Source organism: Mustela putorius, unplaced genomic scaffold, assembly GCF_011764305.1.
Source record: "Mustela putorius furo isolate JIRA1106 unplaced genomic scaffold, ASM1176430v1.1 tig00004014_pilon_pilon_pilon, whole genome shotgun sequence".
NCBI classification, from domain to species: Eukaryota; Metazoa; Chordata; class Mammalia; order Carnivora; family Mustelidae; genus Mustela; species Mustela putorius.
Window position 1 is genome coordinate 6,195 of NW_025422152.1, and position 70,999 is coordinate 77,193.

The 70,999-nt window shown below is 54.0% G+C and overlaps 2 pseudogenes; one reads left to right on the forward strand and one right to left on the reverse strand.

Moving 5' to 3' along the window:
- The first annotated feature begins 25,362 nt into the window (after nucleotides 1-25,362).
- Nucleotides 25,363-51,853, forward strand: LOC123389777 (annotated as a pseudogene).
- On the reverse strand, nucleotides 36,093-38,236 carry LOC123389776 (annotated as a pseudogene).
- Nucleotides 51,854-70,999: the final 19,146 nt, after the last annotated feature.

Consider the following 70,999-nt stretch of genomic DNA (forward strand, 5'->3'; position numbering starts at 1 on the left):
GATGTGCGCTTTGGGTTCAGATCTCCCTGGTTTCGATTTGCCCAGCTCTGCCCCCTGGGAGTCAGGCTCCTCTTTTCTGTTCCCGTGTGGCGCTGCGCACACCATCCCTCTGGCCACCCGTTCCCTCTGCTCTTCCTTGTGTCATCCATGCCTGCACCTGCCTAGAGAGTGGGCAGAGCCCAGGGTCTCCTGGGCGACCCTGCCACTCCCCAAGAGTGAGCAGGGACACCCCCTAAATCACGTTCCATCCATGAAAGGGTCTGTTCCCTGAGGCCACGTTCCAACATCCACCCTGATGGCGAGCCACAGCTGGCCGAGAGGACTATCCGCAAACCCACCAACCTGCCCGCTGACCAGACCTCGTGCCCCCAACCTGCATACCCAGCCCCGGCCATGCGCTCAGTCACTCCTGCCATGCTTTCTGCTCCCAGCACCCCAGGTACCACTTTCCTCCTACCCGCTCCTCCTCCTCCCCTTTCTGAGCCCTTCCATGACCCCACCCTGCCTCCTCCCAGGCGGTCCCTCCCCCCTGAACCTATGGCTCCCATATGCCTCCATGTCCCTCAGCCTGTAGGCCCCTTCTTACGGGGCATTATGCCTTCAGGACCCTGCCTCGGGCAGCCAGGTCCTCCTCCTCCTCTCTCTCTCTCTGCCATGTCGGCTGTGGTGACCAGCACTGTATGTGAACGTGCTCTTGCCAGACTCACCCCGGGCCCTAAATGAACATCAGGTGCACTCTACCCCCCGCCGCTGAGCCAGTCCCAAGGCTGCGTCCTGCAGAAGGGTGGGAAGGTCAGCACCCCTCGTGCCGGGCCTGTAACCTTGCACACTTAGCCCCCAGCCACGGACAGCCTATAGCCCCCTGTGCCTGGAGTGCAGGGCACTCCCACGGGCCGCGGCCAGCCAAGCCCGCAGTGTCTCCCGTGGGTCATCCAGCCCCTCTCACGGGCACAAGTGCCTCCTCTAAGATCTCTCGTCCCCCGTGAGTGGTGGCGCTTTTACTCTTAGGACCATGCTCACTGCGTCAGACATCGCGGTCCGCAGGGGGCAGAACAGTGGCCGCTAGAGAGGCATGTCTGCGTTCGCGACTCTGCAACCTCTGGTGGATACCTTTAACGGGTCTTGCCTGATGTAAATAAACGAAGGATCTCAACATGAGACGGTCCTGGATCATCCCCCAACCCAGAAACAAGCGTCCTTACCAGACACACACACAGAGGACAGGACACACGGACACAGAGACAGATGGAGGGACGCAGCCATAACCACAGACACTGGGGCCACAGCGGCTGTGCAGGGCCAGACAGACCCTGCCTCAGAACCTGGCCTAAGTGGCTACTGTGGCCTCGCCTCGCACATGGATGTCCGGCCCCCACAGGACACTGATTCAAGATCCCCCAGGGACACTTAAGGGGCAGCGGGCAGCTTGTTAGAGTCTCGTGGGTGCTGAGGGGCTTGGGGGGATAGTTGGTAAAAACAACCCTTTGCCCCCTGGGTTGCTGTGGACTTAAGGGTGTAGAAGAATGGACCCATGGACAGCAGGGGAGGGCACACGTGGGACACAGCGTGTGCTTGGAAGGCACCTGCTGTAACAGCCCGTCTGCGGGGTCCCCAGCTCATGCGCTCTGGTCTCTGGGGTCTCCGGGCTCACACGCTCTGGTCTGAGGGATTCCCCTTCTCATGCACTGTGGGACTGCAGGGTCTGCCGCTCTCGTGCCTCTCGTCTGTGAGGTCTCCCCCGCTCATGCACTCTGGTGTAGGCGGGGTATTCTGGGCTCCCGGTCTCTGGTCTGTAGGGTCCCTGGCTCACCCGTACTGATCTGCAGAGTCCTCTGCTCATGTGCCCTGGTCCTGCGGGGGGGTCCACCGCTCACGTGCTCTAGTCTGTGGGGTTTCCTGCTCTTAAGCTCTGGTCCGCGCGGTCTCCCCGACTTTACACTCTGGTCTGCGGAGTTTCCCTGGCTCATGCGCTCTGGTCTGTGGGGTCTCCCCCTCACGCACCCTGGTCTGCGGCACCTCCCTGGCTTGGGCGCTCTGGACTGTGGGGTCCCCTGCTCACGAACCCTGGTCTGGGGGGGTCTCCTGCTAACGTGCTCTCGTCTGTGGGGTCTCTCCAGCTCTCGTGCTCTAGTCTGGGGGGTCTCCCCAGCTCTGCACTCTGGTCTATGGGGTCTCCCCAGCTCATAAGCTCTAGTCGGCAGGGTCTCCCCAGCTCACTCACTCTGGTCTGCGGGGTCTGCACCTCATGCACTCTGTGTCCACCCCGCCACACAGCACGTGTGTTTCCCAGCCACCACACTGCTGACACTACCTGCTGAGAGGCTGTCCTGGGCTCTGTAGGATTTGAGTGGTGTCCTTCCGCTGCATTCGCCCCGGCTTAGCTCCCTGTCTTGCAGAACGACCCTGGCTCACTCTGGCCCAGGTTGGGAGACACCACTGCCCTGGTGGAGAACAGCCTACTAGGTGGAGGGGCCAGGACTTCAGAACCTGGGGCTCCCGCTTGCAGCGGGCTTGGGATGCAGGCAGGGGTGCTGGGTGGAGCACTGGAGCCGGCAGATGGTTAGCAAAGGCCCAGGGTGGGCAGGCCATGCAGTGGGCGGTACACAGACAGGGTCCCCCGGATCGCGCTGGGACACTGGCAACAGCTGCACGGTAACTGCAGGTGCTTCGTGAAGCCGTGATGTGATGTGAGCCATCTGCCCATCACGGGGTTGGCTGCCCCGTGGCTGTTCCTGCTGTTCCAGCCAGCTGAGTGAACCGTTAATGGGATGCTGGACAAAACATCTCTTCATGGGGCTGCAAAGCCTCCCAATCAACTCTTCAAATAAGAGGCACACGCCCAAGATGGGGGTGGGAGTGTGCAGTGTGATTTGGAGGGAGTGTCTCTGCCAGGGCTGAGATTTCTGTCGTGGTGATAGAGCGGTTCCTAAAGACCCGGGCCCCCCGGCCTGTGATGACGATACTGGCTGTTGACAGACAAAGCTGAATCGGAAAAAGAGAGACCACGCTTGGGGACTGTCTCTTCATTTTCCTTTCCTGTGACTACGGTCCAATCCACAGCAGTGCCAGCCCCTCCCCGTGGAGCTCCAGGGTGGCCCTTTCCCCCTCACCTGTCCTCTGCCTAGTAACTGAGGGGAAGAAGCACGAAGTCCCTCAGACTCTGGAGGTCTGAGCCCACGCGACTCTGCCCTTTGCTGCTGTGTGACTTCAAGACAGGCGAGCCTGGACCACCTTTCTGAACAGGACAAGGACGGCCACGATGATACCACGCGCCTGCTTACTAGTGGCTTCTTCCAGAGCCCACAGGAGTCACGATAACACTCTGAGGGCGTGTTCTCACTACTTCCATCTTACAAAAGAGAGAGAGCCTTCGAGAGGTTCAGACAGTTTGCCAAGGCCAAGTACCTCATCAGGGCCACCCTGTGTGGTTGTTCTGGTTGTGTACTGCACAAAAGGAGTTCCACCAAGGGCGACAGTTAAACTGCCGATTGAATGCTGACGTCCAAGACAGCATGAAGTGGGCACAGGGCTCCCAGAGCCCCGCTGGGCATGTCCGAGAACGATTTCCTTCATGACCCACCCAGACGCCCATACACGGATCCCCATGCAGGAGCCACAGGAGCTCACGCTCCCTCTTGGCCTGACACCTGCTGTGGAGCAGACCCTGAGTCAGCTCTGGCTGCCTGGCTGGGGGATGGAGCAGGTGCACGCTGGTGTCCATGAGACTGGGAGGCCAAGGGAACAGCAGGTGGACGTGGGCACCAAGCAGGACCCTGCCCAAGGACCAGGACCACAAACGCTGCTCTCTAGCAGTCTGGAGGGTAGACAACTCAAGGCAACCTTGCTGGCTGGACCCAGGCGTCACAGGGCTACCCCTCCCTGGCCTGACCTGTTTCCTGCCATTTCCAACCTGCCCTTCTGCGCCCCAGGATCTCAGGACGGCCCGAAGACAGAAGGGAGCCTCACATGAGGCCTGTCCTTCAGGGTCCGGGTGGGTCCCACCTGCTTGCTCAGTGAGGAGCATGGGAAGGGTGTCAGCTCTTACCAGGCCCCAAGATTCCTGTAGGTGGATGTTTCCCTAAATGTTCCCTGACTCCTGCCCAACATGCTCCTCTGGTGCTTCAGCAACCCCTCCGTTCCGCCCTCCAGCAAGCATATCGGGCTCCAGCTGCAGCACAATGTGCGAGTTCTCCACACACCACGCTGCACCACATGGGACGGGGACTTCATGCCAGCGGCCTCTGTCAGTACTGTGCACGCCCACTCTTCCCTTTTGCACGACTGCCACTGATGATGAAGTCCTTGAGGACTGTGCTAGGGTCACCTCCACCAGGAAGCCCTCCCTGATTATTCAGGAGTCGCCCTGAAGATTCTCACCCTCTCTAGGTCAAATGACAGTCCTCAGCTCCGTTGCCTGTTGTGTGCCCACAGGGGCCTGCACTCCCCTCTGTCATAACGTGTACCACTCTTGGTGCTCACCTTCTCCACCAGACTTTGATCCTCTCCACGCTGTCGACTCTGTCAGCAGGGACTTGAGCAACTGAGAAAAGCTTTCCTCTTGGGTAGGGTGGTCTCAAGGTCTGGTGTGGACCAGAGCCAGGGACTCACAAGTCCCTGTGACTCTGATAAATCGGGAGCTCCTCACCAGGCCACCGCCAGCAATGTCCGAGGCTCCCCATCCCCCGCACCTCTGTCCCCCTTCTGGTCCTGAGCTTATCTGGGACAGGGCAGGATCACCCCACCCCCAGTGAGAAACCTTGATTCAGTCACATCGGCGAAGCCCCTCCTGCAAGGGGACGTCTCACATTCCCAGCTTGGGGGCAGCAGGACGTGGCATCTTCTGGAGGCCGGGACCCCATCTGGCCCAAGCCCCAGCCAGCTAGCAGGTGCAGCTTCTAAAGCCCCTCAGGCCTTGGGCTGATCCCCCCCACACACCCCAGACAGAAGCCTATCTGTGTGGCTCCGAGCAGTGTGCCACTCCCGCCGCCTGGCCCTCAGTTTCCCGTGTGTGCAGGGCCATGGGCTTCCAGTTCTGCCATCCTGCCGCAAGACCGCTCGGCACACAGGCTGAGCAGGGAGGGCCCGGCCGTTCGCTCGCAGCCCGGCAGTGAGGACAGCTGTGTCCAGAGAGAAGCCGCACACCAACGACCCAGTCAGGGAACGTGAAGAAGTCCCTCAGCTTGCGTGTTCTAATTGAATCAGCACAGATTTAACTCGGGTGTGACGTTCAGAACATGACCCATAAAAACATCCACCAGTGCTGCTCTACGGGGCCTCCCGGAGGAAAGATGCCCTCGGGGGGTTCAGGAAAGGGCCACCTGGCTGGGGCTGTTAGCCAGAGGCTGGGAAGGGCTGGCGGGAAGCGTGTGAGGAAGGATCTACGACAGGCCAGAAGATGTCACCCTCCCACCTGGACGTCCCGAAGCAGAGGACGGGGTGTAGGGAGGGTGACCAAGCCGGCCGCGGGTCCGAGGCTCAGTGTTCTTGGCTCCAAGATGCCTGTGCCCCCTCAGCATGGCTCTGAGACGGGTTGAAGGCAAACCCTCGTGCTGTTCGGCCAGCAACAACCTCCAACGACAAGTGTCCACTAGACCTCCTGACCTCCGTCTGACCAGCCTTCGCCCAACCCAGAGAAACACTCTTACTGGTTCCCACTCTGCTAGTGAGGAAAAAGCCCTCCTAATAACAGCTCCTCACTAATCACAAGAATCCCCTGTTGTGGAAATTTGGCACACATTCTTCAACAACAAAAAAGGAAAACAGGATGTCTGCTTTGCAGCACTTACCAGCCCTGAGAAGGAGGACGTGATGGACTCTGACTCATTTTTCCAACCACCCTGGGGAACGGAGATGCTGTCAATGTGAGCATGAAGGAGCTGTGGGGACAGAAGTTAGAGACGGAGTCCGTGAGAGTCTAACAGATGTTATTTTTGGAACTGGGCTTTGGGGCAGCAGATAGAACCGTCGCTGCTGGGGCTCTGAAGGTCACACCTGCGCTAGGACACCAGGGGCCCCAGTGTCAGAAGCAGCAGCTTCCAAGGGCCAGGACCTCCCTGTCCCTCACATGGAGGATTTCCTCTGAGAACACCTCCATCCTCACATGAGGGTCCATGTCCACACAGGACGGATGAGAAAGGCTGACACAGAGAGGAGCACGTGGGGGTGGGGACAGAGGTTCAAGCCACCGGCCAAACGTGGCACGCAGCCACCAGGTAAGCCGGCGAGTGGTACCAGGAAGGTGCCGGCAGACGTCCTGGCAGAGAGGATTGGAGAGACCACCTCCCCTGCACACGCAGGGTGTGGGCAGGAGGCCAGGGTCACCTGTTTACTTGACTTCCAACTCCTGAGGGCTGGCTACCATCTGTCTTGTCCATGCCTCTGTGCCCCATGCAGAGGAACGTGCCCAGCAGAGAGCAGGTCCTCACAACATGTAGCTGGCTGAAGAAACGATGAATAAGTGAGTTCCTAAGCACACGGCGCTGAACCAGCTCAGAGCTGAGCCCTCGGGACTCCAGCGCACTCTGCTGGGGGAATCACCCAAGCCTCGAGGAACCCCAACCAGCTGCCCTCTACGCAGACTCCTCTGGCTTCTCTGGGACTCCTTTACTCAGCCCTGCCTGATGGCCGGCTGGCCACGAGGTGGGACCAAAACCCAATGCAGGGGCTCCCGGGGTTCCCCGGACGGCTCCCTCCCAGCCCCGCAGCCTTTTGGCCACCCAAGCCCTCCTCATTCCACCTTCCATCATCCTTCAACCTTACAGCAAGCTCCCTCCGTCTCGGCCGACCCTGCATCCTGCCCTGCGTCCTGGCCCTCGGGCCACGGGGGCCCCACCTGCCTCTGCTGCACTAACAAGCAAGCCCCATTCCAGAGCCTGTGGTACCATCACTGTCACCCGAGGCAACCACAGCACGGCCACTCTCCCCACCACAGGACCCAGCATTCAGGGAGGGGAAGTCCCGTCTGGGACACAGCGTTTTCACGGCACAAACAGAAGCCAAGCCAGGGGTGGAAAAAACTCAGTGCCTCCAGAATGGTTCCATAGCTGGTCCCCAAGTGTCTGATGCCCCTCCCTCCACAAGAGGGGGTTAACGGCCCCGCTGAAGGTGAGTGGGACTGCTGGAGCCAGCAAATGTCCGCCCGGGTTTCCTGGGATTCCTAGGCTGTGGCTGCAGGGTCCCCAGGCAGCGTGCTGGCCTCCACCTGTGCCCACAGGGCTCTGTCTCCACCATCTGGGTGACCTCGACTTCCACCACGAGGGGAGAATGGGGTGCAGGGCATTGCCTGAAACCTACACCAGCAACGGGGCACAGAAATGTGTGCAGAGAGGCGGGACAGCAGGCTTGCGGCGAGGCTGGGAAATACCACTCACCCCCCAGTAGACTGCAGCCTGGGAGTGGAAGACCGGGATCTAGGTGATGCCCGTGTCCCCAGCAGAAGGGCGGCTCTCCAACGACCTAATCAGTCTCCCCTCACAGCACCCCTTCCCCTGCCTCTCACCTCAGGACACACAGTCAACCTGCCAGGTCACGTACAGAGACTTATCACAAAACCCATGTCAATGGCAGCAGCACACCTTCCTGTAAAACCTGCTGTGGCTCCCAGTTCCAGTCGCCAATGCGGCTCCAGCATCTGGGGGCTAGGAACCACAGGCTCAGGTCATCTCCCTGTGAGTGTGGGTTGACGGGGCGGGAACACATGCACAGCGGCCCTCTGCTGGCCGGCGGAGGTCGGGAGCTCTCCTACACGCTGGGCAGACACCCAGCAGTCACGGTGGCCTGCTGTCTGTCCTCCACGAGGGGCCTCTCTTTGCAGGTGGCCCCTCCCCCCAGCAGCATGGTGGCAGGATTGCAGGGAAGTGGGAGCATGGCATGGACTCTCAGGGGTCAGCCCTGAACAACACACAGTGTCACTTCTGGCACCATTCTTCACATCCAAAAAGACCGCAGGGCAGTCAAGTGCTACAGGAGGGGATGAGATTCTGTCCTCGGTCGGCCAGGAGGAACAGTGTGTGCCTTTGTGGAGGGGGACTCCCTGGGATCCATGCTGGGATGCTGCATCCCATCACAGGCTGAGAAACAGGGTGCTCGGTATCCACACACTACAGAGATGCCTTGGGGTCATCTCAGGAGGCTCTACACAGGGTTGACCCCAAAGTCACACACTCCGGAGGTCTGCCCAGGGAGACTTGGGATGTGTGAGAAGAGGTCCCATGGGGCTGTCCGGAGCTCTGGGTGCCTTCCCTCTCCTCCCCCCAGGGAAAGAGGTTTCCTCCTTGGTCATAAGCCCAAGGCAGCCTTCCAGACCGGACATGGACTGAGCGGGTCTTGGACCACGTTCCGCTACAGCACGTGCACCCCACTGACAGCACACAAGCCTCCCGGGACCACCAAAGGGTAAGCAGGAACGTCTGCTCCACAGAGGCCAGCTCTGGGATGGGTGGCGGTGGATCCCATCAGAGTCTGCAGAGTGCACAGCACGAAACCCAGGGCTGAGGGCCACCTGGGAAGGAAGGACCACCCACCCATGCCAGGGTGCTGCCACCAGAGTCCCCCGAGAATCCCCGAAGCGTCCCAGAGAGAGAGCCCCAGCCCCCGGGGGCTGCTCTCCCTCAGCTCCCCCAGTGGTGGAGAAGGGGCGTCCTTGGCCCCTGTTGCCCACGCAGCTGTCGCACCCCACGGGATACCTGGCTGAATGGGGGCGGGAGATGCAGCTGGACACCAGTGAGAGGCAGTGGAAGGTCCGCCGCACACCCACCTTGGACGACAGTTCCTCCGAATCAGGGAGCACCGCGCAGAGCCGTCAGCATACCGCGCGCACGCATTTCCCGTCTCTCGCGGCCTCGGGGGCGTGGGCTCTGGAGACACTGGAGCAAGTCCGACCCGCAGGCCGCAGGACCTAAGCCCAGCTCTGCCGCCTAACTCACGCCAATGGAGGCGAAGTGCGCAGCCGCCCGTGGCACCCACCAACGCGGGGCTCGACAAAGAGTCACGGGGTGATTCAACGGGCTGAGCTGAAAGGCGTGGGGTGTTCTTAGCCGAGCTCTCTCAGCGCCTTGGCAGCCTGGCCTGGGGGAGCAGGCGGCTGGGCGCAGGCCGGCCGGGCGCCTCAGGGACATCTGCTCCGCAGCTTGCCACGCTCCCTGTGAACGCCTGTGGACGTTGCCGGCGTACTTCCGGCACTTCCGGCGTACGGCCCGCACTTCCGGCTGCGCCCATCCCACGCTGCCGGCTGACCTGGGATACTTAGGGCACTTAGGGCCCCGGCCCTCTGATGCCCCCAGCCGATGCGGACAATCCCACACTTCCAGCAGCGTGGGGAGTACGGGCTGCTGCTGTGGTCCCGCCTCTTTGTGTCCATAGACGTTTTGTGTTCCATAGAAACACAAAATGTCTGGGACGCCTGAGCGGCTCAGTGGGTTAAGTCGCTGCCTTCAGATCAGGTCATGATCTCAGGGTCCTGGGATCAAGTCCCGCATCAGGCTCTCTGCTCAGAAGCAGGGAGCCTGCTTTCCCCTCTGTCTCTCTGCCTGCCTCTCTGCCTACTTGACATCCCTCTCTCTCTCTGTCAAATAAATTAAAAAAAAAAAAATCTATAAAAAAAAAAAGAAAAGAAAAAGAAACACAAAATGTCTTTGTGTTCCATAGAAGTTTTAGGACTGTTTCTAGCAGCTCTGTGAAAACTGCTGATGGAATTTTGTTATGGGATTGCATTAAATTTTTTAAGAAGATTTTATTTATTTATTTGACAGAGAAAAATCACAAGTAGGCATAGAGACAGGCAAAGGGCGGGGGGAATCAGGCTCCCCACTGAGCAGAGGGCCTGATGCAGGCCTCAAGAACCCTAAGATCCCGACCTGAGTCAAAGGCAGAGGCTTAACCCACTGAGCCACTCAGGCGCCCTAGACATTTTAATAATATTTGTTCTTCCAACCCTTGAGCATGGAATGGTTTTCCATCTTTTTGTGTATTCCTCAATATCTTTCATAAATCTTCTATGGTTCTCAGTGTACATCCCTTGAACAACTTGGGTAGATTTATGCCTCAGTAACTTGTGCTTTTTGGAGCAATTATAAATGGGATCGATTACTTGATATCTCCTCTTGCTGTTTCATTGTTAGTGTATAGAACTGTAACTGACTACTGTACATTGATTTTATATCCTGTGACTTTGTTGGATTTCTGTATCAGGTCTAGCCATTTTTGGTGGAGTCTTTTGGGTTTTCTACATGCAGTATCATGTCATCTATGAAGAGGGAAAGTTTAATTTCTTCTTTGGCATTTTGGATGTCTTTTATTACTTTTTGTTGTCTACTGAGGCAAGGACTTCCAGTACAATGTCAAATAACAGTGGTGAGAGTTGACATCCTTGTCATGTTCCTTACCTTATGGGAAGGAAGGAATTTTTTTTACCTTTGAGGATGATATTCACTCCTGGCCTTTCATATGTGACTTTTAGGATATTGAGATATGCTCCTTCTATCCTTACATGGTGGAGGGATCTTTTCAAGAAAAAGATGCTGTATTTTGTCATTTGTATTTTCCGCACCTATTGAGAGGACTATATGGTGCTTGTCCTTTCCTATATTAATATGGTGTATTACGTTGATGGATTTGGAGATGTTGAGCCATTCCTGAAGTGAAGTAATTAATCCCACTTGGTTAATTAAGAGATGAATAATCCTCTTAATGTACTCTTGGATCCTATTGGCTAGTATCTTTGAGAAAATTTTTGCAACCACATTCATCAAGATATTGGCTTCAACCACAGAACGGGCTTTGGCCAATGGAATGTTCTGGACATGTAAAGAATAAAGATTTTAAAATATGCCTCTGGGCTGCTGTTTTGCCTTTTGTGCTCTTTCCTTTTGTCATGAGAACAATATGTCCAACATAGCCTTTTTGGCCCTTGAAAAGTGAGTAACACACAGAGAAGATCTGAACTCAAGCTAAGCCTGAGGTCAAGCTCAGGTAAGCCCTTGTAAACCCAGCCCAGATCAGCTGCGCCCACAGACAGAAGTGAGAAATCAATGCTTATTTTTGTACCAACTGAGATTTTGTGGTTTTTATTTGTTTACATAAATGTGGCAGTGCGCTCTCTTAAGCTTAGGCTAAATTATGCTGCAATAACAAAAGACTCTACATTTCTTCCTTATGTTAGACACGGTCATGGGTCAACTGAAGCTCTGTTCCATATTTTCGCTCAGGGAGCCTGTCTGAAAGAGGAGCCCTTGTCTGGATTTACTGGTCTTCTACTGGAGGATAAAGAGATGGGGACTGATGTACCAGCCCTTGAAATTTGTGCTCAGAGATAACACACATGACTTCATTCACGTTTTATTGGTCAGAATAAATAACACAGCTGTACCTGTGTAAGGGGCAGGAATGCCCAACTCTCTTTCGTGGAGCAACATAAGAGAGAGGGGGGCCATATAGGAAGGCCTCTACCACAGAGCGAATCAGTGAGTACTTAGAAAAATGACAAAAATCTCCCACCACAATATACCTTGAGCATTTTGAGTTCATATGATGAAGGGAACAGGATGACTTCAACATCTGCCACATCTTTTTCTGGCTAACTGGAATTACATTATATCTCTCTCCTCTTTTTTTTTTTAAGATTTTATTTATTTATTTGACAGAGAGGCAGACAGAAAGTGCACAGAGCAGCGGGCAGAGAGAAAGGGAGAAAGCAGGCCCCCATGGAGCAGGGAGTCGGATGCGGGGCTTGATCCCAGGACCCTGAGATCATGACCTGAGCCGAAGGCAGCTGCTTACCTGACTGAGCCCCCCAGGTGTCCCGCAATTTATGCTATATCTTGAATCTTTAAAGCAAGGGTGAGTTTGTGTGTTCATGTGAGTCTGCAAGTAATCACACGCCGCCTCTAGTGGGATGCACCCGTCATTCTTACAGGACGGACAAGCAATGATATAAAGCTTGGAATTTATTTTCTCCCTGATACTATCAGCACTGCTCTGTGTTTCCAAGCATCGGTGTTTTCCATGGAAAAGAAATTTGATGCATTCTTTAATTTCCAAATAAAGTAAAATGATTGTGTAGCGGAGCCATGATGTTTATGGGGAGCCCATTTTCCTTTGTTGCTCTGGAACAAAGTGAGTTCCAAATCCTTGGACATCAAATTGATACCGCTGAGCTCAGAATTCATCCTACGCCCCGGCCCCTCCTCCTCCCCAACCGCCCTCTTTGTGTCTAGAAGCCAAGTTTTATATTTCATCCTAGCATGGAAGGGAATTCTATAATTTGTTTCACCTGTGAATTACTGTCTAAAGAACCAGTTAATCAAAAAATGGTGCATACATTTCTCTCTCCCTCTCTCTCTCTCTTTTTTTTTTTTTAAGGCATCGTTATTATGTGTGTCTTCTGGGCATTTCTTTCTGGCATTAGGTATTTCACACATAAATCAAGATGGTCACCTTCTGTGAAGGGGGATACTAAAAGTATAATTTAACCATCCACCTAGCCACTTGAGCAAGACAGCTAGGCATCTCTAAAATCTATCCCACTTTTTCTCTTTTTTCCTCTGCCTGCCATGGTCTTAGTCTAAGCTCTTAGAAACCGTTGCTTTGTATTATTTGTGTATTTATCCTTCTAATGACCTCCCAACCTTGAATTTCTTCCCTCCCTATGCCCCTAAAAATGCCAGTGAGACCCTAGAACCTTCTCCTGTGTTTTCTTTTGGTAACTGACATACGGAAGTTTTCAATGGCTTGTAATCAATCAGAGGTAAGAGAGTAAACACCCTCAGATACTTTGGACACCAAACTATGAAAACTTTAGCTAATAATTTTATGTTTTCCTTTGACATGTGGTATCCCTTTGGGACCAAACACAAAACAAAAAAAAATAAACAAAAAACCCAAAAGTTACATAGAATCTATTTTTGGAAACCTGTTAATCAATAGAACTTAAGAATACAAAAGGTCATCCACATTTTGGATGAAGGTAAAATGACAAGGCAACTCAAGGTACTTGAGATCTTAATTAAAGCATTTTGTGAAAAGTAATAGAGTTTCATGAGTCCCTGGTTCATAGCAGTCCCTAAATCCTTGTTATCATAGTTTATTCAGACAGTTCTCTTCGAATGAGCCTAGTTTTTCTCCGATCATTTTGTTATTTCAGACAATGCTGTGATTAGTAACCTTGTGCAAAATGCTTTGTAAATGTTCATACTTTGTTGATTCATGTCGTAAATGCGTACCTTCACAATACTTTCTGGAAGGTCATAAGGTCAATGCATATACCAGTGGCTACTAGATATAGCTAAATCCCCTTATGTCCCAGTTGTGGTAGTTAATTTTTATATTCCAATTTAATTGGTATATTTCCAATTACTTTAATTGGTGCCAATTACACGCGTGGTCAAACATCATTCTGGGTTTTGTTGTAAGGGTGTTCTTGGATGAGATTAACATTTAAATTGATGGGCTTTTTTGTAGAGCAGATTGCCTTCCAGAATGTGTGGGTGGGCCACATCCAGTAAGTTGAAACACTTAGATAAAGCAAAAGACTGACTTCTTCTGAGCAAGGAGGGCATTTCTGCCAGCAAAGGACACTTTGGACTTGAACTATAGCATCAGATTTTCCTGGGTCTCCAGCCTGCTGGCCCCCCTGTAGACGTTGGAGTGCCAGTCTCCATAATTGCATGAGCCAGTCCCTTTAAAATACATACAGACACATCTACATACATACACATATACACCACAAACATCCTGTTGGTTCTGTTTCCCAGGGGAACCCAGGCTAAGATGGTGGTTACACACTTTGCATTGCTACTAGTAATGTGTGAGGAGCACTTGTTTTCCAATAGCCCCATGATCAAGGTATTGCTAAGCACTTGAATTTTTGTCAAACTGACTGGTAAGAAATGGTATCTTAGTGTAGTCTTAGTGTTTCTCCTATTAAGAGTAAAATAGAGTATTTTTTTTTATATAAAGGACCTTTTATTTATTTTCTTCAGTGAAATGCCCTGAGAAGATTTTTATGATGTAAACATCTCTTTCTGTGGACCAAGCTAAACTGCTCTTAGAAAGAGACTAGGCCTCCAAGATGAATATAATAATTTTTCAAATAAGAATATCCATTCCTTTGTGAAATTCAGAGTACACCTATATTTTATTTCATCGTACTCACATTTCTTTTTTATTAACCCATATTTGATTACCAAGATAATATATACTGAGAAATCCTTTTTGGTAAAAATGGGTCCAAATGAGATTCTGGATTTTACAACAGAATTGAGAAAACTCTCAGGTAGAAGATATGCTTTGTTGGGCACCTGGATTCCTGACCTGGCATCCTTCTCTTAGCTAAAGTAGGGTTCTCTTTCTTCTTTATCCCTCTTTTTACTTACTTGCCTATCGTCCAGAAGGTTTTCTGAGGTTTTCTTTGTGCTGATTGAATAAACACAAATCTGTGCCTTTTCCCTCCCAGAGCCAAAAATGCTTTCAAATTTTTTATTAACACTAGCAAGTATAAATAGCATGTTCAAAAGGTGCCAAGTCCTTGCCTCCCTCCCGCAAGGAACTCTTCTAGCCCCTGGGTCCTTACGGCACCCCCGAGGACCTGTCCTTACCCCCTCCCGGGTGCTGTCCTTAGCCCACTAGGACCTGTTCTAGCTCCCAGGAACTGCCCTTAGCCACCCTCCAAGACCTGTCCTTACCCCCCATCCCCAAGGAACTCTTCTAGTCCCCCAGGTCCTGTTCTTACCCCTGAGGACCTGTCCTTGGTCTCCAGGACCTGTCTTTACCCCCAGGACCTGTTCTGGTCTTTTAGGGCCTGTTTTTTACCCCCAGATCCTGTCCTTAGCCCCCAGGATATGTCCTAGCTCCCAGGACCTGTTCTAGTCTCCAGGAACTGCCCTTAGCACTCCCACTTAGGACCTGTCCTTCCCACCCCCTAGGAACTCTTCTAGCCCTCTGGTCCTGTCCTTGGGTTCCCAGGTGCTGTCCTTACCCCCCAAGAGCCGTCCACAACCCTCCAGATCCTGTCCTTATCCCCTAAGACCTGTCCTTCCCCCACGCCCTGGTCCTATCCCTGGCCCCCAAGGACCTGTCTGTAGCCCCCCAGGTTCCACTGGGGAGAAGCCTGCATGAAAAATCATGTCACCTGGAAGTTGAAAATCCCTGCATAGCTCTCCTGGAAGCTCTGGTTTAGGGGCACAACACGAGCCAGGGACCTCTTCATTCAAGTTGAGGGAGGCAATGGCTGCCAGGAGCCAGCAGTCACCTGTGAACACAGCACACACAGCTCCAAGCAGGGGCCTCACCCTGTCCAGCCCTGAGGGAGCTTGAAGCTGAGGAGGGGATGAACGCAGTGAACACAGAGCCCCTGTGTGATGGGCAGGTTGTAGGGCTTGGGTGACATCCTTAGTGCGGAGGTGACCTGGATGGAGGCAGAGGACTCACTCGTGGGAAGACACGAGCCAGCCACCTGCCTGGCCCACGGAAGACACGAGCAGGAGCCCTGGAGTGATGGGGTACCCACACTTCTGGGGGGCACAGGGCATAAAGGTGAAGCTCAGGTGAATCTGGGGGCAGGACATGCAGTGGCGCGGATGGGACATGGTTGGTGGGGAGGAGGGCACAGATGGCCACCACCAGCAGGTCCCACACAGGCTGTCCTGCACATCCCGCATAGGTCAGAAAAGGCTCATGGCCCGACTGCCCTCTAGGGGCTAGATTAGCACATGGATAGTCACTTCTAGGGGGTGGGTGGGCACCGTGCCAGGGTACAAGGACCAGGACAGTCGGATAGGCCCCTCCCCGAGCCGCCGTGCCCCCTGCGGCTGAGGGACGGTCCAGCTGTCGCGGGAGCATGTGTGTGAAGTGGGTAAAGCACTCACATGCCCACGGGAGGTGCTCTGCACGCCAGCACCGTGACTGTCTTCAGTGCTCGGCAGTGAACCGTGGGCAGCAGCAACGGCGCATCGCAGGGGTTCAATGTTCACCTCCAAAGGCCGAGGACCGCCACAGGCCCCCTGGGCAGGCTGAGGACCTTGAGTTCGGTCTGAACAAGTGTGTGTGCGTTCCTGCCACTTCCCACCACAGTAACAGGATTTGTGGCCTTGGAGGAGCTAATGTACATCAATGGCTTCGTGCTTCCTAAGGACAGGGCTCGGGAAGGTGCTACTGAAGGTCACTGAGTCTCTTCTGTTCATTCCGGTTGACTACTCTGTGTCCTGACGGGTGTTGTGTGTGTGGCTTCGGAGGCCTGGGCCGGGCAGCCCTGCTCTCCCAATCTGGAAACCCAAACACAGGCAAACCAATTCCCTGGCTCCCTCACTCACCGGGTGGGCGCAGCTGGACGCGCACCTTGTGTGCTGGGCATGCAGGTGTCCCCTTTTAATTTCCGGCTGGCAGACTCACCTCCGGGAACTCCCCGTGTGCCTCCAAGACTCTTTCCGCTCTGCACTCTCCGTCCATGAGGCCCTTCAGTGGCGCAGACCCTGCCCCAGTTTCAGACCCGTGTCGACCCCTCTATTTACTCCCCTGTGATTTCCCAAGTATCACATTTCCCAGCCTGTTGTGGTTCAGCCTGGGAGAAGGTTCTGTGTGCCCAGCCACAGCACGTGAGGGTGCCACGAGAGCTATATGGGGGGCTTTGGAAGGAGTGAATAGGTGCTCTACTGCTGGGGAGGGGCAGCCTGCCTGGGAAAGGGCACACCTTGGAGGAAGAGGGGCTGGGAGATGGAAGGGGTTTAGAACCAGGTCTTGCAGGCATCGCTGGAGACCTGGAATCAAGCCGTACCTGCAGCCTGATGTGCCTTGGACTCTTCTGCCATGTGATGCAATGACCTCAGTCTTCCTGAGGTCCAGGGCACGTGGGCAGTAGCCCTCACTGGCGGAGACCCTCAGATGTGCGGGCTACTCTCCTGGGAGCTTCCAGTCATTACCTCATCTCTTCCTCCCAGTGCTCCGTGAGGAAACATATACGTGTCTGCGTCAGAGTGGAGCAGGACATGGCTGGGGAGGTTAAATGTGCTGCCAACGATTAAAGAATTATAAACTGAAACTTTAAAAGGTGTGGTGTTTCAGTCCGTAGTCCGATCTCGGAGACAACCTTCTGGGTCAAGTAAGCCTTGACATGAACCAAACTGGAGACCCCTGGCGTGTTCAGAGTATGGAGCTTGCAGAGAAATCTGGTGGTGGGAGTCTTTGGTTCTCATGGGGCAGGAGGTGAGCAGCCCCACACTGGGGGCATGGAAGTCTTCCCAGAGGGGCTTCCCCGTGCTGAGCCCACACTGCTGCCTGGTCAGTAAAGCAAGCTTTGGCCATTTCTGAGCATTGTGCTCTCCCACGTGGACCGTGTCACACTGTCCCCCACCTGAAGCACAAACCCACCATGTGTCCACTGTTCTGGGCTCATGAGATCCCTTTTCCAGTCCTCTCCTTGTCCCCCTGACCTCAGCTCCTCCCATGGCTTCCGTCCTTCTCCGGAAGCCTGGAGGTGTTTGTGATTCTTACTCTTCTTGAGTAGACTTGAGATTTTTCTGGGCCCTTTGGGCCTGTCAACATGTGGAGGATGACAGGCTTGCAGACAGAGTGGGTCAAGCATAGGACCCCAGAGGCAGAGTCCTGAAGCCAGAACCCCACCACTGCCATGCAGCCCCTGGGAAGAGCGGCTGCCGCAGCAGTCCACCCCTCCAAGCCCTCCTGGTTTGGTCTCCCTGGGTCCCAGGAGGCAATGCTTTGACATGACACACATGTGTCTGGCTCTGTGGCCTCAGACGTAACAGCAGTTCCCGGATGGGCCCGAGTGCAGGAGGAGGGGACGGCTTCTTGTTTATCCTGGGCCATCCATCTAGGTCAGTGCTGGCTCCACACCAAACCTCAGATGACCGCTCCCCACCAGGCCCGGAGGGTCTCACCACAGCCTGGCAATCAGAGGCCGTGTTCCATGCCTCCTGGTTTTCTTTTCTTCCAGTACCCCCTGGCCAGCTGGGGGGAACAAGGCCCCTGCACCTCCTGCCTCATGCAGAGCTATCCCAAACCTAACAGGTGTCCTCCAAAAGGGCACGTCATGCTTAGAGTGCCTTCTAGGTGACAGCACGGTGGCTTTAAGAGGTTAAGTCACCTGCTTGAGGTTCACATGTCCTGCGAGGAGCTGCACAGGGGCAGAACCCGGGTCTGCCCTCGGTGGCAGCAGGCAGCCAGCGTGCAGGACCCCGCTCAGCAGTGTGCAAAGAGCACGCTGCCTGGTCTCAGCAAACCTTATGACATGATCACCCCTGCTGTCATCACCTTTCTGTGGGGAAGAAAATGGAAGCTCAGAGAGCACGCAGACCAGTGGTGACCCGGGTCTCACAAGCAAATCCTCTAAATCAAATCCTGGGCTTTGTTTAAAAACCGAACCTTGCTAGAGATTTCTTTAGGTCAAGGAGCGTCTGATTCCTTCGACAAAGAAGAGACCCCACTAGGACTATCCTCCCTGGACCAAACTGTGGGCTCCCAGCGCCTCTGGCTGCTGGGGGGTTCGGCCAGCGGGGGCCCTGGGGAGCACAGAAAGGGAGGAGGGTGCGGTGAGAGTATTTCTTCCTGGACTTGGCTTGAGCTGTGCCCCTTGACCCCCCGGGGCACTGCTCCCTCGAGGTGGCATCTGGGCATGGACCCATTTACACTCAGCTCTTGAGTCCTGACACCAGCACCACCTCCTAAATCAGGGGCCTTTCCTACCAGGGATCGGGTGATACTTCCTCACCGGGTCACAGAGGGCTTCGAACACACAGTGTGTATGGCCCACAGTGTTCGAGGCTTGGCTGACTGCGGTCTATCCCTCAACATCTGCGCCCCCTTAGCTAACTCCAAGGGCAACACTCTGCATGGAGAAGCTCGGATAATCATTTACCCCATTTAAAACAGGGCTCAGATTCTTGGCTAGAAAAAAGTCATCCTCGTAAAAACTGCCACTTCCGCTTAAGTCAGTCTGTAAACTTTAGGTACTCCCAACAAAAATGGTTTTTTTAAAATGATCTTTTAAATTTGGAATTTAGCTTATGCAAAGTTTATAAGGAAAAATTAAGCATCAAGCATAGAAGAAAGTCTAGAATGGAAGGAAGTCTACCTCTATTAGGTACTAAAACAGGCATAAAGCCACAATAATTAAAACAGTACAGAGCTTGTGCGCAAAGAATACAGATACGTGACACAGAACAGAAAGTTCAGGAATCATTCTAAATGTAGGAATTTAGTGCAGATACAATATTCATATGTAAGATTGGAACAGTGGAAGGGCCATCTAGAAAAAAAATCAAGTTCTAGCTCCTCTTGTCACAGGGATAAATTCTAAATGGAATAGTGTTCATAATTAAGCATTTAACATTATATTCCTTAGGTATATACTCTAATATATTATTTATATAATCTTACATAAATATGGTCAATCTAGCCATTTGTTTTATTTTTATTTTGGTTGCCTATTTTATGCCATATATCTTAATGGTATCTTAATATTTTAACATTATGATAACATTATAAATACAATATTTTTATACACCCACAGACATTCTGCAAAAGACAATGAAGAATTCCAATATAATGTGACTGGAGACAGGCTATTGAAATTGTAATCCAGAGCCATAAGTCTTTTGAATAATAAACGTAGTTACATTAAAGAAAAAAAAAAGTTTATATGCTAAAAAAAATCACGATTAACAAAATCAAACAAAAAAATAATAAGGAAAAATACTCAGATCCTAAACATCATGTATAAACTTCTCTAGTAAATAAATGACAGCTCCATAGAAAAATGCCTCAAAACCCAAACATGGCCCCATTTTTCCCAAACCCAGGAAAGAAGTGCCATGTACGTATCACGCTTTTCTTTTCAAGATGTTTCTTACTTAAAAAAGTAGTAAAAGTAGAGGGGACGAATACCATAAACCGACAGACTGCAAAAAATATGCCATTTTTGGCATCATAATTTTATATGATATGAGGAATGAGAGTACTTTATTTGAATATTTTGATTGGTCATAAGATTTGTCCTGGCTCACTTTGCTCAGAATTTACTTACTGAGCCATGGAAATGTATACCTTCAGTCCCCTGGGAGGTCCCGGACCCTCCACGGCCCCTAAGAGCTGCAGGGTGGGGGCTGGGCGCCTTTCTAGCCTTTTCTCTGTCAGGCCCTGGGTGCAGGCTGCTCCCGGGGCAGGGGAGTTCTCATCTCACCTCACCCAGGACACACCCTTCCCAGGTTGACCCCACATCCCTCTTTGTCTTCTGAAGGGAATACTAGCAAACAGGATCCAGCTGCATTGACGTGGTAAGACTCACAGCCAAGCATAGAAGGGTTGGGGGGTTGTGCATCTGGAGGGCTCACCTGGTGGGGAATCTGACTCTTGATCTCGGGATTGTGAGTTTGAGGGCCCCCCATTGCGTGTAGAGATTATTAATTTAAAATTAAAAAAAAGAGTAGAAGGTTGGTTTAACATCGGAGAGTCAGGGACTCAATCAGTGGTCAGCTGAGCTGCGTGAACAGAATGGTGCATACGGACACAGCACAGGAAGATTGAAAATCAGACCGTGGGAAAAGATCATGCAAACGTTCATGAGAAGGAAGCTGGCAAAACCATATTAATAATGGACAAAATAAACTTTAGGGCAAAAAGCATCATTACAGAGAAAAGGGGGTCATCTTGTAATGAGGAAGGTTCAAATCATGAGAACATTCAAAGGAGAGGAGGTATCCATGCATTTTTTTTGGCTTGAATATTTTCAATCAAAGGGCAGAAAAATATCATTTTCATTGGAAATTAATTAGTGCATTTAGTGCATAAAGACGTGACAAATATAGTTATATGAAAACTACAATATCTTATACTCAACAAAATTAATAATGTCTTAATATCATATAATACCCATTTTTAAGAAAAGATTGTATTTATTGAGAGAGAGAGAGCGAGCGCACAAGTAGGGGGGGGAGGGGCAGGGGCAGGGGGGGAGAGAGGAAGCAGACTCTCCAATGAGCTGGGAGCCCGATGTGAGGCTCAATCCCAGGACCCTGGGATATGACCTGAGCTGAAGGCAGATGCTTCACTGACTGAGCCACCCAGGCGACCCACCCATTTTTTAAAATTTAAATTCCAGTATGGGTAATATACAGTATAATATTAGTTTTCAGGTGTTACAATGTAGTAATTCATCACTTCCATACATCACCCCGTGCTCCTCAGGGACAGGTGCAATCCTTCACCCCCATCGCCTCTTCCACCCATCCCCCGCCCACACTTCCCTCTGGTGACTGTCAGTTCTCTGAAATTAAGAGTGTGTTTCTTGGGGCACCTGGGGGGCTCAGTGGGCTAAAGCCTCTGCCATCAGCTCAGGTCATGATCCCAGCGTCCGGTACATGCAGACCTTCTGTGGGTCTCTGATCAGCCGTGGACTTGACATTCTATCCAGCCCAAGGCGTTCACAGCTTCACTCTGTCATAAACGGGTCAGTGGGATCTGGGTTTGGTTGCTGAGCTTGGCTGGGACCCTCCTGGGGGTGTTGTGAACCCCCAGACCAGGAGAGGGGTGTGGCCCACACTCCGGACCCCCTCCCGCTTGCTCGCGCTGGTGCACAGGGTTGTGGTCTTCCAGCTCAGGCACTCTTGGGCATGAGGGGATACTCGCTGTCCTGGGCAGGTGGAGTCTGGGAATTCCTTAGAGACTGCCAACGAGCACGTGGATCACAGCGGGGGTCTTCTCCATCCTACTATTTTCTTTTGAGAAGAAACTTCACACACTCTAAAACTCACCAGTTGAAAGTACGCAGTTCTGTGATTCTTGGCACCCCTCGCTGTGCTGTGGGGCCGTCACTGACATCCAGCTCGGAAACACTTCCAGCACCCCAAAGAGAAACCTCATACCTGTTTGTAGTTTAATCCCAGTTCCCCTGCCTGGCTAGCCCTTGACAACCAATACCTCCTCTCTATCTCTACAGATTTGCCTATTCTGGGTATTTTCTCAAAAACGTGAACCTCAGCAGCGCCTGACCTCGGATTCACCCCTTGCCTGCCTTAGAATTCCAAGGTGGGGAGGTCCAGGAGAGAGAGTGCTGCCCTGCTCTCGCCCTCTCCCTCCTGAAGTTCTAGTTGTGCATGACAGGAAGCTTGGCAAACTGTAACTGTCTGAAAAGCACACACTCAGGTCTTTAGGTGACTCACAGCCTTTGCTGAGGGGACAACACAGCCCGGGTCCTTCTGTAGATCAAGCCCAGGGCTCTGGCTTGGCTGTGTGGGCTCAGGTGCCATGAGGGGCGATCCTGCCCGGCCCTCCTCAGCCTCTGGGACCCGGGGCTTCCAGGCAGGGAGCTGGAGGCTGCTCTTGTGGGTATCTGGGGTGTGAGGCTGTGCAGACATCTGTCCTGGTTGATGGAGCCCCCCAGGCACAGGCTGCTGCGGGATCATGGGGAGGCGTCTGCTGTCTCTGCAGGAGGGGTCCGTGATCAGAAGGCTCCTGACTCAGCGTGCCTTGCTTTCCCACCCGGGTCTGGTAATGAGGGCTTGGATCTGTCTGCCAGGAGAAGGGCCTGATTTCACAGCATCTGGATGTGACGAGGGGGGGATTCGGGCGGGCAGGTGGAAGGAGGGCGCTCACCCTGCAAAAATCCCTCGTGGAGACAGAAAATCACCAGCTGTGCTCACTGCTATGGAGGAAGGACTTGCTTCGCTACATCAGTCTGCCGGGGGGTATGCCTGGAGGTGCATGTAGGGGGGAAGGGGACCTGGGGATAGAAATTCTGTAAGGTCCCCCCCTTCGTCCACAGACATCCCTACCTAAAGGGCGTGTGCTGTCTCCAACCCCTGCATTCGCCAAATATGTGTTCAGTCCCCACTACACTCCGGGGGGGACTCTCGGGGGCTCAAGAGAGACAGTGGCGAGGAGCAGCAGAACACAGAAACACAGACAGGTGTCTTTGGGGGTCAGAGTCACAGTGGGTGCAGGCGTGGCCAGGGCATTGAAGCTCACTAGAGAGTGTGGTCAGAGCGGGTGGGTTGGGGGGGGGCAGGGTCTGGAGAGCCTTTTCAGGGTCCCTTGGGGTGGGTGAGCAGAGGGTGCCCCACATGGAAGCCCACATTCCTGGACCTGGAGCAAAGACAGGAGCAGGGACTAGAGGGAGGAAAAGGGCCCAATGCTTAGGGTGTTACAGGCCACATCACCCCCTCCCTCCCCGTTCTCCTTGGAGCACTGGGCAGCCCCTAGCAGGGGAACTGCATGGCCAGATTTGTGTTTGAAATGAGCGCTCTGGGTGGAGTCAGACTGCTCCAGTGGGCTTCAGATCTTGGGCCATGGATTCAACACTGGGGAGTAAGTATTTCCTTCCCATTCCCAAACAGAGCAGCTGGATTTTCTCCTGGAGACCACGGTGCTCAGGAGAATGCTGTGTAGAAGGAATGGAGCTGTGGTTCTGTGGTTCTGGCTTTAAAGGAGGATGGGGGCCACCAGGTGAGACCAGGGGCACGTGTAGGGGCTGGTGAAGTGGGACAGTGGACGCTGGGCTGATGGTGAATCCAGGGAAAAGGGCCCCGAGTGAGTGAAGTTGGGGCCCCGGCGGGGCTAGGCCTGCAGTGCATCTCTCTGATGCCAGCTTGGGCCTGGAGCTTCTCGTGAACCCAGAGAAACCGTATTGTTCTGTGGACAGCTGGCTGCTTGTCTGGACCTGCCCAACCCCCACTAAGTGTTTTGTGCAGACTGTCCCTAACTCCAGGACCCACGTCAGACCCACTAACTGGTGAGGCCAGTTCTCCCTGCAGAGGACCCCGGGGCGTCCTACAGGTTCCCATGGCTGCTGGCATCTGTGGCCCGTGGCTGTGTGGCTTCAGTCTCTGTCCCTGTGGACACATTAGCTCTTCCTTGTTGTGCACACCCCCCCCCGCCCAGCATCGTGCGGAGGGCACTCAACGGCTGCAGTTAGGGCCACGATGATCTCCCCGTTTCAGGAGCACTGACGTGGTCATCTCTGCAAAGATCCTTTTTCAACCTGTTATTTATAGGTCCCAGAGATTAGGTACCAGGTCTTTGGGGGACCATTTTCCAGGCTGTCACATGCACTAAAGTTCAGAAATCCCTCAAGTGCTCACTAGTGGTCGCCGGAGGACCCAGGTATGGTGGGGAGGGGGGGATGGGCAGGACAGGTCCAGGGAATGGGAGACACAGATGTCCAGGGATTGAGTGAGTCATGGGGCCGGGAAGCAACAGCGAGGGGAAAACACAGGTGTCAATATTGTGCTGATCTCGTTGTGCCATGGCAGGGGGCCACCACGCTCTCAGTGGGGAGCACAATGTCTAGAGATGTTGAATCACTTGGTCTACACCTGAGACTGATGGACCGTTACACCCCCCCCCCCCCCCCCCCCCCCCCCCCCCCCCCCCCCCCCCCCCCCCCCCCCCCCCCCCCCCCCCCCCCCCCCCCCCCCCCCCCCCCCCCAAAAAACTCCACACTCCAATAGTCAACAACTTAGCAGAAAAAATCACAGATGGGGGTCCACATCCTTCCAGTAGACCAGGCCCCGGGAAACTGGAGCCCACGAGAAAGTCCCAGGTTACATTTCCTCTCTGGGAGGAGAGCCCCATGACTCTGAGCCCTGGGCCTTCCCTTCCAGCCCCATTCCCCAGGAACAGGCTCAACTGCCGAGGACCACCGAGCCTTGCTGAGCCATACTCACGCTCCAGCTGGTCACTCGCCCTGCCCTGAGAGGCGGGTCCTACTATTATCTTCCATTTTAGGGAGGAGAACATTAAGGGGAAGGGAGGCTGCTCAAAATGACAGAGCTAATTACTGGTGGAGCTGGGCCAGAGACCCAAAAGCTTCGTTCACACTCGGAGTCGCCTTCTTGGGGGCTCACCCAGATCCTTCCTGCAGATCTCCGGTATCTCTGACTCCCTAGCAGATTAGGAATCAAACTTTCCTGGAAGGGAAGCAGAGCCCCAGGGCCTCACCCTCGTCCTGCTCAGAGCCACTGCCCCGGCTGGGGTAGACACCTGCCTAAGCTGCTGGACCTGTCTTCCCATCTCGGCCACCGGGGCCAAGGGCAGGGAAGCTGGCCTTGCCTGGGGCAGGGATGGCTGCCATCCCAACAGATTTCTAGGGGAGGGGCTCTTTGAGGCTCCCAGCCTCCTAATTGTTTGCTGAAGGGGGAAGGGTGAGTGAGATTCATTATCATGTGGGTACACATTTGCTTGCACTGTGACTCACGTCCCTCGGGAGCGGGCCCCTTGCATAAAGGGTGACGGGCCGCCTGGCCTCCCAGCGGCAGGTGTCGGACAACCCTGTGCGGCTCTGCCCCGTCCGTCTCCTGTGTTGCCCGCGGAGAGCCCCCATGGCCATGTCAGCCCCGGTGGGTGGCAGCCCTGCAGAGTTAGCCCCGGCGGCGGGCGGCCGCCGAAGGTCTTGGCTCCCACCAGAAAGCCATGAAGTACTTGGGCCAGGACTTTTGAGAGCCTGAGGCGACAGTGCTTTTGGACTCAGGAGTCCTCTTTAAGGATCCAGAGTTCCCTGCGTGCCCATCTGCCTTGGGCTACCAAGGATCTGGGGCCACACTTCCCCGCAAACCCAAGGTGTTGTCTGGAAAAACGGCCCACGGTGAGTAGCCAGGCCTGCTCCTGGGACAGAGGGCTGTCGCTTCTTCAGGCAAATAGCTGAGGGAGAAGTCAGTTCTTCTTTGGGGAGGGAGAAATCATTCTTCCCAAGGTCCGTATTTTTAGAATAGCTCTCCCCCCGCCCCCTACCCTCGCCCTCCTTTAAAGTCTTTTTGGCGGAGCAAGGGACGGAGGGGAAGAGCATTCCTGGACTTTGGAAGCAGACCAACTTAGATTTGAACCCCAGCTGGGCCTTCCTTGAACAGGTGACCTCTATGAGGGCTCTCGTTTCTCCTCTGTGAAATGGTGCCCAAGGGCAGGGGATGGGAGAACTGTCCTTCCCAAACCTCAGCCCATGGCCCTCCTGCTCCATGACCCTTTTCACGTCCGGTCTGAGCTGCGGGATCAGAGCCCCTCTGCAGGGTGGGTGTGAGCCCAAGTGAATCAAGGGCTCTGTCCTGTGTCTGGTCCACAGAACGAGCCACACCAGGGACTAGGCTTTTGGAGCTCCTGGCCAGGCCCCTTTTGTCTCCTCAACCATGATGTGGAAAACTGAGCTGTGGGACCTGTCTTCTTGGCAGTGTGGTGGAAGAGGGAGCATGAGGACAGTACAGAAGGGCTCTTAGATGTGGTCAGGACCACGGGCAGCTCCAGCTACCTCTGCCCCTTTGCTATGCTTCCCCACCCGGTCTGCACACAGTTCCCATGGCTAGAAGGACCCCTCCAACCTCCGCCCTGCAGCCACCATGGCCCACCTTTCCCATCCCCCTGAAACCTGTGTGGTTAATCTGGGGTTTTGTGGGCAAAATCCAGGAATGAGAATCAGTTTCAGATTCTTGCTTCAAGAGGTAGTTTTCAACGGGCAGGTATGTGTTTGTGTGTGGGGGCTGCCTGCACTGGTCGGCGGGGGGCGGTGGTCAGGGAGATGTCAGGAGTGAGCTCTGGTCTTGACTCTGATGGAGATGGTGGGGGAGACAGGCACATGGGTGAGGCGTGGACACCTGGGAAGAAAGATGGAAGATTGCTCCACGGGGGACAACCACGAGCCATGGGATCCTGGGGTGTCAGGAGGCTGCAAACCTAGTGGACCTGAAGCACCCCAAGGAGCCCTGGGGGCGGGAGAGACAGGGATAAGGACACTCCGCCTTGCCCTAAGGAGATCACTTGCTCCATTGCGCTTTCCCTCCCCACTCTGTCTCTCCTCTCCTTCCTTCCTTTCCTTATTCTAAATTGCGGGTAGAACGCACTTAACTAAAGACCATCTAACCATGTTAAGTGTGTGCCAAGAGCATTTCCGCTGCTGCAGCTGTCCATCACCACCTCCAGAGCGTTTACATCCATTCATGAATCCAGGGGCCTGTGGGTTGCTTCCACCCGTTGGCTCTTACGGATCACGGTTTTACGAAGACGCTATTCAATTATCTCTTTGAGACCATGCTTTCGATTCTTCCGGGTGTCTGCAGAAGTGGAGTCACTGGATCATTTGGTGATTCTATCTATTTGATGTGTTTTTTTTAAAGAAACAAAATGCAGGGACACCTGGGTGGCCTCAGTCGATTAAGCGTCTGCCTTTGGCTTAGGTCATGGTCTCAGGGTCCCGGGATTGAGGCCCTGCATCAGGCTCTCTGCTCAGCAGGGGAGCCTGCTTCTCCCTCTCTCTCTTTGCCTCTGTGCCTACTTGTGATCTCTGTCTGTCAAATAAATAAAATCTTTAAAAAAAAGAAACAAAATGCATTTTATTGGTTTCTTTTTAAAGAAAAGTTTAAAAAAATCTTAAAAAAAAAAGATTTCTATTTATTAATTTGACACAGTGAGAGAAGGAACACAAAGCAAGGAGAGAAGGAGAAGCAGACACTCCCTGTTGGGCAGAGAGCCTGATGTGGGACTCAATCCCAGGACCTGAGCCGAAGTCAGACGTTTAATGACTGAACCACCCAAGAGCCCCATTGAGCCCCTGCTGATTAGCAATGTTGAGCATCTTTTCGTGGGTCTGTTGGTGATTTGGATTGTCTTCTTTGGAGTATTGTCTGTTCGAATCATTTGCTCATGTTTAAATGGGGGGTCATTGGCTTTTTTTTGTCCCTGGCTGCATTTGAGAGTGACACCTGACTTTGTTGGTCTCAGGGGACTTCACACCAGTGCTCCTATGGCCCTGCTTCTCACAAAGGTGTTAACTTTGACCTGTCCCGAGGGGAAAGCAGATGGGATCTGCTGAATATGTATGTGTGGATGCTTTTGCTCTCTTGATGATAGAATGAAGTTTGCTACTTAGATGTTTTCTGAAATCATAAATTTTGGCATCCTGCCCCTTCCAGGTGTTTTTTTTTTTTGCCTATTTTTGCTCTACTTTTCTAAAAGATTTAAAAAAATTATTTGAGAAAGGAAGAGGGAGAGAGGGAAGCACAAGTGGGGGAGCAGCAGACAGACAGAAGAAGAAGCAGGTTCCCCATTGAGCAGGGAGCCTGAGTGGGACTTGATCCCAGGACTCTGGGGATCAGGACCTGAGCCCAAGGCAGACACTTCACCAACTGAGCCACTCAGGGTGCACCCATTTTTTTTTTGTCCTATTTTTTAAGCAGCTAAATGGAAGGTCTGCTTGGGCTCTTCTTCTAATGGTAGAAGACAGGTTGGCCCAGATTGAAGACCTCAGGGTCAGGCTTGGGATCTCATGACTCTACGGTGATGTTCTCAGTGGCACTGGGCAAGAACAGCGGCACTGTCACAGACTCCACGGCGGTGTGTGAGACCAGCGGAGCTCTCCGCAGAGCCGTCTCCATTCTTGGCTTCTCCATTTCGCCATGTACACGGCCAGCCCGGGCCTGTGGTTTGAGGGCTGCCCGGTGTGCATGGGCCCAAGCACGGCCCAGTGGACGAGACTTTTCTCTGTGCATTTCTGTCATTTGATGAGTGCGTTGACCTTAGGGAGAAATGCAGAGAGGGGAGCAAGGTGGGTCAAGCACACCAAACGGACCCAGGAAGCCGGCAGCCTAGGTTAAGGCAGACGTGGCGGGTATGACCGTCGGGAGATAAGGGTTCGGATGAGGGGACCAGCCTTTGTCGGGGGCGGCCGCCCTCCTTCCAGCCGCTGCTCTGGTCTGATGAGCTGGGGACTTTCGGTTCAGCCTTATTTATGCGCAGGTCGTGTGTGCACGTGGGCGCAGAGCCTCGGAGGTGCTCTCTGTGGTCGGAGGGAGACAGTAGGACAGTTGGCTGAGAGCGCAGACTCGGGCGTCAGCTGGATCGGGTTCTGGTCCCTTCCGTGCTGTTCACTGGGCCTGTGACGCCACGTGATTTCCCGAGCTCCCTAGGACTCCGTTCCCTCACCTGTAAAGCGAGAAATAGCATTATCTACCTTGCGGGGTTTCGCATGGCGCCTGGCATGTAACAGAGCTCAGTACTAGGAGTGTCTCTGTTATTCATTCAGTACAACGACGTGCACCGGGAAGCTGTGCATACAACGACGTGGCAGGAGCTCCCGGAGGAAAGCATTTCAACTTCTTCACCTGACCGTGGAACGGGGGCCGGGCAGTGATGTGGAGGTCCAGACATTGGAGCAGGGCTGGGAAGGAGCGGAAGGCCCAAGTAGGCTCTGCGCCTTTGTTCAGGGTGAACACGGCCTGGGAAAGGTGGTAATGAGAGAGGGAGTACGGGGGGGAAATGGAGGTGAGGCGGGGGGGGAAAAAAAAAAAGCTCCGAAGGGTCCAGGACCCTGAAGGGGCAGAGTGCCGGGCCGTGATGTGTACCGTAAACTTGGCGCTGGTGTCCAGCGTAGCGCAGCATGGGGGTTTGTACCCGCAGTCCTGAACCAAGCTCCCGGAATGGCCCCGGGGGAGCGTGGTCACTGACAATGTGCTGGGTCACTCCCTGCCTCGGACTCAACACGGTGCCTGGGGCTCCCCCTCCCCCGTGCCCTGCGTCAGGGGCTGGCACAAGCCTGAGTAATTTGTGTCTGTGGTCTGTGTCTGTGTCTGAGTTCCTTACCCACATGTCAGTAAACATGATTACAGAGAAGACACGAGCTGCTTATGAAGAAGGAAGGATGGGGCATGGGAGACTGCCCCCCTCTCCCAAAATGCCCTGCTTGCCACTTTCCCCTGTTTCCCCCACCCCAAGTGTGGGTCCCGCAGGCAGGACGTGGTGACTGGGAGGGCTTTCTGTGGGCTCTAGAGGATGTACAGGACTTGTGAGTCCCTGCACTTGTTGGTTGGTATTTCTGGGCAGAGGTGTTTTGAATTATGCTAACAAATGATGTGAGGACAGGAACATCCCCTCTGTCTATAAATCACTCTGTGCCATTCTGCCTATAACCCGCGAAATTGCTGCCGGCCTCATGAACTAGTCTGTCTCCCGAGTGGCACTAGATGCAAGATTGTAGCCGAGCTCATGGACCCGTTAGCTCTGAGTCGCTGAGGTTGGCAGCACGTGACCTATGTCAGTGACGTGGGTGGCTGATCTGTGTGGCTCAGGGGAGCCATCAGGGGGATCGTCATACTCCGTGGCTGGGGTTTGGGTGATGTCCCAGGAGGGAGTGCCCGGCATGTGGCATTGCCGTAGGACGTGCAATCATTCAGAGCACTGAGGACCCTGGTGGAGGGCTCCCTGACTCTGAAGGGCGAGCAGAGCAGAGGAAGGAGAGGATGACGGAGGAGGAGTATTTAGAGAGGTGAGGGTACTGACGAGGGCAAGCAGGAATGCAGAAGCCAAGGGAGGAGAACTCCAGCAGGGGCGAGGAGGGAGGGGGCAGTCAGCACCCGGGGCAACGGTTCTCCCTCTGTGGTTCTGGTCGAAGGTAGAAACCAGATTTCGGGAGACTGAAGGATGAACGGGAGATAGGAGAGAACACTATTTTAAGAGGGTTTTTAAGGAGCGAGAGTCTGCGAGACCCCGTTCAGTGTGTTCTCCTCCCTTCCTTCCCGACGAAGCCGCACGGTCCTGTGCCAAATGAAATTTAATATGATTTTTTGGTCCCTCTCTTTTTAGAAAAGGATGTTATTTATTGATTTGACAGAGAGAGAAAGAGGGTGTGCACGAGTTGGGGGAGCAGCAGGCAGAGGGAGAAGTAGGCTCCCCACTGAGCAGGGGGCCCTATGTGGGGCTCCATCCCACAACCCTGGGATCATGATCTGAGCCGAAGGCAGACGCTTCACGGATGGAGCCACTCAGGGGCTCTACCTCTCCCTTTTTAATTATTAATTTCCCAAATCTCTCCCACCTTCTGAATTTTGGAGCTTTGAGAACACCTAGCTTGGCTGACGCCGGGTCTTGGTCTAAATTGCCCTGGAGACCGCAGAAGCAGGAATCAAAGGAATAGAACAGAGGGTCGGCCCGCGGAGGGCTGGCTGAAGAGAGAAGAGCTAGCAGAAATTAGGGATCTGAAATTCTAAGGCTCGCTCTGGGCTGGGAAAGGAGGTACAATACATTTGTGATAAAAACGGATGTACATGTCAATGCTTTTATGAGAACAGACAGTTTCTGAAATATTACAAAGGAAACGTGAGCAGCGAGCACTCTGAATGCAAGCGATTTCGGTTTTTATGGGCATTATTTACTTAGACTTTTTTTTTTCAACTTATGTGCATATATTACTTTTTCAACAAAACACAAGTGAATGAATTTTTCTTACTACTTGGAAGAAAAAAAAAGCCAGCAGGAAGGCACTGTTCCCGCCCACTTAGATGTGAGCTGGTGGCGCTGCTTAGGGTGTGGGGCTGTCACTGCAGGACCCACGGTCCCCAGCACAGGACGGGATCCCAGTTCCTGGTGCTGGCCCCGCCACCTGCTTCCCTGGCGTTCTGATGCACTTGCGGTCAGTGACAGGGGCCTCTTTGCTCCTTGAAGACCCACGACTGCCCGTGACCGTCTGCCTGGGGTTAGCTGGACACACCTGTCCTGCTCCTAGACTGTCTAACCGACGGGCAGGCATCCTCTCCCGCCCGGAGAGCCTCCCAGACGCGCCCCTCCCAGGCATTTCACGTTCCCCCTTTGCGCACAAGCCCGCACCCCTTGTTATGCACTGGGCTTGTCTCTGACTTCTCCATGGAGGTCAGTCCGGGTTTCCCACACAGATGGACTCACTACAAGTGTGAGGCCTGTGCTCTTCTTCCCTCCCCCCGTCACCCTCGTGCCTGCCCCGTGAGGCTATGTGTGCAGGGTGGGCACCCAGCAGTCGTGCTGGGTAAACAGGGAAGAAAGTGCTTGGTGGGGGCCCCAGCGGTGCCCCAGGCTGGTTCCACCCTGACGGTCCTGAGCGCAGGGAGGGCGGGTCAGCTGCATGAACCGCCCTCCCTGCCCGGACACCTCAGCATCAGCGTCAGCGCCTGGGGCCATGGGCACGTCATCGGGGAGTTAATGAGTGCACACAGCATGTAGTCTGCGTAGGGAATGTTGATCTAATGCTCTCTGTGCAAACGGGGTGTTGTCTGAGAGGGAGGTCATGTTCCAGCACATCAGTGCCAGCCTCTGCCCTTCTCTGGCTGCCGCTCTCACACACCAGTGCTTGGCACGGCATGCACAGTCAGTCACACCGATGCAGGTGGACGTGGGGAGGCAGGCTGTGGCTGCTGCGGCTGCTGCCCTGGGACCCCTGCCTGCACCCCTACCCTGCACCTCTGCCCTGCACCCCCCATCGGCACCCCCAGCCCCCGCACCCCCCCTACGGCTTCCACCCTTCACTGGCCTGCAGAGTCATCAGCAGTAAGGTGAGGGACTCACAGAAGGTGACTTGGCCTCTTCCAGGCTCTGCTCTGACGGTGGAGCTCCCCGACCCCAGCTGCGACCAGTGCGGGGTGTCTTGTGACCCGTGTTTTGTCCCCCTTGCTTTCAGGAATTTGTGTCCCAGCCCCCAGTTTCATTGTGGATGGAACCACGCGAACAGACATTTGTCAGGGGAGTCTGGGTGAGTTACTGGGGACTCTCCATCTGGGGCAAGGCTGGCTGTGTGTGATATGACTAATGGGACCTCGCGTCCTGTCTGCGATATTGTGTGTGTGTCTGTGTTTCTGAGACGGTGCTCCTTGCGTGGGTCTGCGATGCTAGAACCGTGGCTTCCCCGGGGCGATCTCTCCAGGCCACGGAACCCCCCTTCCGCGCAGGAGCAATGGGCCAGAATTGTAGGGGCGCAGTGGACAGCCCGCGCCGGGCGATGCTTTGACAGTTGTGCCCTGTACGTGGACACCATTCACCGGATGGAGCAGCCACATCTGCACAACTGTGGGCATTGCCCCAGCAGATGCTCTAAAATGAGTGAGAAAATGAGAACCCCCGTCTTCCCAGCTGAGCTCCCTTTAGGGAGCCCAGGATGGTGGCAGGACCGGGCCCAGAGACGCAGGCACCGGAGAAGAACAATCCTACCCGTGAAGATCAACAGAGCAAACAGAAGTCCAGTGTCCACGTGGGCCTGAAAAACCCTGTCCTCTCACAAGGTGCCCTCCCTTTTCCTCCTCATGCCAGCCGAGAAAACGCGTTCTCTTCCACACCTGCTGGAAGCCTTTATGAATCCGAAATTCACAGGCATTTTATTTCAAATGCTTCCCACGTTCTGGCCTTAATGAGCGTTGCTGGCAGAAGATACCCCCTTGGCCGAGCTCGCAGAGCATGAGTGCAGAACTGTGGGAATGTTCCGGGCACCCCACACGGTCATGCTCCCGCTGCCCAGAGCCACGGCCTCTGTGTCCCAAGCCCTTGTGCCATTCGAGCCATTTCTGTGGGGCTCACAGTGGGGGGGGGGGCTGGGGAGGGGCTGGGGGAGGCAGGGCACAGCATCCTGGCCCTCCTTGTTCTGCCTTTTTACTTTGAGCTCAGTGTTTAACCTAATTAGCATGTGTCTCAGGGAAACTTGGATGCCTGCTGCCCTGTGTGTCTGAACTGCTCCTTGTCCCCTCAGCTGAGGTGGCCACAGAGCTCTGTGTCTTCCGCTGTCAACAACAAGTGTCGTGGCAAATGCTGTCCTGTTGCATGGGGGTGCTGGTCATTGCGTGGCAGCAGTGGTCCTGGTGGGTGTCTGGCTCCCTCCTGCTCAGCCAGGCCATCCCTCCCAGAGGCGGGAGGGCCCTTAGCAACCATCAGAGGTAGTGTTTGGCCAGCGCCCAAGGCCTGGCTTTCTTTGTAGACGGGATTTTAGGTGCATGAAGCCTGGGAAATCTGCGATGCTGAAGATTCGATTGCTCCCAACAGCTGTGTGGAGAATGGGGCCTATGCCCTCTTATTGTGGGGCTCGGCCTCTGCCAGAGGAGAGCGTGGCTTTGGCTCCATACCAGGAGCTAAGGGGATGTGTTTTGGGAAACATGGGCCAATCAGAAGCCCCCTGGGTCCGCAGGGCTGGGGCTGAGGAGGGGCACCGTGCTGGTCCCAGCCTCTCCTTGCTCCGTCTCCTTGGGGGACCCACAGCTCACCCCATCAGCACGGCCTCCATAGATGCGAGGAAAGCTCAGGTCTCTGCGATGGGGTAGGGCTAGGTGCATTGTTCCCTGGGAGGAACCTGGGCAGAGGGCTGAGGGGCATCCGTGGGATGGAGGCTGGCCACAGAGGAGGCCAGGACTGTAGCGTGGTGCCCTGAGAACCCAGTTCAGCTGCTGCCTCCCAGGTCAGAAGTGTCCAGCTTTGCCTCTGCAGGGGTGCAGGCAGGGATGAGGCCTGGCGGTGGCACGGTTTAGAGGGAAGGAAGAGTGGTATAGTTAGGGGGCTCCGAGGGCCTGGAGGAGGCCTGGTGGTCACCCTGAGATGGCTTGATGCAGGCGTCAGAGCCGAATCACGCTGGCCTGTGAACCCCAGGGCACACCGAAACTGGATTTTGACAAACAAGCCCATATGAGCAGGTCAGCATCCATGTCAGGGGGCTGGACGTGTGGCGGCACAGAGTTGCTTGCTCCCCTGGACAGTTCCCTGCCTGAAGCCTGTCTCTTGCTGACCGCAAACTGTCTCTGAAAGGTTCCCCTTTCTTTTGGATCAGTGTTTCTCATTGGTTCACCTTTTTGGATGGTTTCTTACTTTTTTTTCTTTTTTCTTTTTTTTTTTTTTTAGTGGATCACTGCCTTTATTTCGTCTTTACTATGAACTTTGAATAGAAGTGCAGAACACGATCTAGTATGTAGAAAAATAAAATTTTGGCAAAACAAAAACTGTTTAGGGAAATTAAATTGTATACTAGTATTTTCCATATGTACTTAGCAGATAAATATGTTACAGATAACATTGTAAGATGTCAGTTGTTGGTTATGAAAAAATTTTTAACTTCCTGTAATTTACACTGCATATTGAAATGATACAAATGGAAATTGCAATTTTTGTTAATAAGGAAGCCCAGTTTGCTAAAATAGCATTGATATCATTCGCATCAGATTTTAATTTGTTATACATCTTTGTAGTTCAGCAAATGCCCTTGATAATGAAAAATTAAAAAGTTATTAGGACAAAAATAATGATCTATGTAAAAAGGGGGGTGGGGACCAAAAGAGTCTTTAATATGCCTATATAATTCAGATCATAAAATTTTCATGAATTTAAGAGGAATGAGGATATATGAACACTAATAGAAAATAGTTTTCATTTGCGTGTTCAAATGCTTATACAACTCTTCAGTCCATCTGGTTTTATAAAACCAAAACTCTGAACACAAAAGCAAAAATGTTCCATTACCTTATTATATGTTACTAAGTATCAAACTGCATCAATTTATTATGAGTTAAATTTAAAGAACATCACAGATTTAAAAACAAAAGTACTTAAGTACCTGACTCTTTTTAACTCCACAAATACCTAGCATCCCAAAGTAACATGTAAACAAACCTCTTTGCTGCTTAATGAATTCTTTCCAATTTCTAGAATAAACTAAATGGCATCAGATGTGGTGTATGACTTACATATACATTATGGTTTCATTCATTACTTTGACTGTATTAGTGATGTAGCAAAGAGGGAAAATTTTCAACTATTGTATTTATTTAAAATGAGCTGACAGGTTCAAATGCCTGTCCTTCAGAAAAGCCAGCAGCATTTTTTTTTTTTTAACATACTCAAAGTAAGATTTGGCCTAAGCCCTTAATACCTTCCTGAACAGCCATGCAACTAAACACCCTCAAAAGGTGTTGTATAAGGGAGAAAAGATCATGAAGCAATTTGTACTTTTTCCTCTGGATACTAGAAACAAGGTAAAGCAAATCCAGATTATTTCTTGAATGAACGGCTGTCGTGTTTAATATAATGGAGCTCTATAAAACTAGAGCCACCATCTTATATGCTTATATAGATATATACTTATTTTTAATAAAGTCTCTTGCTTGTTTCAAAATTTAAGGATGATCTTTTTCCTGGTCAGTCACGTCAAGGGTACAATAAATAAAGTAGAAAAGGATGAACTGTTTTGCATATTTCTGTGGAAGAACGAAAAATATTTATACTTGGAGAGGTTCAGAAAATTCACTGTGCAGAATGAACAGCTTATATATACACTATCTGTGCAATTTTTTCTTGGCTGGGGTATTGAAATGCAAGAGCTCCTCCAAGACAAGAAGCCACATTCATTCTTGTCCAAATCCCTCTGTCTCTTCTATCGCAAAAAAAGAAGTTTTTCCTTTAGTTGTTCATAAGTCTTAGATGGTGGTAGATCCAAGCGATTAAAACATGTGTGGCTTCTTGGTAACCAGGTGTCTTTGCCAACTTTTTCAATGCAAAATTTTTGAGGCCCCATTACTTCCCATGAGCTCAGCAAATCCTCCTAGAGGTAAACGGCAGGTTCCAGTGACAAACTGTAATAGTCGCATCCTTACTTCATGGTCTGTCTCCTTCACAAACTGCCAAAACCAAATGATTTGCTTGCTGTTTCTTGTATAATGTCGATACACAGTATTTCTCTGCCAATCTGCCAAGTCAACCTCCTGCATGCCACACACCATAACCTCTAATTCTTTCTCATCAAAGTACTGCAGCCATTGAAGAGGGACGACTTCATTGAAACCATCAAGGAAAGCTTTGGTCTGTTCCTGCACTCCTCGAGAAAAACGCCACTCTGTCATTAAACCGATATATTCATCTTTGTTCTCCTCAGTCACCAGGATATTGGAACCTCCTAACTTCAGGTCATGCGAAGTAACCTTTCCCAAAATTTCCATGTCAACAGAAAAGTACATTTCTAAGCCACATTCTTCAATGTTGTTATCTCTTATCCGGATAAGGGAGTTGTAAAATTCAGTATCAATAGATTCCAAATCCTTAATAGTCAGTTTTTTACTTAGCATACGCTTGTAGAGTGGTAAAGAGAAACCAGTATCAATAAACTTCCCATGAAAAAGTGCCATAGCAATAAAGCGACCAATAAAACAGAAGTATGAAAGATGGTCTGGGTTAATGGTTGATGCTGGATTTATCTGAAGACAATAGTTGTTCTTGCCAGCATACTCAAATAAGCAATACATGGGGTTCAAAACTTCATGGGAAAGCAAGAAAAACAATTCTCTTGCTAGACCACCATAATCAAGTCCTTCTTCTCCTCTAAATATTACATATAATCGCCTTCTCAAGTCATAGGGTTTTATAATGCCATAATCTGTTGGAAGGAATCTTCAAATAGTGTCTGCCTGGATACATTGATCTTTACATGACTGGGTAGTGCATTAGACTGGCACAAATAACGGAAGTGAGCAAGTTTCCATCTAAAGCTGCGTTCATAAGCAATCTGTGGACCACCTTTAGTTTACAGATGATTTCCCATTGCGAGGATCTTTGAATGTTGTTGTTGTTCTTGTATTATGATCAACAAAGTACCTAACACCTTCCCGAGTATACCTAATTTCCCAGCCTTCTGGCAGGGGTTCTTCATTCTGTAAGCCTTGAGTTCTGGGATCTTCCCACTGGGTTGTTTTTGTGTTATGATTCACAAAGTAAACCCTGTCGGTTGAATCCACTTTTTTTTTCGCAGCCTGGTGGCAAAGGCCCATATGGGGTCATTTTCTGCAGCTAACATTGAAGCCGAATAGAGGTATCTCTGGTTGAACTGTTGCATAGCTCCTTGCAATTGGTTCCGCTGAGACTGCCACTGCTCAAAGTTTCGAACAGACTCCATGGTAGGCCACTGCCAGGTTGTTGTTCTGGTGTTATGATCCACATAATAAACTCTGCCACGATCATCAACTCTTCTTTCCCAACCTGGAGGTAAAGGCTGTGGCCTCTCCCACGTAGTCGTTTCGAGTATTATGATCCACGTAGTAAGTTCTACCATGAGGATCTTTTCTCTGTTCCCACCCTGATGGCAACGTTTCTGTGTTGGTACTTCCAGACTGCTGCCGTACAGGTTCCACACACCCATCTGGCTGTCTTAATTTGGCTGCCTCAAAGGCAGAATTATTTCCAGAATTAGAGGCAGCAAGATCTAAAGTACTTCTCGTTTCAGATCCAAATGCTGCACTGTTAGAAAGAATACATTCATTGATTTCTGAGGAAGTCAGTATTTCTTGAACTGGAGGATCTTCAACAGTAGTATTAGTGCAATTTGAAGACAAGGCATTTTCTTCAGATACTATTGCAGTACCCGTGGTGGAAGCATTATCGGTTGGTGCAGATGAGGATGATTCTCCATTAACAGTGTCATTGGCAGGCTCAGATGTGAGTGGTTTTGGAGCTGGTGTGGTTTTGGGTCTGGCAGCAACCAGAGACGGAGATGAAGGTGTGCTGTCTCCATTAACTATATATGAACAGCATGAGTTTTGAACTAGACTGCTTGTGGGTGCATGATTATCTGTCCCATTAGTACCTTCAACAGCCAACCTGGAAGTTGGTCTTGTTGAAGGGTCTCCATTTTCACTAAGGCTGATCACCATTTTGCTGTATTTCTATGGTTGGAGATGTGCTGCAGTTTGTTAGATTTTCTTGCTCAATCACCAGTCCATCGAGCACAACTGTTAACTCACCAGTTTGCACTATACCATTCTTGTTTTCCAAAGAAAGTTTTAATTGTTCTTTCACGCTTTCCAATTTTCTATTGTGTATTAACAGAGCATGTTTCAGATCTATTGTTGCTCTTCCTAATAAAGCATCGGCTTTTAAAGTATAATGACTCCAAACTCGAAATTCCAAAGTAGACTGTGGGGTCACATTTACGGTTAGCTGTTCATCCCATTTTGGATTAGAAGAACTACTGGGTGGCTGTTTTCTTAATTTCTCCATCTACAATTACTTCTGTATATACTGCTGTTCCAAACCAGTTCTTTTTTCTTTTTAGTTTGGCACTAGAAACAGTTACCTGTAACTGTAACCTTCCACTGTGGTTATTACTAATATCAGACCGTGGTGAAGCAGTGGCCATGTCCCAATATTCAGCTTATACATGTACCAGGAACTGTGCTAGACACTGGGGATATAAAGATGAGTAAGACACGATTCCTTCTTTCAAGGAGCTCATAGTCTAGCGAGGAGACAAACCCGGCGCAAAGCTGTCGGCTCCCGGCGGTCGGGCGGCCACAGCAGCGGCGCCGGCTCCAGCGCCGCGCGCCCTTCCCCTTCCGCGCCCAAGATCGCCATCTCGCAGCAGGCGCGGCGGCGGCGGCGGCGGCGGTGGCAGCCACCCAGCCCAGGCAGCCTGCAGCCACTTGGAACCCGCTTGCCACGCTCGGCGACACCCGACCCTCCCCCCAACCCCACCCCGGCCACGCGCCACCCGCTGCAGACCCCACACCTCCCTCCTCAGCAGCGCGCCGCGTGCTCCCATAGACAGCGCCGCGCCGCGAGCGCGCGCCTCCCTGCCAGCCCGGCACCGCGCGCTGTGCCCGGTTTCTTACTTCTTAAAGGCCGGCCCGTCTCCAGCCTCCCCAAGATGGGCTCAGACATGAGGAAGGCCAGAGATCCCCACAGATCTCAGACCGCAGGCTCCTGTTCCCATTGTCCTCCCCCGCAGCCCCCTGTGCTTCTGACCCATCAGCTGCAGATGGAGGGCCTCACGACCCGTCGCTGGGAAACATCTCACTCCCCAGAGCACGGGTTCCTCCCAGAGATCCAGCTCAGGCACAGCCAGATGGAGCAGAAGCATGGGATGAGGTCTGGGGAAGGGGCGCTGATTGCCCAAAGCTTCACATGTGCGGCAAGGAGCACTGTGAGCCCCGGCCTCTGGGTATTTCTGAAGGCTTCATGACAGAGGCCTGATGGAATTAGGAATCACCACTGCTGAGGGGTCCCAGGGTCAGGGGATGGGATGGCTCTTAAATGTCCAACCCACTCACTGGGGTTGGTTCTCCTGGCAACCATTTGGGTCACCTAGGGGCTTTCCTAAGCCACCTCGTTAACATAACAAAAGAACTGTGCAGAAGAGGACTGCCTAGCCTCTCTGGAGCTCTGAGCCCAGAAGCAGATCTAAGACCCAGCCTGCGTTTCTTTTTATAAATCACAGCCTCCAGGGCTGGCTGGTACTTATGCCAAAGTTGTCCTTGGGGTCCTGGGTGGCCCTAGGGGGGTACAACTGTGCAGGGGCGGGCCTGTTCTCCCTAGGGGGCTCCCAGGCCCCACCCTGCAGCCACCACCACTCTGGGGAGGGACCAACCTGCCTGGATCTCCTTGCCATCAGTGGATGCAGACGTCCCTGAGGCTGCCGTCTCCCCTCCTTTCTGCCTCCAGGCTCTGTGCCACCCTCACAGCCCCCATGAATGCCCTCCGCTTAGGCTTCATCTTCAACCAACTAGTGGCTTAACTGTTATTCCTGCTCCTGTCACTGATCAGCCTCATAAAGGGGCTACTGCAGAGATCCCAGCACTTGACCTCATCTCTGTCCCTGCTTCCCTCACCTGTCCTTCAGCCAGTGGCCCAGGGGCAGCCCTACTTCTCCCCTTGGCAATTAGGAAGTGCCCAATAAGCTGGACCCTGAGTTCTTGCTACCTATGATTTATAATAACACTAGGTGTTCAGACCTAAAGGGAATTTCTGATTTAGCACTTTCTGTTGTAACAAAGCCTAACTCAGGATGACTGTCTCTTGGTGGACTTAAAACCAGAGACCCTCATTGTTAGGGCTCGGGTCTGTTTGCTATTTACTGGAAGTCCTGAGGCCTTAGGGTGGAGGGAGTGGAAGGGTTCTAGGGGGTCATTATTTAAGCGTAATTTTTAAAAAATCTCTTTATTGTTTTAATAACTATTAAAACCCATTGCTTGTATTACCCAAATAAAACATAGGAAGAACAAAGCTTAGGTAGTTCCCTGACTTTCCCAGAGGTCAGTGACCCAGGACTCCCCCATTCTAGCTCTACAGTTAGTCCAAACTCTAACCCACAGCCAGATCTGACTGGAAGGTGGCTGGCGAGGAGGGACTCGTCCATCAAGGTATTTCCCAGGTTTTCCACCCACCTTACTCGCCACCAAAAGCCTCTTGTATCCAAATGCCTCTTGGCTGCTTCTGGCAATTAAAACTATGGTCCAAGGTCAAAGCCATGTCCCTATGGAGAAGAACCCAACGATTGTGCCACAGGCTTCAAGGCAGGTCCCCAAACAAGTTCCTGAAATGTTCTGAGCAGCAGAATAGAAGTCCATCCCCCCAAGAGGACTTTGAAGGGGCATGTGCTGATTTGGATGTGTTCCTGAACCAACAGTCCACTCACGCCTGACAGTTCTGGCAGGAATCCAAACACCCCCCCCTTGGAGCCCCGCGCTTGCCCGAGTGCCAGGAGGACCTGTGCAGTGTCCTGAGTGAGGCAGATGAAAAGAAAATTAAGCTCCTCCAGCTGGGCAGCCCTGTTTGATGTCAGCAACTGAGGGACACGGAGTTTCCGTGCCTTGAATTGTAATGCGTGAGGAGTTTCTGAGTGGGTGGATGGAGACAGCTCAGCCAGGCTCCAGAACATCAGAGGGGCTGCGAGGATGCGTGTGTCCTGCGGGGTGGATGTCAGAGGGGCTGCGAGGATGCGTGTGTCCTGCGGGGTGGATGTCAGAGGGGCTGCAGAGTGGTCACTCTGTCAGATCCCTCCGGGGCCTGTGCTGGGAACTGTCACTCGCCATCTCTCCTGCTGCAGATGTTGGCAGACATGGGAGTGCCATGCCTAGTGCATGTCCTCTTGGGCTCCCCATTCCCACAGACCGGGAGACTCAGGAGCAAACACACAGGGGCCACTGGGCATTTGTTCCAGACAAATCCATCGAGTCATTCGGACACTAGCTGTTCGTCAAGCCGGGCCCCCCTATGAGTCAGCCTCCTTCTGGGGGTGCCAGACCAGGAGTCCACATCCCTGCTGGCTGGAGGGCCCCGGGAGGTCACCCCGGGAGGCCGCCAAAGCGCTACTCAGTAGCGGCTGCTCAGGTGGGTGCTGTGACCCAGTGCACAGAGCTTAGGTACTGTCCGGTCTTAAGGAAACACAAAGAGACAGAGTGACTCGTGGTTGGAGAGAAGGGGCAGGTGGCTGAGCCGTGAGCTCTTGCTGGGGGAGGGAACAAAGCAGCCACTCCCCAAGGGGAAAGGCCAGGGCATCAGAGTTTGCCTGGAGGGCAGGTTCTTGGTGGGAGCAAAGGGATGAAAGCTGGAGACATGAGTGGGATCCGCCCTGTCTTCTTTCTTTGCGTTCTCCACCCCAACCATTGGTGCTTAGGGGTGGAATGGTCAGGGTCCTGTGATGTAGGGGCGGGCAGAGAACATCCCATCCTGAGGAGCCACCCGTGACCTTCAGACAAGGGAGGATGATGGGCCATCTGACCTGGAAGGGGGTGAGGTGACATGGGATGGACGGAGCAGGGCCCTAAATGTCAGACTGGGCAGGGACATGCGGCAGGCCTGACTGGTGTGTCCCTGTGACTGGGTGCAGGTGACTGCTGGCTGCTGGCTGCCCTTGCCTCCCTAACCCTGAATGAAAGGCTGCTTCGCCACGTGGTCCCCGGGGGCCGGGATTTCCAGCAGAACTACTCAGGGATCTTCCATTTTCAGGTACTGTGCTTGGGGCCCATGGTGACCCTGCAGCTACGTGGGGGTCGGGATACAGCCAGAAATCTGGCGTCTCTTTGGACTCCCTCAAATCTTCACCCCTGGTGGCCAGCTGCTGACCTGAAGTCTTCCCGAGGGTATAAACAGTGGAGTCAAGCATGTTTCATAGCTCAAGCGGGTTATACACTGTGTTCTTAGCATAGAGCAAGTCAGAGAATAGAAAACGTTGTTAAGAAAACTGTAAGGAAGAGGAAGGTACTCCATGTGTCAGCCAGCCCTCGCTGCTCTGACCGTGTCATTTGGGAATCCTTCCCATGGGCTTGGGTCCCTCTCACATCCCCAAACCAGAGATCCCCAACGCGGGCGCCTTTGCTTATCACTCACACGCTGGATGCCACGTGTCCTGTGTTCTCTGGCCTCTCCAGTGGGTGTGGATGGAAGACGCAGATCCTGCTCTTGGGGGGGCTTGGAGCTCGGCCCTCCACATGGGGTGATGTCTGAGGGGCCTCCGCCCCATGTCTCTTGCCCCCCCAGTTCTGGCAGTACGGCGAGTGGGTGGAAGTGGTCATGGATGACAGGCTGCCCACCAAGCATGGGGAGCTGCTCTTCCTGCACTCAGAGATGGGCACTGAGTTCTGGGGAGCATTGTTGGAAAAGGCCTACACCAAGTGAGTAAGCGGTACAGGGCCGGGAGACCCCTGTGTCCCCGAGGATGGCACCTGCCCCACCCTGAACCCGGGGTGCCTGGCCGAGTCCCCCCAGCACCTGGACACTGGGGCCAGTAGCTCTCGGCTCAGCCCTGCCCCCATGAGGTGTGGATCAAGGTGTGGGGGTCAGCCCTACAGGTTCTTGGGGCCTCCCCATTCTCCTCCTTCAAATCCCAAAGTCAGTTCCTAGGTTAAGGTGAGTTTTTCAAACAACCATGACGAGGAACGAACAGATGCACTTCGGTGCTGAGGCCCCGTCCAGCTCTCACTGCCCCCTTTCTGCTGGAGTTCCATGCAGGAAGCCTTCTTTGTGGGTTCTCCTGATGCGTGTCGCCTACCCTGTCCTGCAACCCCATACCTTTCCAGCCTTCTTCCCGGAGTGAGCCCCCGGGGCACTCTCTACCCATGGCTGCCCAGGGTTCCAACCCCCAGGAACCCAGGAAGCCAGGGTCCATGCTGGGAAGGCTGCATTTGGCTTCCTACAGGACTTGGAGATGGAGGGGGTGGCTTGGTGGGAGGTAGCCAGAGCGCCCCTGTCAGCCCAAAGCAAAACTGGCAAAGGGCCCTCTCTTATCTTCCAGCCCACTCTGCATCCTAGCACCAGCCCACGTGGGCCCCTCTTCTGCAAATGACACACATTTTCTTTCTTTCCATGCAGGCTCAATGGTTCCTATGAGGCTCTCACTGGAGGGTCCACGGTGGAGGGGTTTGAGGATCTCACTGGAGGCATTTCTGAGTTTTATAACCTGAAGAAGCCCCCAGCCCGCCTGTTTCAGATCATCCGGAAGGTCCTCTGCACGGGGTCCCTGCTGGCCTGCTCCATTGACGTGAGTCTCCCTGCTCCCCACTGCATGGCAGGGAAGGGGCCACAGCAGCATCTGGGGCTGAACTGTGGGCAAGTCTGGGGACGGAGGGGTCCCAGACCTTATTAGTGGGTAGCAAGTGGGTACATCGTGGGAGTCGCAGTCTGCAGTGCCGGGGAATGGCCCAAGAACAGAGACCTGACCCCTGGATCCAGCATCCCACCTTTGCTGCCCCTTCCCTGCTCAGTGATCATGAATCTTTAGGAAACAGATACATGGTGGGTGTGTGTGGGGGTACCCGATGGAGTTGGAGATCCCTGAGAAGAAGGGGAGCGGATCTGGAGCCAGGGTGCATGTGCTGCCTGGGTGGGGGGGCTGGTGGTCTGGGCTCCGGGGCGGCATGGACACTGGAGCTGGCGTGTTGTTCCTGCCCCTCTCTGTCCCTGACCTGGTGGCCTTGGGCACGCAAACAGTACATCTCTGCCAAATCTCAGTTCCAGGGTTTGCCTGGTGGGGAGACGATGTGGGGCCTAGAGGGGGGCCTGTGGATGAGGAAGGGGGAGACACAGGAGAAGTAGTCTGGCCCAGAGCGGCCATCCTGGATAACTGGACTTCTTCAAGTGGCAGGGGATCATTCGGGGACCTGAGGTGACGACCTGGCGTCTGGTGGCATTTAAATCCTGTAAGTTATGCTCCGGCCCCCGAGCCACATAGCGCCTACCTGGAGCTGCAGTCTTGTTCAGAGGTCACTGAGGTCACCATTGCACCTTCACCCCAGTGTCCCCCAGCGGCCAGCCCCAACGAGGTCAGAGTCAGGGTCAGGGTCAGGGCCAGCCTCTGTGGACTTCATCCCCAACCAGGTTCTCCAGTGCAGCTGAAGCAGGAGCGGAGGCCACCACCTGCCAGAAACTGGTGAAGAGTCATGCCTACTCCATCACTGGGGTCCAAGAGGTAAAAGCTGGAAGAGAGGGGAGGGTAGCAGGTTGTGATACTGCATGCGTCCAGGTCACCACAAAGAGCCTCCCATCTGCTGAGGTCCCTCCCTGGTTTCCAGGACGCCACCCGTGCATGGGTCCCTCTTGCTCATGGGCCCTTTGGACTCTCCCCCTTGGAGATGGATCCCGCTGTCCGTCTGTGCCTCAGCTCCCTGGGCTCCAGCGACATGCAGATGAGACAGGCTTGGGGTGGGAGGGCGGTTTTGGAGGAGGTTGTAGAGATTGTCCGTTAGATTTTCTATGTGGGTTAAGAGGTGCGTGTGCACAGGTGGAAACCCATAGGACCCCAAAGGGGATAAAGGCAGTGATGTCGGCTGCCCCAGGATGAGGCCCAATGGAGAAGGAGCCGTGCAAGCAGAAAGCATGCACTGTAGTTTTCACGACGTTTATTTACTATATTCTGCCCACTTGGAAAAAGCGTTTGCAGTCACTTACAGTGACGTATGCAGACACAATCAAAACACGAAACTGAAATCCACCAGACAATGCAGGTGAGAGACAGGGCTGCCCTCGAAAAATGAGCTTTGCTCTGGGCTTCCCGACGGCCAAGCAAAAAGGGAAATGAGACGGGATCTCAGTTTTTGTTGTGTATGAAAACCGCACGAGTGTTGTAATTCACCAACACGCTCTTCTGTAAAGTCATTTCCCAAGCAGAGACTGAACACACATGTGTAAGCGTGGGCGAGGGCATGACGGAGGACACGGAGGGGAGTGGGACACCCAACACCTGACATCCTTTGTCTGAGTGTGTGTGCGTGGAATGTGAACACAGGGGCTCTAGCAGGGAAGGCAGTAAGTGTGAGCTTCCAGTGTGTGTTTGCAGACACGCTGTCTGGGTGCCCATGCCCCCTCCCACCACGTCCTGACCTCAGTGACCTGCTCCCTCTGCATCTAGGATTCTTGAGCTGTCCCAGAGAGGTAGCCACGGCACCCAGCTCCTGGGGGCAGCCACAGGGCTTCAGGGGCGGTGATGGTGTGTTTGCAGTGCTTGGCCCCATGTGTGCTTCCTCCAGAGGGTGCTCCTGGAATGCTGGCCACCGTGCTCTGTGTGCTTATTGTCATTTCATCTGGTGGGTTAAGAGCTCAGTGAGTCTTAGTCAATTACAAAATTTGAGTGCATGTGAAAGCCGACACGAACTTGTTTGTGAGCCAGACAGATGGTTTGTGGAAAAACAAACCAAATTGTGGAAAACAGCAGTTGGCCACATCTGGAAAACATGCGTTAAAAACAAGGGTGTGGCTCTTTGGGGACATTTGGAAAGTGTAAGTCCTCAGGGAGCAGACGGAGGGTGGTGGTGGACATGGGGTCGCAGGCTGTGGGGAGGACGCAGCGACGGGGGCAGACTTGCGGGGCGTGAGGCCGGTGCTGGGGCCTGGGGCTGGGGGGTGGACGTGGGGTGCGGGGGCCGGTGGGCATGGGGACATACGCGGGGGTGTGGGGAAGGTGTGGCGGCCTGGGGCAGGGGGTGGACGCGGGGATGCACTGGGGGGCAGGCGCAGGGGTGTGGGGCAGATGCGAGGGGTCAGGGAAGGAGGTGGTCACGAGGGGCGTGGTGGGCGGTTTGCAGACTTGGGGGCGCCAGGCAGGGGAGCCCAGAGGCTCAGGTGCTTCCGCATGTGGACCTTGCAGGTGGATATCCAGGGTCGTCCCGAGAAGCTAATCAGACTCCGGAACCCGTGGGGCGAAGTGGAGTGGACAGGGGCTTGGAGTGACGAGTAGGTTCTTGGTCCCCATCCTCACCCTGTGCTGTGGAAAGGTGGCTCACGAAACACAGCGCTCATGAGACCTGGGGCCCCGTGAGCACGGCCGCATTTTGGGGAGCCCAGCAGCCGGGTCAGGAAGGAGAACTGCTGGGCTCCTGCTGAGCAAAGCACGCCGCAGGCAGCTGGAGTCTGGCCTCTGGGTCTCTGCTTGGCCTTTGCAGGCTTGGCAGCTCTGTCTCCAGAATGTTTTCCTGTTTCCCACCTGCCACACAGTGGTGATTGCCAGGGGAGGCCGGACCCATGAGATCCCGCACCTCCCACTGCAGACCATCTCTCAGACGTCTCTCAGACAAAAGCCACGCCCCCAGTGCCCAGTGGAGGAAGCCGGATCCGGCCCTCGGGGCCAGCTGGTGGCAGGCAGCGGCGGGCATCTGGGAGGGCTGCTCGCCCTTTCCTGACAAGGTCATGGGGGGGGCAGGCAGGCTCCCCTCACCCAGGCCTCGTGCCACTGAGGAAGCACCTGGGAAATGGGGGGTCCCTAAGTGCTCGGGAGCCGCCCTGTGCTGCCCGCCCTTGCCTGCCAAAATGGCAGGACATGGCCCATCACCGCACACTTCCCTTCAGGTGTGTGCCACAGAGAGAGGTAGGTCCCGAGGGCAACAGACGCTGATTCCGCTACCCGCATTGGAGCAAAACCCAAAACCTACTTACCGCCAACTGCCTGGGAAGGGCGCCCGCGCTGAACGAAATCAACGCTCTGTCTTTTGGCCATTTCAGCCGACAGCTCTTTAGCAAGCTGCCCAGAGGCTTCTGTGACCCCATCTCCTTCCCTGACAACACCCCCTCCCACGCGCCCAGTCTCTGAGAGGCTGGGGCAGGTGCAAAAGGGGTGGTGTCGGGGGGTGAGAGCTGAACTCCAGCAGCTGGAGACACAGCTGGGACCATTTTTGTAGCAGCCGGTGGGGCACGAGGACACTGGGTCTCTGAGCCACAGCTCTAAGTCAGCCCAATGTCCAGGTAACTTAAACATCTAAATTTGTCTTAGGCTCAAAACCCAATTGGGAGATTTGATTCAGATCCAGAATTCTCTAACTGTGTCTAATCTTTGTTTACAACAAGAACATTCTGAGATTTGGGGCTGATGGGTGAAAGTTTTCCCTGAGCTGAAGGCTTCCTGGGTTCCCTCCTGCATGACCCCTGTGGTCCTGTGTGGCTGGACTTTCCTGGGGGGAGGGCAGGGTTTGTGGTTTGTTGAAGGCATCCAGGGAAGGGACCATTTTTATACCATTCGGTTCCTAGACGCTGCACACTTATTTCAGGAGACCGAGCTTGGTAAAGGTCAGGCAGGAGGCTGGAGACGTCATTTGAATATACGTCTATGACACATATGGCCATCGCCACGGAAAGGCCATAACAGGAGGCCTCAACAGGTGACACGACTTCAGGAAAATTGCTGCCCGACTGGGCCTGATGGCTGTCACTGGCGGCTCGGGAAACGGATGGTGCACCTATGCCCAGAGAGTGTCCGACTCCCCCAGGGTCCTCACCTGAGGGATGAGCCAGAATGACAACCAGCCCATGGACCAGATGCACGCCTGACAGGCAGCCTCATCCCTCTTCTCTTGGACCTGCAGCCCTGTCACGGCGTGTGGCAGTTTCAGCTAGAAATGAAGGTTGCCTGGCAGTGAAATTAAGGCAATGTCCCAGCTGCATGACTGCGGTCCATGTCTTTGGTCCGCATCCCTCCCGGGATGTGTGTCCCCCTCCCCCACCACTGCCGGCCTGCTAGGGTCTGGCTCATGACCGTCTCCACCCTCCGGGGGCCATCTAGCTTCAGGAAACTGTGTGCTGCAGCGAACCTTTTCACAAATGACCACCTTGGCTTCTCTTTTTAAAGATTTTAATTTTACGATTTCCTCCAGTGCCCCAGAGTGGAAATGACATAGACCCCAGGCAGAAGGCGGAGCTGGATAAGAAAGCGGAGGATGGCGAGTGTTCTGGTGAGCACCATCTGCAGGAAGATGTCCTTCCCAGCGGCTTCACTCCCCAGGCACCCAGGGTTTCAGGAAGCCCATGTGGCTCCTGCTGGGGGCATCCTTCTTCTCCCCCGTCACCCTTAGGCTGCCCGACCTCAGGGACTGCATGTGTCCCTGTCCTGCTGCCCCGCCCCCCTCATGAGGCAGAGCACCAATCCCATCTCAGCAAGTTGGGCTTAGCCACATGACAGGGTGACTTCCTTTGTGGATGGGCTAGGACAGATGACAGGGACGTCCCTTGAACATGGTTTAGGGACATCTCTGCTGGGCAGACTTAAATTGGAGGACTGAAGTCTCTGCAGATTCCGAGGTGCCTGGCCCGGTGGCAGGGCCCATTTACTGTTCTGTCCCTCTGCCTGGTTGTTAGACATGCGAAGGGCGCTCTCTAATGAAACAGAGATGACAACGGTAGCCAGGGACTTGGACAGTGGCCCCGTAGACATGACAGGGTCAGAGCTGGTCCCTTGCTCTGTCCTGGAACCTGCCCCGTGAACCCAGAGCCTTCTGATCCTTCTGCCCCCAGGATGTCATTTCTGGATTTCCTGGAGCAGTTTCTCCCGGCTGGAGATCTGCAACTTCTCCCCAGCCTCCCTGAGTAGCGAGGAGCTACACAAATGGGACCTGGTCCTGTTTTATGGCCGCTGATGGTGGGGGGCTCCACCCCTGGGGGCCACACCAACTTCCCAGGTGAGCTGGACGGAGGGCTGCGGGGCCCCAGATCCTTTTGGCCTGTCCCCCCTGGGCTGCGCAATGCCTCGTCCTGTTCACTGGCTCCTGGTGCCCCGCAGGGGCCCAGCTTCTCCCTGGGCTTGGAGGCCAGGGCGGCAGGGTGGACAATGGTTCTGCAGCCCCCAGCTGAGGCTGGAGCTCAGCCAACGGGGTTCTGTAGCTTCCACACTTCCCCCACCTGCCCCTGCCCCCCAAGGATGCCTCGTGCTCACCGTGCTCCTTTCTCACTCTTCTCCCGGTCCCTGCTTGTCACGCATCCCCCTAAGATGCGTGGACCCTGTGTTGCTCCAGTAGATCATGCCATGCTAAGTCTGTGTGCCCTAGCTGAACCCGGAGGGTGGGGTAGAGCGGCCTGAGCCTGGGGGTGCGTGATGGCCACTCCTTCCTCCTATGGGAGCCACTGGAGCTCCACCCCGGGAGGATATCTGGGCAACCCCTGCCTCTGCCCTAACTGGGGGGCTTTCATCTCACTGTGGGTGGGGAGCCCTCCCCGGTTCCCTGGACATCACTGACGCATCCGACATACGCTTCTCTGGGCTGAGACAGCCGAGGCAGCAGGAAGAAGATGCAGAAAAAACGACCCACCTCCCCAAGGAGAAATAAAGGAAAGCAAAGCCTGCTCCCTCTGCCCCCCCCAGCCCCTCTGCCCCCCTAGCCCCTCTGTCCCCCCCAGCCCCCAGCCCCCCAGCCCCGCAGTCCACCCAGCCTCCCGCTCCGGGCTCTGACGCTGATCATTGCAGGGCTGCACTCCGAGTCCTAATAAAATCCCATGTCCGTGCAGGCTGGGTCCGGACTACCATGTGTCTCTCTTCTTCACTCCCCACCCACCACCCACCATCCAGCCCAGAGCTCCGCGCCTGGCGGCAGCTTGGGCTCACCAGCTGCAGGGCCCTGGGAGGCTCCTTTTCCTCTGCGGCGCCTTGTTGCTTGGTCCGCACAACGAAGGGTTAACACCCACCAGGCAAGGCTCAATGTAAACCCGTGGTGTTCTGTAAGTGTAGGGCATTATTTTTGTAGCTCATTCTCTTCCTCCAGTTCTGTTAAGGAGTAAACAAAAAAATGTAGGGATTGCAATGAGGTTGCATTTGGAAGAAGTTAAAATACGTCCGCCATTAGAGAGCACTTAGAAAACGGGTAAGAGATGGGCCCGGATTGCTTTGGCAGCGCGGAACCATCGGGGGCGCCCCAGAGGTATCCGCCCCCAATCACCGTCTCCACCCCATGGGCATAGTCACCTAGTCACCTAGCTGTCTGGAAGGGACCGACGGTGCCTGGCCCTTTCGTAATGATGTTCTGTACGTCTACCTGGGAAGCTGCAGGGACTTGACCTTGCAGTCCGCGCTTGTGCCCCAGACAGTCTGGACGTGGAGGTTCTGATGGAGAGGAGGGATTGAGTAGGAAACGTTCTGGTTAAGTCCGTGGCTCTTGGTCTCCTGTGCATGCCTTGTTATCTCATCGAGTTGGACCCTCATTTAGGGCATGTGAGGACCACCCCCACAGGCTGTCCTCCCCTGGGCCACATCAGTATTTCAAAACCGCTGAGGCCCCTCTTCTTCATTTATGCACTGCCGCCCGCCCGACTGTGTGCCCTCCCTTGACCCGCCGGACCTCTCTGTGCCTCGGAATGTGTAGTCGCTGTTTTGAAAGAGTTTTAAAAAGTTCTCTTTGAAGGGAAGCCATCTTTTAGAGTACCCATAGGTGGTGTGGCTTGTGTTCTTTTTAATTACCTCTCATGCATATTCAGTGACTTACCAGGGAGAGATGGTATCTCAATGCTCCAGCCATCTGGCTGAGGGGCAGAGGGTCAGCCCCCACGGCTGGAGGGGACAGACGCCCCCACCAGAACCCGTTGTCTCCAGAGCCTGTGAGCAGAGGCCTCCTGAGACGTGACTCCCCTCACACCCCGAGATATTCCTCCCTGAGAGGGGCTCATCTTCACGGGCCAGGAGCTTAGAACTGGAAGACTTGGGGGTCACTCGTGAGCATTCCAGGGCAGCCCTGGCCCATCAGACCTCGAGTATTCCCAGTCAGACGGCGCTGTGCAAAGTTTCAGGATGCCGCGGGGTGCGTCTGCCAGTGGGTGGGAGGGGAGGGGGGAAGGGAAGGAGGGCGTGCTCGCCACGCTGGGAGCAAAAAAAACTTGCCCAGGCCCACTGACTGCCAGCCGCGCCCTCTCTGGGGCGACCAAGGCTCTTCCCTTGTGTTCTTTCCCGCCTCCCCAAGGGGGGAAACCATGCCCGGCGACCTCCTGGAGACCTCCAGCCACTTACTGGGACCAATCCCCAGTTCGGAATCCATCTGGCCTAAGTGGATGACAGCCAGGAGGGGGCGTCGGTGAACCCCACTGCATGGTGCTGCTGGGTCTGATGCAGAAGAATTGTCGGTGCCGGAAGAGGATAGGACAGGGTACGCTCAGCATCTAGTCTAGGCTTCTCAGGGGACAGGAGCCAAGAAAGGGGGGCACACGGCATTTGAAAGTGGAAGGGAGGCTGGGTATGGGAGGCTGTAGACTCTCCTTTCCTCCCGAGCTGGGCGACCTTGAGACAGGCAGGCATGGTTGGGGCGAGGGAGCCACACAGCCACCTTTGGTCTGGCTGCCTCTGGCTTGGGGACCACAGCCCTGTCCAGGCTGCAGTGCACCTCACAGATGTGTTGAAGCAAGGCCTTTGGCGCTCGATAAGCCCAGCCAGGAACAAATCACAATCTACTTTTTATACTGCCAAAGACTCCTTGTAACAAATTCCGTAGGGATTCATGGTGGCTGTCATTAGGTAATTTTGTGAAGAATGAATTTCTTGAGAAAGATACAATTTTAATCAGGAAGAGCAAGAACCAGCTGGAGGCCCAACATCTCAGTATACATTAATGCATGATGAAGAAGTGTAGTTGTGATAAGAAGCCAGTTGCCAAGCTCATACCCCCTGCGGCCCCTTTCTTCCCTCCACCTTGGAACTTACAGTTTTTAGAGTTCAGGATGTGGTATGTGCATCTCTCATGGTGGAAAAAGGTTGAAACCTAATCCTGGCTTGATGGCGGGAGAAAGGATTTCAAATAAATACACTCACTTCTCTCCCAGCTTGGCCCTTCCACCCCACCTAGAGCCTGATGTCCCCAGACCAGATCCTGCTCACGGGGACGAACCCCCGGAAGGCGCCCTGCGTGCATTCAAGAGTGTGCACCTGGAATCATGGGGGGGCACCTGGGGCTGTAGGGGGCACCTGGGGTCATAGGGAGCACCTGGGATTTTAGGAAACACCTGTTCATAAGGGGGCACCTGGGGTCATACGGAGTACCTGGGGTTGTAGGGAGAACCTGGGGTCATAGGGGGCAATTGGGGTTATAGGGACCACCTAGGTTGTAGGAAGTTCCTGGTCATAGGGGAGCAGCTGTAGGGGCAGCTGGCGTTGTAGGGGACACCTGGGGTCATAGGGAGCACCTGGGGTTGTAGGAGTCACCTGTGATTGCAGGAAACACATGGTCATAAGGGGGCACCTGGAGTCATAGGGGACATCTGGGGCCATAGGGGGCATCCGGGGTCATAGGGGGCACATGGGTTGTAGGAAGCACCTGGGGTTGTAGGGGGCATGTGGGGTCATAGGGAAAACCTGGCATCATAGGGGCCCTGGGGTCATAGGGGACGGACATGTGGGGTCACAGGGAGCTTTTGGGGCCATAGGGGGCACCTGGGGTTGTAGGAAGCACCTAGTCATAGGGGGACACCTGGGGCTGTAAGGGGCACCTGGGGTTGCAGGGGCACCGTTCTGTGACCCCTATAACTTACTACTAAGGCTCCGTGTCCGCAATCTGGATACCTGTGTAGGTCACCAGTTGGGGAGCAACCCTGATGCCCCAAGGCTGAAGAGCCCCGCCTGTCTGCCCGCTCCCTGTCCCCTGTCATTTTCCTGCTGTGACCACAGGCTCAGGCCAGGCAGGCTTTTCACTGGGGCTTGGGATCCTGCATTTCTTTCCACAGACCTCGCCAGTTCTGGGTCTAGGTGCCGGTGTGCAGGTCTGAGAGCTGTTAGCTCTCATCAAGATCCAGCTCATCCCTCCTGAACATGTGGAGTCCTGACCAATCACACGCCTGGAAAATAAAAAATCCAGCCCCTCCCCCTTCAGACTTCCAGAGTGAAGTGATCTCAGTCGGCCTCGAGTTCACCCAGGACAGTCTGTCTGCAGGATGTGGGGAGGGTCGCAGGGCATGGAGGGCGAGCCTCGCTGTCGTGGATGACTGCTCTTTCCTTCTGCTCCGCAGGTCCCCAAAGAGGTATGTGAGCACTGACCGGGGGTGCCTTCCTTTGGGAAGATGTGGCTTGGCGGCCTCAGAGGGAAAGTGGGTTCTCCTACACACTCTGGTGAGCCAGTGACCCTGGCAGGTGGCAGAGATGACGCTGGGTCCCACCCCAGTGGGACCTTCCCCCCCGCGGGGGGGGATAGTGGTGACGTTTACACCCGTGTGCCTGGTAGAGGGCATGCCCCGGGGTCCTCTAGCCACAAGAACAAATGTCCTGATCTCTGATAAGAAAAGGAAGCACCAACTTTATCTGATTGGCTTTGGGCCCTTCCATGTTTCCTCAGTGACACAGCATCGTGTCACACTTAATATCCAGGATTTCCTGCTGATGCTCCCCTGGGCTCCCCTATCCCTGGCTGGTAGAAGGGAGAGCCCCCCACAGGCAGCGCCTCTGGGCAGGGGAGGAGGCCTGGCCCGTGGGAGCCAGTCTCCCTGGGAGCCCCTCCATGGCTGCACCCTGGACCCCTCTGGGTATGGAGGCTGCATCCCAGATGTTTCACTGCAGAATCTCGGGGGTGATTCCGGCCTGCAGCCGAGGTTGAGAACCACGGTTCCATGGTGGGCCCCCTCTGGGGTTGACTGTGCTAATGACATGGGGGCTGTGCCTTTCCCGTGGCATCGTACCCCCCACTTCGCTGGTCCTCATGCTCCACCAGCTCTGTGCACGTGATGAGGGGGCCCACATCCTCAGGACAATGCCGGTGCCGCGGGCCACCTGCCTGCTGGTCCCGGACTCACGTTGCATGTTATGAGCTCACGCGGAGGTAGTATGGGTTAGAAAATCAAAATCATTTGTCATTTTACAACTGTTGGAACCCAGTGTCCCAGAGACAGACCAGGTGTGGTCAAGGGTGTAGACACAAGGGGGCCCTGTGCACTGTTGGTGGGAATGTAAATTGGTCTAGCCACGGTGACAAACATGGAGGCTCATGAAAAAAATAAACACAAGTACCACATGACTCCCTGATTGCTCTACAGAGTATTTATTTGGGAACACAAAACACTACCTCAAAAAGAGAAATGCACTCCCATATTCACTGCAGTATTATTCACAATAGCCAAACATGGAAACATAGACCTTGGGATCATTATGCTAAGTAACTCAGACACAAAAAGACAAATACCAGATCCTCTCATGGACATTCCACATGGAAACAAAAAAATACTGAACACATAGATACTGAGAACACATTGGTGGTTGCCAGATTCAAGGATGGGGGGAATAGGTGAACGTGGTCAAAGGTGCCATGCTTGAGTGATAAAAATGCCTAAGTCATGGAATATTCTGTGCAGCACAGAGACTAAACCTAACCCTGCAGGATGGGGTATATGTTCCCCGCTATTTGAAAGTACATTTTTCCTAAGAAACTGTTCACAGCAGAATTGGCGTAAAGAAGGAGTTACCATTAAATTATACAGAAAACTAGTTGATACAAAAGTTGGGTATTCATCCTGTCTGATGGCTGCATAATATTCCATTGCATTTATGGATCGTATCTTCTTTATCCATTCATCTGTTGAAGGGCATCTTGGCTCTTTCCACAGTTTGGCGACTGTGGCCTTTACTGCTATGAACTTTGGGGTACATATGGCCCTTCTTTTCACTACATCTGTATCTTTGGGGTAAATAGCCAGTAGTGCAATTTCAGGGCCATAGGGTAGCTCTATTTTTAATTTCTGGAATCTTCACACTGTTTTCCAAAGTGGCTGCATAAATAATGAATCTTGCAGCACTGAAAAAATAAATAATTAAAAAATTTAAAAAAATAAACAAATACTGACAGTACATATATTTGCGGGGGGATTCCTTAGACATTTTTTAAAATTAATTTATTTTTTTCAGTGTAACAGTATTCATTGTTTTTGCACCACACCCAGTGCTCCATGCAATTCGTGCCCTCTATAATACCCACCACCTGATACCCCAACCTCCCCACCCCCCGCCCCTTCAAAAACCCTCAGATTGTTTTTCAGAGTCCATAGTCTCTCATGGTTCACCTCCCCTTCCAATTTCCCCCAACTCCCTTCTCCTCTCTAAGACCCCTTGTCCTCCATGCTATTTGTTATGCTCCACAAAAATAAGTGAAACCATACGATAATTGACTCTCTCTGCTCTGACAGTACATATAAAAAGAGAAGAAGAAAGAAGAAGAAGAAGAAGAAGGAGAAGAAGGAGAAGAAGAAGAAGAAGAAGAAGAAGAAGAAGAAGAAGAAGAAGAAGAAGAAGAGAAAGAGAAAGAAGAAGAAGAAGAGAAAGAAAAGAAAGAGAAGAAGAGAAAAAAAGAAAAAACTAGTGAGCATGCTCAAACTCCAAAAATTCCTTCTCTTTGACCTTTCTTAGGCCTCAGGACCACAACATCCTAACAGATGCCCAAAGAAAATGGAAATAAAAACAGCAGATGCTCACAGACACAATTCAAAAGTGCTGGCAGCTGGGATGCAGAGAGAAGTGCCCAGAAAGGAGCTGAATGGGGTGCATGCCACCTCGGTGGTGGTTCCCCACAGAACAGATACTGAATGCGATGCTCACTTTTCAACTCTTTTCACAAGAGGGAAATCTTCAGGTTTCTTCCTATTACTGAAGCTGAGTAATAAAATAGATCTTTTCAAAAAGCCCAGTGTCTTACCATGAACTTTGAGAAAAGTTAGGGAGACTTTTACTCGAAAGTTGCTAAGGGGATGTTATAAGTTGTCCTGGACACAAACATCAGCAGATCCACTGTGAAAGGCACCTGCCTCAGCAGGAGTAACAAAGACGACCTGCTACCCTCTCCTTCCCCTTCCTCGGGGAAGGAGCTGGGAGTAGTTACCTCAATTTCTCCTTTTTCTCCCATTCCCATCATCTAACCCATTGGCAAATCCTGTGAGTTCCATCTTCAACAGGTTCCCAGAACAGGGCTAACCACTCCTTCCAGACCAACAGTCTGGTCCACGCTGGAGCCCATCTGTTGCCTGAGTTTCAGGAAAACTTCATTGTTGACCTCCCTTGCCCATCCTCAACCCTGGGACTTCTGCTCGCAGCATTGTAGCCAGGATGGCCCAGTGAAACAGGGTCCCATGTGGCCGTGGCCCTGCAATGGCTGTCACCCTACCGTCACCCTCCCTGAGGTCATGTCCTAAGCTGTCTACTGTGGCCACAAGGCCTTGTTGCTGTTCCTGGACATACCTCGCATGCTCCTGCCCCTAGGCCTTTACATATACTTTTCCTTCCATTTAGAAGGCTCTTGATGTGATATCACTCACCTTCTTTAGATCTTGACTCAAGTATCACCTTCCTGGTGAAGTCCCACCTGGCCCCTATGTGGGTAGCAAGCAATACCCCCACTCTCCCATCAGCACCCCAGCCCTGTCTCCAGAGCAGTTATATATTTTATAGTTCCAGAGCAGTTATCACACTCACTAGTCCATCAAGGCAAGGGAGAAATAGAGGCCTACATGGATGATTTCACCACTGACTCCTTCCGATTTCCTAGTCCAGAGCTCTGGGGGGAAAAAGGTGACCAGAGCTCTTGCACAGCCAGGATGTCCTGCCAAAAAGGTCCACCGACTGCATCCTGAACACCATCTGAAAAATGAGCGATAAGAGGAATCCCACTTGTACATGAAAACTGAAACCAGACACCTTCCTTCATTACAGGTGAGCACATACAATTCCTCTCCTTGCCTCAGGTGCTCATCCGAGGAAGCTGAGCAGAGAAGCATCCCACGGTCCAAATCTCCCTCTGGCCAAGGTCCTGGGAAACAGAAATCTCTCCTCTCTGCACCAGCCACCTGTGATTGAAGTCCAGCATCCTCCTAAGGTGGGGCAGAATGGTGCACCAGTCCCTCTTTCCTGGGACATCATCACAAACTAGGCTTTTGAGCAGTTTTCAGGAAGGAACCTGCACCAGTCACAGCAGCACGCCACCCAGGCTCAGCCTCAGTCCCGCACATCAGGCCCCGCATGGAACTGGAGCTTTATGGAGACTGGTGGCCTCAGAGCGTAATGACAGGAACTGAGATTTCAGTTCAAATGAAAACCGGCCTCTTCCCCACAGCACAGGAATGTGGACAGAGGATTTCTCAGGGGTGTGGCTCTGGAAGAAGTGGTTCTGTTGGCTTAATTCACAGACACCAGGCAGAGGACACCTGCTGCACCTCATCTGAGGAAGCAAGGGGCACACTGGGCAAGAATCAATAATGCTGCCTCTGAGCTGCTTCCCACCAAGCCCCCTGCTGACATGAGGGCTTGAGAACCAAATAGGAAGCAACTTTTGAATCACATCTGCAGCAGAAGGGCTGGCCAGGAAGCAAAGCCCTGTCCCTGTTGCAAGCTGGCCTGCACCTCAAGAGTGATGGTCCACCCCCATGGCCTCACACTCTCCCAGCTCTCTGATCTGACAACCCTGCCAGGCTCAGACTTGCTCACACAATGACTCATTAGACCCAGAGACTGTTTCCCACTCCAGCTCAAGGCTTCTCAAAGAGAAGCAAACTCCAGCCTCAGAAATGTGTTCATCATTAGCTCTGAAATTTCCTGGGTTGTGTCTACACTGACGCAAACAGTTGTCATAACCTGGTCATTCCTCAAGTGCCCTAGGGTTTCAAACCACGTTCAAGCTGCCTTTAAAATGGCAGGAGCTGGCCCCTTTAGACAGACCAGCCAAGTGACTCTGTGTGTGGGAAACTCAGACAACATCCTCCCTGAACACCAGAGCATCCAAGTCCAAGCTTCAAACCTTCACTCATTGGGCACTGAGCACCACATCAGCATGAACACTGCCCTTTCATATCTCGTCTCCCATTCCTTAAAATCATAAACCAAGCTCCAATCACCACTCTATTTTCCCTTCAGAGAAATAAGGAAAATGATAGCATAAAACCACATATGTGCACAGCACACTTTGATCCAAATAGAATTCCTTGTTCTTTCTCATAAGGGTAGCCCTACATTACACATACTAATGAGAGATGCCACAAGTTCAGTCCTCATATATATATTTGACCTTGTGTTTTTCCTTTTGATATTTGTATCTCAAAGTCAATATCTAGATTGCTTTCTTAAAATAACAAGTATAATAATGACATGGGCATGTAAAGTTTTGGGTCTCTACAAGCAGACAATATGGCTCTGGTGCAGATAAGGACGAACACACAACCTCTTCCCATGTAGCAAAGCCCTCAAGGATCCTGACACGCCTCATGGATGATGAGTTCCTTTGCTCCACAGAGTTGTCTGAGTGCAAAGAATACAGGCACCCTGCAGGGTTCATTCCGTTTTCTTCATAAATTCCCAAGTTCTTTCTGACAACTAATGGTTCAAGAACTTGCAAAACGGATTTGCTGCTTCTGCATTAACAAAAAGGGGGAAAGGTAACCGTCCCTCAGAATGATAGGCTGCTTGAAATATCACTAATGAGAAATCGTACTGGTCATGCAAGCATGCTTGACGATGACCTTGAGAAACCCCGAACTAGCAGCAGGCCTACGGGGGAGAGGAGGAGGACACACGCCCTTGAAGCCCAGCCGCTCAGGGGGGAAACATCGCCTGTTTCCCTTTACCATCGTCTCCGCTGCCTCCGGAAAGCCTGCTGTTAAAATCATCATCCCTTTTCTTGCGCTTGCTCAGCCAAAAATGCCATGCTGCTGGGCCAGGCACAGCCTCCTCTGTTTACCTGCAAGACTGTGGTCGATGTAGGACTCCCATTCCTTCTGGTTGACCTCCAAGACCCAAGACTAATGTATCACATGTATAACCTCCTCGTTTGTTGGCTGTGATCTTGCATCTAATCAATGTGGGACTGAGGAGTTTCGGGGGTGACAGTCCCTTTCAGCGTCGGCCTTGCTCCCTCCCTCTCCCAGGGGACTTGTTTCTTGCTCATTCTTCTCCTGAGTGCCATCAGGAAGGGGCCCCCAAATGCCTGGCAGAGGGAAGAGATGCACGGAGGGAGGCCTGGTGCTTGTGTGAAGTGGGATGTCACTCAGCGCTCAGGGAGCGGTCATACCCTCAAGGCAAAGCTGTCCTCCTTGGCCCTGAGCCACAGTCTTTGATGCCAGACCCATCCTCTGGGCCAGGAGTGTCTTTACCTCGCCCTAGGGCTGTGAAGCAAGAAGATTCCGTGGGGGGTCCCCAGTGGGAGAGGAGAGCAGCGCTTCCAGTAGGCAAGGGTGAGTCTCCCCAGTTTGCCCTCCCCAGGGCCAGTTTTTCTCCCAGGCCCATCCCCGAAACGGAAAAAAACCTACTCTCACTCTTCAAGGGTCTGTCCTTCCAGCCCGCCCTGCTCCGCTGGGCCACGGGAACCTGGAAACGGGTGGCGTCTGGCTTCCCATGCCAGCATCCATTCGGCCCCCAACTTTTGCCCACATGCCCCACAGAAGAGACTCAGGAGAGCTATGCAGAGAAACTAGAACAGGCTTTAATTAATGAAATGAACACTACCTAAAGGTTTCGAGAGGAACGTGGGGAGAGGGGAGGGGAAATCTATGGGCAGCGGCAGGAGTCCCAGGAGCTGTGGGACTGGAGGCCAAAGGGACACGATCTCCGTGTACTGTCCCAGGGCCATGACCCATGGGATCACAGACGAGGCCTCAGGCCCCCACCTTCCTTAAAAATGGTGGGTCAGGGATTGGGAAGTTTTCCCAATGTTGGCTGGCAGGCTGGGAGTCCGGTTATGCTCCAGTACCAGGCTTGATTTGTGTCTCCCATTCCACACTAGTCTTGCACCGGTGTCACATGGAAGTACACCACTAGATATGTCTCCAGGTAGCTATTGACTCAGCCCAGCCTCTGCCTCTTGTGCCCAAGTGGGCTGTGATGTGGCAGAAGATGGTTTGTTGCACGGGGCAGCTCTTTTGTGTCCTCATAGGTGCTGGGCACGGGATGATGGGTTCTTGATGGCAAGGCTGGTGTGGGCCGTGCTGACCACAAAGGCGGGGCCGCTAGGAGGAGAGGCCAGGACGCCCGCATCCCCATGGGCAGCCTTGCTGGAAGTGCAGCCGTCTATTCGGGACCTCTGCTGGGTCAGGTGCCTGGGGATGTGACTGAAGGGAGGAGCACTCGGGGCTCCCGACACAGGCTGGTTCGTTGTGCTGGCTCCCGTGGTCCCTGACAGGGTGCTCTTGCATGGGCAGCCCCCTGTCTTCAGGCCCAGGCTTGCCCTGGAGCCCTGCGGACCAGTTGGGGCCCTGCTCGTTGCTGCTGCGATGCAGAGTGCCCCAAATCTGGAGCACAGATCGGCAACATCATCTCCTCTCCCCAAAACTGGGGGTGCTGCCGAAAGCCCCATGCTGATGGGGGCCAGCATTGTGGTGCCAGTTTCGGGGCCGGGGTGCTGGCTGTTGGGCCCAGCATGGGACACAGCGCCGGGCAGCTGAGGGGCCGCTGTCAAGCCAGGGGCCGCGGCAGTGGGCTGGGATGTGCAGGAAGATGGCTTGTTGCATGGTGAAGCTCTTTTGCACCTAATCAATCTCTGGGCATGGGATGATCCCAGCAATATAGACGTGCTGGCGCTTTTGTCTTGCTGGGACGGTGTCAATATCAACAAATACAGCTGTGACCATCCTGCCACCTCAGATGGTGTGGGGACCCTTCGCTTTCCCTGGTCTTCACGACCACGCTCAGACAGGGACTGCCTTGGTGTCTCGAGTGCGTAAAGTGAGGCCCCTGGGAGCCGAGGAGGGACCAGAGCTCAGCCTCCTGCGCCTGGGGTGCCAGCAAGGGGCAAGGTGGGCTGGAGGTGATAGGAGCATCTGCCCGGACAGGGTCTGTGGCGACGGTCCTGCCCACCTGCTGCCCTCTGACTGCTCAGTGTCCCAAACACTCGCCACCCGGACCCGTGTCCCAGCCCACACTGCAGGGGGGGCAGCGGCCGAGCCCGGGCAGGGCCGGGAACGGGTGTCTTTGCACAGGAGAAGAACTGCCCGGCCTCCCCGACCTCCCTTCTGCCCACCTTTGCTCTTCCAGTTTCGGTCGGCCGCGTAGCCCAGGTGCCTGGTACACTTGCAGTTGAACTCGGCCACGAGGGAGCTGTATGGGTTCTGAATCAGCAAGATGGCCGAGTCGAACATCTCAATCTCCCTGTGGCCGCTCTCGTGGGTCTTCTCGCAGATGGTGCACCAGCTGCCAGTGGTCCTTCTTGCCTTTTAACCCTGCGGGGGAGACGTGGGGCCGCTGAGGATGGTGATGGACCCTGCAGCAGGCAGAGCTGAGCGTACCTCCAGGAGACCCCACAAGTCTAGACCTTGAAGGCACATGCCTCTGGGCGTCTGCAAGGCGATTTTCTGCAAGCATCGCCAACAACCCAAGAGGCAGTCATGGCCTCAGGCATGGCCAGAGTGGGCAGGACACCTGCCAGGATCGCAGGGCAGCAAGGGGTCTGGGCCCCTGGTGCAGTTGTCCCTGTGAGGCCGAGCTCCAGCCCCCGCCCAAGCAGTGGGCCCTGGGGTCCTGTGGTGGGGTCCCAGCCCTCCCCACCCGTAACAGAGTAACGGGTCAGCAAGACGCTGTGGGCTCGTTCAGCGGTGGCCTTTATGCTGGGGATGGAGGGGCACCTCCCAGGAACTAGGAGTAGGGGGCTGATCAGGGGGTGCAGCCAGATGTCACAGAAGGACCCCCAGAGGGGTGCACTAGAACCTCGACTCCAGCCATATCCTGACAGACCCAGGGTCCGCCAGCCGGGGACCCATGCTCCATAAACGAACATGCATGTCTCCTGGGCTCTTGGGGACAGCGACAAGCCCCAACACCATCTGCTTCGTGAGTGGGGGAGGGGGGCATGCAAAGGTACAGCAGGCAGGGCCAGGTTCCTTTGATGCTGGGAAACAAGGCTTCTGAGTCCGGTTTTGCCTCCTGGAACCCAACCTAGTTTCAAACAGATCTCTGCCCCAGGCCTAACAACTGTCAGCCTTCGCCGGGGCTCCTACTGCCCAGCACCGGGGACGAGGGAAAGAGGAGCCAGACCAAGGGCTGTAAACACGGGATCAGGATCGGGATCGGGTCCCCAGCACCCCAAGACCTGCAGTGTCTTCTGTGTGTGGCGGCCTGTCCCCACAGCAGCTTCTCTGTGAGTCCCATAGGCCACAATCACCCAGGACAGAACAGGTGCCCATGCATGTCACTGGGGGGTCGGTGCAGAGGCCAGCAGCCACCCCGCACCAGTCCCATAAGCCTCACAGGGGGAACCCCCAGGGCCATCACACGTGGCCACGCCAGCCACTTGCAGAGCAAGACCACCAGCTGTGCAGATGGCTATGGTCCTCTAGACGAGCCTGTGGCCAGCAGCACATGCCATGGGACTCCACGGGCGCCGGGCCACAGCAGGCAGGACCCTGGAACCGGTCATCTGGCCGCCCCCCTGGGGGTGCCGGTAACACTCAGAGCATAAGGATGAGCGACCAGCTTTCTTGGCTTCTCCCACCAGACCAGAGCCCCTCGCCAAGCTCAGGATGCTATGGACCTGGGCTTCTCTTCCTAAACCATAGTCCGGTCAGGAATTTGGATGCAACGGGGTGACACCTGACGGTGGACTGACAGCCCTTCACTTGGCTGGGGTTCTCGGTCCTACTCAGCACAGGGAGGCCTCTCACTTCCGCAGGGAGAGACTAGGGACCACACAACTCCAGGGTCCTTTGCACCCATCTTCAAAAAAATAGCGCTTTGAGGAGCTCCTTCGGGCCTCCCAGAAAATCAGAAAAACGAGCCAGTGACGTCTCACAGAATTACTGCGGGTTCTGCCAACAAAGGGAAATTCGGAAAGTGGTCATAGCCTGGGAGCGTAAGCCACCAGGATGGATGTCCCGAGTCCCAGGCCAGCAGCAGGGCTGGGAATGTGTTTGCAGTGCTGGTTCCCCGGCCCCCCCAGGACTCCAGGCCCTGTGGCCCTCACTCACCCTTGTTGTACAGGGTCCCATCAAGCTGTAACTTCCCCGTGTAGAAGCAGGTGACGTGCTCAATGAGGTGCCGCGCCCACGTGTTCCTGGCTCCCGGGAAGATGGGCAGAGCCACAACACCTTGGCCTTGGTGGGCAGAGAAACCGCTGGTCTGTCCAGCGAATGTCTGAAAGGCCAGAGGCTGACCACTGACTGCCCCCACCCGGAACCACCGCCCCCTGTCTCCTGCTTCATCGATGGGGAAACCGAGGTAGTTCCGGGGGGGGGAGGGGCGGCCACCCAGACTTGTGCCCAGAGAGAGCTCCGGGGATGATGAGGCCTCCCCACAGCCCAGGCAGGGAGCCCTGGCTCCCCGCACAGCACAGAACATTCCAGATTCTGCTGGAGGGTGGTGGGGCCCTGCTTCATGGCTCTCCTGCTGTTCCTCAAAGTTCCTTCGTCTCAAGACCCAGGGAAAGGTCAGGTGTGTCCCATGTCCAGCTTCCAGGGACAGTGGTGGCCTCCCCTCTCTACCCAGGATGCATGCAGCCGCACTGGTCTCTCCAAATGCCCCAGAGAGAGCACACACGGCAGACATGGCAGGGAAGGCCCCTCACATCTCATGCCCAGCGGCTGAACTCATCCTGCAGGGGCTTCTGGTAGACCTCGCAGTATCCAGCCAGCATCTGTGCCTTGGGTTCCTGGCCACATAGCGCACTATCCACGGCATCCTGGAGGCTGAACTGAGGCGTGGGGTAAGCACAGTAGCACTCCCAGCCCCACAGGATGGCCAGGGGAAACTTCTGCCGTGGAGGGAGGGGGGAGAAGCACGTGGGATGCCCACCGGGGCCAGGCCTCCCGGCTCCTGTCAACATGGATGGTGGCCATTCTTCCCGTGCAAGGCCCACTAGCATCTGCCTTGACCTCCTGTCATAATCTCAGGGTCCTGGGATGGAGCCCAGTTTAGGCTCTCTGCTCACTAGGAAGTCTGCATCTCTCCCTCTTCCCCGCCCTTCCTCTCTTACACAGAGGCTCTCTCTCCAAATAAATAAATAGATAAATAGATAAATAAATAAATCCTTCCAAAAAAATAAATAAAAGCTCATGTTTGGCAAGCTTTCATGTTGGAATACACTAGAGAGAAATGACACGTTTTCATTACCATAGCATACTCCCTTTTATTTTAAGCACCTTCAGGTTTGGCTCAGGTATTAGAAAGGAGTGGATTCCCAAAAGGAAGGGGGAGCTCCATGAACTGTGCATTTTGGCTGTGTTGGTCTCATGATGAGTCTTCGTGTGTGGCGGGGGAGGGAGGCAGGGGCAGGGTGACCGTTTCCACCCTGTGTCATCAGGGCCACTGCTGCTCACGGGGCTCAGGGGTGGGACTGAGCCTGTTCATCCCGAAGCCTAGAGTCTCCCCTTTCCTGCACATCACATCACTGTCCAGGGGACCAGCCCCTTGAAGTCTGCCCTACCAAAATGCTTAGGTGAAGTCTCTCCTGGGGGACATTTGTAGACACTCTCAGCTACAGAAACAGTGAGCTCAGAGCAGCAAGGGCCCTGGTGCACTGTGGCTCTGTGCCCTGGGGATGTCAGGGCCAAGGTCCCCTTCTAGAATCTATGGGGCTTCCTGGGTCCCAGACACCCAAGCGAGGGGGCCTCCTCCAGTCGTCTCTGTGCCTCCCCCATCACTGCAGCACCTGTGTGTTCTTCCCAGGTGCTGGTTGGACAGCTGGAAAGGGGGGCCCTGCAGTTTTTAAAATGGACGTGGGTCTTTAGAATCATTGAGACCTATTTTTATTCAATATTTAAACCCTATTTCCTCTCTGAATTATTTTGGTCACATCAGTTTTTCCATCTTAGAGTGACTACTTTCAAGGGCCTTCTGCTTTCTTTCAGTCATGACATGCCTTTGCTTTTTGATATTGATGTTTGAGTCATTTGACTTTCTTGCTGTTCATTTTCACTTTATTGTTGGAATTCTCTATTTTCAGAGGGATCTGCTTTTAGCTCCTGGAATATAGGTTTAGTCACTCAGTGACCAATCTTTAATTCTGATTCTTTAGGTCCCTAGATAGATGTCCAGAGGGCCATTTTTGCCTTGGCCTACAGTTCTATCAGCAAATGTTCCTATTTATAGTCCCAGACAGCAGGCTCACAGGGAGCCTGGGTGAGTGTCACAGACTCCCTAAGCTTGTCCTTAAATAATAAAGAATAAAATAAAATAAATGCTAAATAATAATAATAAATAAAATAATCAAATAAATTAAATTTAGAATAAAATTAATAAAGGAAAAATAATAAAATAAAAATTAATAACTAATAATTAATACAATTAATAATAAATAAATAAATTGATAATTCAAGGCAGAATTTTTGGGACCCCTGACTGTCTATGTGTGTTAAGCTTCTGCCTATCCTCAGGTCATGGTGCCGGGGTCCTGGAATGGAGGCCCGCATTGGTTTCCCTGCTCAAAGGGGAGTCTGCTTCCCCCTCTGCTGCAACCCCTCCCCCTGTGCTCTCCATCTCTCTCTGACAAATATGTAAATAAAATCTTTAAAAAATTTTTAAGGCAGAATTTTAGAAATAACCTCTAAAAAGACGAGCTGCCAGGGTGGCTCATTCGGTGGAGTGTGTGATGCTTGGTCTCAGGGTTGTGAGTTTGAGTCCGCCCCTCCCCCCACGGTGTAGAGATGAATTCAGGTATGAGAAAATAACCTCTAAAAACAAAGAATTTTGTCATTTCTTCTACGGATAGATATAAAAATCTATATCCACATATAAAAAATGTGTGAGCCAGGTTATGTTAGGACTCCCGTTACTGAACAATTGGAAAGCATGTCCAACTCCATGGTCACAGGCTATCCAAGAACACAGCTGGTTCCTGGCCTGGGGGAGTCGTTTTTTCAGCTGCTAACTGCCAGGGAAAGAAAGTCTCTTCCCAGGCCAAGTTTTCAGCCTCTTGGGCCCCCGGAAGCATGTCTGTGGCATCAGGAGCTCTCATTGCTTGAAGTCTCTGTGTGCCCCTGGTGTGGGTTGGGCCATGAGCAGATGAAAGCTCTGGTACTAGGCCAGCCCTGGACACAGGGAACGGTAGATGCCACCCACTAGTGCAAGCAGGTACAGGGTCCCACCAAACTGCTATGCAGATGAGGAAGAGACTGACTAGGAAACAGTGGGGGTGACCTGCCCGTGGGGACCTGATGAGCAGCCAGGAGGAAGAGCAGGATCTAGATGGCCTCACTGTATCCCTGGGTTGCTGCTCTTCCCCTCTTTCCTATCTGCCCTATTTCTCTGTGTGTGCGTGTGCATGTGCTTGTGTGTGTTGTGTGTGTGTGTGTGTGTGTTGTCAGTCCCCTCTGTTCCTCTCCCCTCCCACCTCCTTCTGCAGTGCTGTCCCCTTCTCTGCTTCTCTGTCTGCTTGCTGCCCCATCTTTCCCAACTACCTGCCCACTGTGTCCACGGCAGTCAGCATCATCTCTCAGCCCCCAGGCCACCTTTCTTGCATGCTCAGGCCAGCACCCTTAAGGCCCAAGCTGTACATCCTGGGAGAGTGGCAAAGGGCCCTGTAGGGGACAGGGGTCCACCCCGCCTATGGGCCACACTGCAAATGTAGCTGTCGGGGTCAGGGCCAGGCTACAGGGAACAGGCCCCACTCAAGCCCCAGTCCCAGTGTGGGGACTGCTCAGCACCCTCTCTCCCCCTTCCCACCTGTGTCCAACAAGCTCTAAGACCTATACGGATGAGGGAACGTCAGGGCCTGAGCTCTAGCCAGGCCTGCAAGCCTCTAGGACCCAGCTTTCAGCATGGACTCAGGGTGGCATCAGCCTACCAGCTGGGTGACCTGGGACAGGTGGTGAATCATCTGCGTGTCTCAGCGTCCCCAACTACGGAACAGGGAGGAGAAGACTCCCTCCTTCTTAAAGTGCCTCTGAGGACTGGATAGGAATGGACAGACATGAAGAACTTGGCACGGCAGTTGGCGCAGTCAGTGGTGAGAATTCGGTTCCGAGTGGCAGCAGCAGCGAGAGAGAAAAGCCCAGAGAGCACCAGGAATGCCCACTTGAACCTTCACCCAGTTGCTGGATTAATCAAAATGGGTAAAGAACCCTAAAGGTCTTCAGAGCGTCTCCTAGAGGCCAGAGTCGCACAACATGTGAGCCCACCGTCCAAGATGTCACCCAGAACCAAAGGGCCTGACACCCAGAGAAGGAGGCAATGCAGGCACTTGCCCAGGGAAGAGAAAATGCATGTAGCCCTGCCATGCCCGGCTGATGGGTCTGCAGGGGCGCGGCTGTGGGACCAACTCTTGTCCCTTAGTGCTTCAGGCCCAGGCAGGGGAGATGGCTGGCACCCACTGCACTCCCGTTCCCCTTCCTCAGTTCAGCCTTCAAGCCCAAGAGATCTGTGAATCCCCCAAGGGTTGGGAACGAGGGAGTTGACCCCCCCATGGCGCCTCTGCAGGTCTGATTCTTGCACTGGGCAGTGAACCAACAGAAGCTGTGCATGTGCACAGGGGTTCCTGCACCCGCGCTCTCTCCTCAGGTTCCAGGTTCTAAAGCTGTGTCCTGGCAACAGGCCCCGCATTGTGCTCTAGGCCTTCAGCCGTGACTTGGCAGCTGAAGGAGAGCGCTGCGAGCCTAGTTCGCTATCCTCAGCGTCTGACCTTACCGGACTGCTCTATGGGCACCTCCTTGAGCAGGCCATGCCCCTCCCCCCATCCCCGGGCTCTGCGGGGTCTGCACCTGCCAGGAGGGCTGGTCCGTCCCCCCTGGGCTCACTGTGGCCGCAGACAACTCTTGGAGGCCAGGGCTCGCCCGGCGGTCCACGCCCAAGGGTCCACTCACAGGCGGTCCTCCAAGTACCCCGCAAGTTGGCATCCACGCTCCGTCCTAGCAGCTTGGAGAAGGTACTCCGGGACCCTGGCGACGCCGAGCTTTCTTCTGGGGCTTCTTACCTCCTCCTGCAGGTGGGGCTGCCAGCTGAAATCAGTGCTGTCAGATCCCGGATCACAGATGTCCTGCCTCTGCTGCTCCGAGTCCATCATGGACATGGTCACCCCCTGTCTGATGCAGAAGCGGGTCATCACTAGGCTGGGCTGCGACCCTCAACACCCAGAAATGACCATGGTGACTCCACAGCAGAGCAGGTGTGCAGAAATCCCAGACTGAGTGGCAAAGGGACAGCCCAGATAGAGACTCACAGAAAGGACCCTAAAGGCACTGAGGCCCCACTGGGGGCATTTAGGCGCCTGGGGGTCCACGGAGGCCTTTCTTCCTTTGTGCCCAGGCCTGGGCCTCTGCTGAAAACTGTCCCCCAGAAAGAGAGCTCAGAAGACTCATACAATAAGAAGTCCCCCAGCTCCCACAGGAGCTCCTGCCCCACTCAAAATGACAGCAACAGTTCTTACAGTTCCACCAGGGGTTGCCACCCGGTCCAGAAGAAGAGGCGTCTGGCCACAAGTCAGGCCTGGCAGCCCCCGAGGTCCCCCATAAAAGTCAGCCAAGAGAGCCCCTTGTGTCCTGCCAAAGAGCCTGGACTTTGCCAAAAGAACCAGCCAGAAAAGGCTGTGCCGACCACACCACGGGGCAGAAGGCAGCGCAGAGGAACTATTCATCCCCAGCTGCCTGTTCCAGGCCCCGAAAACGCAAGCTTCCTCTGCTGCCACACAGGCGAGGGGAGCGCCTCTGAGGCTGCCATCACCCCCTGAGCCGGGGTTTCGAGTGACTGTTGAGGACATGGACCGGGAAAATAAAAGCTGCTTTCCAGCGCATCCAAGATGCTCTTCAAGGGGACACAGAGGCCACCTGCAGCTGTGGCCCAACTAGCCCATCCAGTGCCTTGACCCTGCCTGCTAGAGTGGCTGCTCCCCCTGCCAGCCTCTGACTCCCAGGTCACCTCCAGGGGGACTGCTCCCGTTCTTCCCAGCCTCTCCTCTTGGGGTCTCACCCTGGCTGCAGTGGGAGCAAACGTTGCATCTACCCAGGCCCTCTCGATGCCGTCCGGAGGGAACATCACAGCTTCAGTCAAGGTACCGCTGGGGCTACCTACACTGCCTGGAGGTAGGGGCAACCCAGGATCCATTGCCCAGGCCCCACTCAGGGCTGTTAGTGGGCAGTGGTCCGGAGCCAGCACACTTCAAATCTCTCCCACGCATGGATAATCGGCAGCTCAGGCTCCAGACCCACTGCAGGCCCTGAGCACGGCAGTAGTCCAGCTGTCCTTGGGCAGTGGCAACCAGGTAGGTTATGTGGTTCCCTTACCCGCATCTGCGTCCCGGGGGACCCAAGCCAATGCCCAGCCAGGCTCGGGTTACCTCCTCTGCTATACTCGCCCCTGGCGCAGCTGCTGCCCCTGGCTTGACAGTGGCCCCCCAGTTTTGCCCAGCGCTGTGTCCCATACTGGGCCAAAGAGCCAGCACCCCCCCCCCCCAGCTGGCACCACAATGCCAGCCCCCATCAGCATGGGGCTTTCAGCAGTACCAACAGTTTAGGGGAGAGGAGATAATGTTGCGGTTATGTACTCCATTAAGGGCTCTCTGCATCATCACAGCAGCAACAAGCAGGGCCCAAAGGGCCCGCAGGGCTCCAGGCAAGCCTGGGCCCGAACACAGGAGGCTGCCCACGCCAGAGCACCTTGTCGGGGACCGCTGGAGCCAGCACGACAAACCTGCATGTGTCGGGAGCCCCGAGTTTCCCTCCCTTCAGTCACATCCCAAATAACATGAGCAGTAACAGGTCCAGATCAGATGGCTACAGCACTTCCAGCAAGGCCGCGTGCAGTGACGGGAGCATCCTGGCCTCTCCTCCTAGTGGCCCCACGTCCCTGGTCAGCAAGGCCCAGAGCAGTCTTGCCACCAAGACCCATCTCATTCCCTGCCCAGCGACTGATTAGGTGCAAAAGAGCTGCAACGTGTAACAAGCCATCTTCCACCACATTACAGCCCACTGCCTCTGCCCCTGGCTTGGCAGTTGCGGCACACGTACGTGGCACCGTGTCCCATGCTGGGCCCAACAGCCAGCACCCGGGCCCCTCAACTGGCACCACAATGCCTGCCGCCATCAGCATGGGGCTTTCGGCAGCAACCCCAGTGTTGGGGAGAGGAGATGATGTTGCCGATCTGAGCTCCAGATTTTTGGGGAATTCTGCATCACAGCAGCAACGAGCAGGGCCCAAGTGGCCCGCAGGGGGGCCAGGGCAAGACTTGGCCAGAACCACAGGGGGCGGTCCCACGTCAGAGCACCCTGTCGGGAACCACAGGAGCCGGCACAATGAACCAGCCTGTGTCGGGAGCCACGAGTGCTCCTCCCCTCTATTCACATCCCCAGGCACCAGACCAAGCAGAAGTCCATATCAGACGGCGGCACTTCCAGCAAGACTGCCCGCTGGGACGGGGGGCGTCCTGTACTCTCCTCCTAGTGGCCCCAC